General features: G+C 36.3%; 2 protein-coding genes and 2 long non-coding RNA genes across 9 annotated transcripts; 1 reads left to right on the top strand and 3 right to left on the bottom strand.

Moving 5' to 3' along the window:
* Positions 1 to 11,839: 11,839 nt before the first annotated feature.
* Positions 11,840 to 20,570, bottom strand: LOC110894980. Of its 3 annotated transcripts, none has more exons than XR_004874090.1 (4): positions 20,261 to 20,570; positions 18,858 to 18,942; positions 14,343 to 18,156; positions 11,840 to 13,024 (listed from the first exon to the last, which is right to left on the bottom strand). It is a non-coding gene; the product is annotated as an uncharacterized LOC110894980 (long non-coding RNA). The 3 variants fall into 3 exon arrangements; XR_002566815.2 differs by having other exon boundaries at positions 11,840 to 12,236; positions 12,940 to 13,024; positions 14,343 to 18,942; positions 20,261 to 20,565; XR_004874089.1 differs by having other exon boundaries at positions 14,343 to 18,942; positions 20,261 to 20,565.
* Positions 20,571 to 32,689: 12,119 nt separating this feature from the next.
* Positions 32,690 to 33,993, bottom strand: LOC110894982 (dirigent protein 24). Its single transcript, XM_022142244.2, has one exon. The coding sequence runs from the start codon at positions 33,950 to 33,952 to the stop codon at positions 32,837 to 32,839; it is 1,116 nt and encodes a 371-aa protein (XP_021997936.1). The 5' UTR covers positions 33,953 to 33,993; the 3' UTR covers positions 32,690 to 32,836.
* A 19,906-nt stretch (positions 33,994 to 53,899) lies between these two features.
* On the top strand, positions 53,900 to 55,343 carry LOC110894984. Its single transcript, XR_002566817.2, has 3 exons — positions 53,900 to 54,345; positions 54,587 to 54,684; positions 55,046 to 55,343. It is a non-coding gene; the product is annotated as an uncharacterized LOC110894984 (long non-coding RNA).
* On the bottom strand, positions 55,227 to 58,547 carry LOC110894983 (AP2-like ethylene-responsive transcription factor TOE3). Of its 4 annotated transcripts, none has more exons than XM_022142245.2 (10): positions 57,646 to 58,546; positions 57,383 to 57,408; positions 57,248 to 57,278; positions 57,072 to 57,159; positions 56,842 to 56,987; positions 56,679 to 56,723; positions 56,471 to 56,574; positions 56,275 to 56,405; positions 56,086 to 56,187; positions 55,227 to 55,605 (listed from the first exon to the last, which is right to left on the bottom strand). In XM_022142245.2, exons 1-10 carry the CDS (start codon positions 58,191 to 58,193, stop codon positions 55,393 to 55,395), a joined length of 1,434 nt encoding a protein of 477 aa, XP_021997937.1. In that variant the 5' UTR covers positions 58,194 to 58,546; the 3' UTR covers positions 55,227 to 55,392. The 4 variants fall into 4 exon arrangements, with proteins under 4 accessions (XP_021997937.1, XP_021997938.1, XP_021997939.1 ...); XM_022142246.2 differs by having other exon boundaries at positions 56,492 to 56,574; XM_022142247.2 differs by lacking the exon at positions 56,679 to 56,723 and having other exon boundaries at positions 57,646 to 58,547.
* Positions 58,548 to 72,089: the final 13,542 nt, after the last annotated feature.

Genomic DNA, 72,089 nt, shown 5'->3' with positions numbered 1-72,089 from the left:
GATCACTCTGTACATCCTGCACATCTAGCTGCGATCAGTTGATCATATCATCAACTCCCCCATCTAACCCGCTCCCCCTCTCCCCCGTCACCCTCACCATCGCCCTCACCTCCCTCGCCCACTGTCTCGCCTCTCTCTGCAGTGGCTGCCCTGGGTACCACTCGGTACGACCGTCGTCAAGCGACCAAATCACCTGAACCTTGTCTGGTGGCACCTCGTGAGCAATCCCCATCGAGACTGATGTAGCCCTACCTACCAAAACCTAACGTGTGACGGTCATATCCAGAGTGAATGTCATACATAATAAAGTGAACTAAGCCTTTGCCAGTTCACTTTATTCTATACTGGCCGTATAACCTTATACAGCCCGTATACACCATGTGAGAATAAGATTTTACCATGTGGGATTATTAGTTCCCATTATATTGTATCATAAGAATTATAGATGAGGGTGTTAATTTCTGACACAACCCGAAAATCCGACACGTACCTAACACAAAATTGGTGGGTTTGGGTTTAGTCTAAACGAGTTCGGGTCAGTTTCAGGTTGAACCCACGAACCCATTTAGCTAAACGAGTCGGGTTTGGGTCAGCCAGTCGGATTGGCGGGTTAACCCGTTTAACTCTTTTATAATTTATTATATTTTTTTACAATATGTTTTATGTAATAAATTAAATTTGGTGTGTATTTTATGCGATAATTTTAGCTTAAAAAGAGACATTGACATAATATTTTATAATTTAAACGTGATTGTATTTTATACATTTGTGGTTTTTATAGTAAATATTAATTTGAACGGGTCGTCTTCAGGTTTATATGTATGACACGATTTTCGGGTTCGGGTCTTGTTTGCTTTTGTCTAAAATTTTCAGGTTCATGTCGGGTTGAACCCGCGAACACGACCCGTTTAACACCCCGAGTTATAGATATTAATTACTTAATTTTTTTTCAGGATTTCTTGTAAAATACATTATAACACACTATAGATACACACATCAGATTATAAAACATTAATACAAGTGAATGATTCAACAATACACAAGATTTTAATGATGCAAGAATTCAAGCAAGATACATCGAACTTAATGTTGAAAACTTTAGTGTTATCAACATTAACGGTGATATTGGATTAGCTTATTGAGTAATTTAATCTCGTTAGTAATTGTTGAGTTTGGAGTTAGGAGATGCATGAGTGCGGGCTCGGTATTCATTATGTGCTTGTGTGGGTTATAGGGATTAGGCCGAATAATTGGCCTGTTACATAGTTTAATTAACTTGATATGTTTGGGTTATTGAATTAATTTATTAACTAGAAGATTGACCCGCGCGCGTTGCGCCGCGGCCAACGTAATTGATATGTTATTGATCAGATTCACATTTACAATATGTTAAAGATATTTTTGTCGGTTAAGTCTGTATTACTATCTTATACAAATAAGTAATTCACCAAATAATCTCGATACAATTAATGGTATCATAATTACTACGTTACATGACTTGTATCCATATAAATAAACTATCGTATTAAGCTCCCCGCGTTGCGGCGGGGGTGTAAAACCGTGACAAATAGCAACAATGTCATACTATAGCCAACGACCACCAACATTGAAGTTGCGGCGTCTTAACGTGGAAAAATTAGACCGACATATAAAAATAGAAAATAATAACTAACTCGATTTAGGACTCGCACGTTGTGACGGACTTATTAAACAGGAAAAAAATAGACGACGTAATCACACATGTACGTTCTCCATGTTAACTCGCAAAATTTAGAACGAAGCGTATAACAAAACGTAAAATCGTTGAACCACACACACATATTGTGCCGTGTTAAGTCTCAAAATTTATATCTAAACGTAAAACAATTTTTTTTGCAAAATATGAAAAACATAGGGGATCAAAGTTGAAAGTAAAAAGGTTGTGAGGTTAAATTGGAAAAACTAAAAACTGGTTAAAACTACAAAATCAAGTAGTTTTGGGTTTAAAGTGAAACATCAATTTTTTTTTGAAAAACCCCAAGTCATAGGGTACAATACCACTAAGCACCATATACAACACAACTATACACAAAACACTTATTAAGTATCATGTACAAACCATTATGCATAAACATCTTTCAATTTAATAGTATATAAATGGGTATTACCTTAACTAAAGAATTACATTGATTAAAGGACATGGGATAAGCATGTGGGCCAGCCAAGTATAGGTTGGATGTGGTTCGATTCAAGTAGTCTAATCCGGTTCTAATTGACTTCGAAAATCAAAAACTAATTTTGAGTGGAATAACTGCCAAGAAAGGGTTTTCCTATTTTAATGGGACATCTTTGGATTTAATTAAGATATTGAAAAGAGTAAACTGCAATTTTACCCTCTGAGGTTAGTGGTCATTGGCATGTCTACCCCCCCCCCAAAGGAAATAATTGCAATTTTAATCCCTACTGTTTGCTCTTGTGTCGCACTTTTACCCCCTGGCATCAAAATGGGTTAACAGTCAACATTATAACCTGATGGTCAAAGGGTATAATTGTCATTTTGCTCTTATGTCAAGCTTCTTTGATACAACACCCCTATAAGTAACAGACCACCGCATAATTACCCCCCCCCCCCAACCTTCCCACCATCGACCTTCAACCTTCTTCTCCGGCGACATAACACACCGGCGACGATCAGTATCTCTCCGGCGACATCTCCTCTTCCGATTATTCTTCTCCTCGTCTGATCATTCTTCTCCTCGTCGGATCACAAAAACCACAGCCGTTATCTTCAGATCAGTGGAAATGCCAGTCTTTTGTTGGATAATCCGCTATATCATCCGCCACACCAAAGGTATAATCGGCCAATGTTAGTTAATCAGGGTCAGATTTAGTCATTATCATGTTATAAAGAGGGTTTAGGGTCTGATTTGGTTCACTGTTGGTTTTTTTTACAGTTGACCTGACGATGAGCTTATCAAGCTCATCTTTGGTGGTCCACCTGGTGGTCTCTGTGTTTGGGAGGCCTGTCCTCAACTTCCATCTACCACCGGAGAGTTGAGCGGATGGATGTTTACTCTACTAGTTATTTAGCTTATGTGTAATATGTAGGTTAACTTAACTTAATCGAACCTTTTGTGTAATATGTAGGTTAACCTAACTTAACTTATTTAGCTTTTGTTGACATTATGTTTGATAAAAATTAGGAGCACACTCATGTGCATTTGCAGGTTGTAGGCATAAGTGTGCTTAATCAGTTTGGGCATAACACACACTGGTTGATCAGAGTTTGGGCATAACACACACTGGTTGATCACAGTTTGGGCATAATTGTGCTTAATCAGATGCATAGAATACTTGTTGTAGGTTGGTACTTGCTATGATACCTTGCTATGCTACTTCAGGTTGATCATGTGCATGTGCTTAATCAGTGTGCTTGATCATGTGCATGTGCTTAATCAGTGTGCATAGAACACACCCTGGTTGATCATGTCTACCACAGGTTGTAAATAACACATAGCAATAGACTGAAGTAAATAACACATAGCATAGCAGGCTGTAGGTTGGTACTTGCTATGATAACTTTCTATGATAACTTGCTATGCTACTTCAGGTTGATCATGTGCATGTGCTTAAATTCTAAAATGACACTGGAATGACACTGGTTGATCACAGTTGTTGTATGTGCATAAGTTCTAATCAGTTGCTGAATGTGTTACTGATTAAGCACATTTTTGGTGCAGCAGGTTGTTAGTGTAGCAGGTTGTCTAAATGAGTTACATTTATGGTTCATATCTGAACACCTTATAGAAATAACTGATATTTGATATAAATGTGAACTAAGTGTATCAATATATCTGCAGCAAGTATCGGAGTGTGATTTGTTCACATTGGACCTGCAGTTCTTATAACAGATGCATAGAACAGGTTCAGAATTAGTAATTTACCAGTTTTGGAGTCTTTGCTTGTTAGGTTTCACATTTTTGAACAGGTATGATTGTTAGGTTTCAGATTACGTGTTCAAAAATCAGAATTAGGTTTTAGATCAAAGAACAGGTTCAGATTTTGTATTATAGAATCATAGAACAGGTATTTGATTTTGGCGGGAAGGGTTTTGGAAGTTGCAGGGGGTAATGTTGTGTCTTAACACAAAGTACAGGGGGTAATAACAAAGGACAAATTAGTAATTTACCAGTGGGGGGTAATTGTGCGACTTAACAGGAATGTTGGGGGGTAAAATGTAAGGGTAATATAATCATTTCAACTTAGAGTTAACAGTTCTGTTACCCATTTTGACGCCGGGGGTAAAAGTGCGACATAAGAGCAAACAGTGGGTGTTAAAATTGCAATTATTTCCTTAGGGGGTAGACATGCCAATGACCCCTAACCTCAGGGGGTAAAATTGCAGTTTACTCTATAGAAAAACATACCAAACCGATTCCTTTTACCCTCTTTGGGTATTCAATCTCTCACACTCACAAAAACCAAAATCTGATTCTTGTACAAACTACCAAGTTTAATGCATTCATGATAATATCACCGATTAAATAGTTTATTCTGTGAGATTAAATATATTATTATTGTAATATTTAATCTTGTAGTCATTATAATCATTTATATTATATGGATCAAAATATATTAATAACCTATTAATAATTAGTTGGTAATTGTTGATGGACCATATTACCCTTATTAACTAATTAGGTTTCGTCTTGGGTGTATATATAAGGAGATTATTAGAGAGATAAAGGGTTAGACAATTACAAAACCTAATAATCATAACATCAATTCAGCTATCTCTCCCCTAATCGAAACCTCCCTAGTTTCGACTTCATCACCATCATAATCTTACACCCTAAGGAGGAACCAGATCATCCTGACAAGAATGTCAAACTCAATGGCTGCATCTCTGACTGGATTCTATGTTGGCCTGTCTGCTGTAACATGTATGTTATTCATGTTTTCCATTATGTTTATACAGAACTGATCAACATGTGGTATCAGAGCATATGTTGATAAATCGGTTATGTTTTCATATCCATTATTCTGGGATTGAAATCTGGAAAATAGAATTTTGAAAGTCTTATAAAAATCACGGCTGTTTTCGAGTCTATTTGTGCCGAATCACTGTTTTGGGAAAAAGAATTCTTAATAATTGACTCGAAATCATAATGGGTTAATTTTATGTTCGAAATCTGTTAACAGAAGTCTTAAAACTCGGATTTCAGATCCCAGAATTACGTTTTAATTTTTTAGGGTTCATCACATGTTCTTAGAAAATTTGAAAATTCCGTAAGTTTTGGAATATAATTTGGTTTAGTGGGTGTTTTTTTTTTACTGTTTTGATCTGAATTATATCTTTTAAAAACTTCAAAAACTGTTAAAAGATAATCAAGTTATAATTTTTGAAATCCTTTGATAAGTTTAGATCAACACTAAAACAGGAAACACTATCCCACAATCCCTAAAAGTTCGAGTTTTCAGTTGTATTTCACATTAATAGCTATTGACAGTAGGTTTCTTAACGAGTCGAAACCATGAGATTCCGACTCGAAACCATAATATTGCCACTCGAAATCATAAAATTTTCAGTATTCATGACTCGAGACCAAGATTTCAACTCAAAATCATAAAGATTTTAATCTTCATAACTCGAGACCAAGGTTTCGACTCAGATTCCGACTCGAAATCTCACTAAAATACGAGGACAGCTGAGATTGCGACTGAGATTTCGACTCGCAACCAGGTGTTTGCAACTCAAAACCTCATTATGGAGTCGAAATCTCATAAACATTCATTAATCGAAACCTGGAGATTTCGACTGAGGTTTCAACTGACATTAGTGACTCGTAACCAGGTGGTTGCGATTCGCAACCAGGTTACGACTCAAAACCTTAATGACTCGAAACCTCATGATGATTCATTATTGAATCGAAACCTCACTCGAGATCTCACTCGAAACCTCATTACTTTATTAAGTTGTTAATGTGAGCTAAAATTTGGCTCCGCCCCGAACCCCGTTCAAGGGCACGCTGTCCCCCTGCACCTCCCAGCGAACTCACCGCGGAGTTCGATCCGCGCTAACAGGTGGTTTGATATTAAATACTTGGTTTTGTAAACACTTAATTACTTAATCAGAATCAGATAATTTTTCATTAAACCAAAATAGCTTAACTTGAATGAGTTTCTGATGTATCATTTCTGGCCAAAGCTAATTTGATGCATCTATTTATTGTTCAAGTATTATAAAAGCTATGTTGAGTATGCATTACAAACGTGAAATGTCTTAATTTCTGGCCAAAGTAGATTTAATTCATTTATGTCTAGCATACTTAATGAGTGCATAACTAAAGTGATTGTCTGATTTCTAGCCAAAGCTGATTTGTCATGATTACTTTGCACACATACTCAAATGATTACACTTCTGGCCAAAGCTGATTTGTCTTCGTTTAAGTAGAATTTTAACTAAGTCTATTATTTTGATGTTAGTAATAGACAATATCACAGCTTCATCATTAAAATGGTCATTATTTATGCCTGCCTTAGTATAACATGCCTTTAGATCACATTAGCACTTCTTGATTAGTATCATAATTCGCTCAACTTATTTCCACTATCAGCACCCAATTGCGGGATTCCACAATTGACTGATGATAACTTTGCTGCATGGAAGGATGCCCTCATGCTTACACTTGGATTGCTGGACTTGGATTATGCTCTAAGAGAGAATAAGCCAGCGGACCTTACTACTCAAAGTACTGCTGCTGAGCAGATAGTTCATGAAAAATGGACTAGGTGTAACCGCATGTCTCGCATGTTCATGAAGCAATCCATACACAATGCAATTAGAGGAGTTATTCCTGATTCTAAAGATGCTAGAACCTACCTGACTTCTATGGAGGCACAATTCAAAGGGACATCTAAAGCACACGCTAGTACTCTTATTCTCAAGTTGGTGACAACTAAGTATGATGGGAGGAGCGGCATTCGCGAACACATCATGATGACGCATGACATGGCCAATAAGTTGAAGGGGCTAGAAATGGAAATCAGTGATGGTTTTATTGTTCACTTCATCATCACTTCGCTTCCTTCGTCCTATGAAGCATTCAAGATCAATTACAACACTCAGAAGGACAAATGGACGATGAGTGAGTCGGTCGCTATGTGCGTATAGGAGGAAGAACGTATGAAGATGGATCGCACTACTGATGTTGCAAACTTCACCACCTCCAACTCTAAGAAGAGGAAGAACAATTATCAAAGAAAGGATGCTTCCAAGGTCTAAAGGCCCAATCCTAATATAAGTGCACCTTCCAGCTCTAAGAACTCCTTAGGCAAACCCTACTGCAAGTTCTACAAGAAGACAGGACATAAGCAAAAGGAATGCCCTGACTTCAAGGAGTGGCTGGCTTGGAAAGGTAACGATTTTTTCATGATACTTGTGTCCTATAATTTAAATCTTCCTGCTAATTATTGGTGGTTTGATTTTGGTTCTATGGTTCATTTAACCAATTCTACTCAGTGATTCCTTTCAATCCGGAAGCTAGGAAGAAACCAAATAACACTTAAAGTTGGAGATGATCGAGAATTAGAAGTGAAGGCCATAGGAACATTACAATTATTTTTGAAAATTGGTTTATGTGTTAAACTTTATGATACCTTATATGTTCCTGAGGTAACTCGGAACCTTGTATCAGGACCAAAGTTAGACATGGACGGTTTTGTTGTTTCCCATGGTCATCGCAAACTCTCTATCCTCTATGATTCCGTTGTTTATGGTACCGGCATTCTGGATGGTGGTCTCTATAGACTAGAACTAGATGATGATTTTTCCAAATCTTCGTTGACATATAATATTAATGAATCACTCACAAAGATGAAACAAAATCGAGACTTAGAGACTTCATCCATGTTGTGGCATCAACGTTTAGGCCACATCTCAAGAGAACGATTAAATCGTCTCGTAAAGGATGAAGTCTTACCTCCTCTCGATTTCACTGATTTTGGAACATGTGTCAAATGTCTTAAAGGTAAAATGACATTAGCGAATAAGAAAGGTGCCACTAGGAGCTCTAATTTATTAGAACTCATTCATACTAACATTAGTGGTCCCTACCAAATCGCTGGCATAACAGGACATACTTTATTTATCACTTTCATTGATGATTATTCTCTTTACATGTACTTGTATCTCATTAAGGAAAATCTGAATCTCTTACAACTTTTAAAGATTATAAAGCTAAAGTTGAAAAATAACTAGATCATCAAATTAAAGTTGTGAGATCAGATAGAGGCGGTGAATATTATGGAAGACATACTGATGTGGGTCAAGCTCCTGGTCCATTTTATGAGTTTTGTAAGGGCTAGGGGATTCTAAACCAATACACCATGCCTGGTACACCTCAGCAGAACGGTGTCGTTGAACGAAGAAATCGTACCCTTATGAACATGGTACGCAGTATGTTAGCCAACACTAATTTACCATTATTCCTCAGGACTGAAGTGTTAAAAGCAGCTGTCTATATACTCAATAGAGTTCCTTCTAAGTCTGTCCCTAAAACTCCTTATGAACTTTGGACAGGAAGGAAACCGAGTCTTAAATATATGAAAGTATGGGGCTGCATTGCTAAAGCAAAACTTTACAATCCTTTCCTAAGGAAACTTGACCCTAAACAGTTACCTGCTTCTTTATTGGGTATCCTGATCACTCAAAGGGTTATCGTTTCTATTGTCCTTCCCATGTCACATGTATTGTTGAAACCAAGCGTGCTGCGTTCCTGGAGGATTTCAAGGTCAGTGGGAGCAGTACCAATCCTTACGAAGAATTGAATGAAGTACAAGACGCAGGGGGGGACTCGTCGCTTACCATTACTCCATTTACTTCTCTTGTACCCAATGCAACAACTGCACCTGAAGCTACTGCACCAATTCCATCTCCACAATCAGAACCCATTATACCTCATAATGAAGGCACATCAAACGCTCAAAACCAAGATAACGTTGAACCCGATAATCAACTCAGGCGGTCATCCAGGCAAAGAAGGCCTACTAATTGGGATGATTATGTTACCTACCTGACTGAAATGGATGCTGGAAAGCTCAATGATCCTATCTCTTATAATGAAGCCATTAGCAGTGATCAGTCTTCTGAATGGAATAAAGCAATGATTGATGAGCTTGAATCCATGAAGAAAAATGACGTTTGGTATTTGGTAGAAGTACCCAACGGTGTCAAACCCGTAGGATGTAAATGGGTATTCAAAACAAAACTAGATCTGAATGGGAACGTTGAACGCTTCAGAGCCAGATTGGTTGCAAAGGGCTACACTCAGAAAGAGGGAATTGACTATCAAGAGACGTTTTCACCTGTCTCTCATAAAGATTCATTAAGGATCGTTATGGCCCTAGTAGCTCATTTTGATTTAGAGCTGCATCAGATGGACGTTAAAACCGCTTTTCTTAACGGAGACTTAGATGAAGATGTTTACATGAAACAACCTGAAGGCTTTAAACCTGAAGGTCAGGAGCATCTAGTCTGTAAGTTGAAGAAATCCATTTACGGGTTAAAACAAGCATCACATCAATGGTATCTCAAGTTTGATGAAGTCATGAAGAGACAAGGTTTTATGAAGAATCAAGTGGATCAATGCACCTACCTTAAGATGAGTGGGAGTAACTTTACTATACTTGTCCTTTACGTAGATGATATTCTATTGGCAAGTAATAGTTTAGACATGTTGCATGAGTTGAAGCGGTTACTCTCGCGTAACTTCGACATGAAGGATCTCGGAGATGCTTCTTACGTTATTGGCATCGAAATTCATCTAGATAGACACAAAGGGATCTTAGGATTGTCTCAAAAGACCTACATAGATCGAGTCCTTACACGTTACAACATGCAACATTGCAAACCCTACGTCGCTCCAGTAGTTAAAGGAGATGTTTTCGGTTCATTCCAGTGTCCGACAACAGAGGTAGAAAATGAGCAAATGAGCCAGATACCTTACACGTCAGTAGTCGAGAGCCTGATGTATGCTCAAGTCTATACTCGCCCAGATATCGCTTATATTGCTAGAATGTTAGGCCGTTATCAGACTAATCCTGGCCTAGATCACTGGAAAGCAGCTAAGAAGGTCCTTAGATATCTAGAAGGGACGAAAGACTATAAACTGACTTATAGAAGAAGTGATCATTTAGAAGTGGTAGGTTATTCTGATTCTGACTTTGCTAAATGCAAAGATGACAAGAAATCCACTTCGGGCTATATCTTTATGTTAGTAGTCGAACCTATCTCATGGAAGAGTCATAAACAACAGTTAACCACAACTTCCACAATGATGGCAGAATACGTTGCTGTTTATAATGCAACCTGTCATGGAATGTTGCTTAGGAATCTGATCACTGGACTCAAAATCGTTAATTCCATTTCTAGACCATTGAAGCTTTACTGTGATAATTCAGCTGTCGTTAGTTTCTCGAACAGTAACAGTTCGACTAGAGCTGGTTTATATCTCAATACAAAATATTTGTTCGTACGTGAACGAGTTGAGGAAAATAATCGTTGTATTGAGCATATTTGGGCTAAAGATATGCTTGCGGATCCGATGACTAAAGGTCTCCCACCTAAAGTTTTCGAAGAACATGTATCGAATATGGGACTTACTAAAGACCTTATTTAATGGCATATTGTACAAGCTTATGTTTTAATTAATGAAATTTCCTCAGTTTGATTTTGTATGTCTTTAACATATGTTCTGCCGGTGTAATGACATATAGACAAATATAAATACAAATCAGACGCTAAAGGGCTTATGCGTATTTTGATCATAACTATTAGGTTTTAAATTGAGGCTATAGTATGACTACTGGGGGTCCTGAGTCGAATGATGATTCAATGGCTGTATTTCTCTGCTATAGTTCTTGGTTTAAGGCTAAAATGAGTGTTAACTCCTGGCCAGGCTCATCTAATACTCATGATAAATGATTACTCGGATAAGTGGGAGAATGTGAGATTAAATATATTACTATTATAATATTTAATCGTGTTGCCATTATAATCATTTATATTATATGGATCAAAATATATTAATAACCTATTAATAATTAGTTGGTAATTGTTGATGGACCATATTACCCTTATTAACTAATTAGGTTTCCTCTTGGGTGTATATATAAGGAGATTATTAGAGAGATAAAGGGTTAGACAATTACAAAACCTAATACTCATAACATCAATTCGGCTCTCTCTCCCCTAATCGAAACCTCCCTAGTTTCGACTTCATCACCATCATTATCTTACACCCTAAGGAGGAACCAGATCATCTTGACAAGAATGTCAAACTCAATGGCTACATCTTTGACTGGATTCCCTGCTGGTCTATCTGCAGTAACATGTATGTTATTCATGTTTTCCATTATGTTTATACAGAACAGATCAACATATTCTGATTGTGAATACACGACTCTTGGTAGAATCCGTGCAATTCTCAATTTTAATTCACAGTTCGTACTCGATTATAACAACGAAGAACAAACTATTTCATCATGGCTTATGTTAATTTTTTATGATACGTCAAGCAAGTTTGCAAAGTTGGAGAAGTCTAAAGTGCAAGATTTTAGGCATTGGTGGTAGAAGATGCACTTTCTATTAACAACTTTGAAAGTTGTTTATATTCTCTCAACCTGTCACACCCCAACCGATGGTGGAATCATCGGGTGTTACGCCCAAATTACACATTCCAAAATGTAATATTATCATACTATTATTTAACAAAATTCGGGCATGACCCGTTCGTAATAAGAACAATTCCCTGTAAGGCTAACGTGTAATAACTTAAAATACGACGCAGCGGAAAACGAGAGCCCAAAAATTTCGTTCTTTAATAGACATATCAAACACATGAAGGTTCAAATGCGAAATGCCATATATTCATTAAAACGGATTTATAACGTTTTATAACATTAATACTTCAAAACCTATATGAGTTACACTATGTGACCATTCTCCTCGTACAATCCTTGCTCTCAACTCGAACTAAGTCCGCATCACTTCAATAAATGTAGAGAAAACCCAAGCGATACCTGTGGACACCACGTACAACCAAACCATTAGTCATTAACATACCATACAACATTAAACTATATAATAGAATTTCGTAGAGCATTCTATAAAGTAGTCGTGGAATTGTCCAAGCGCTTTCTTAAATACTCTTATCCAAATCCAGCTCCATTTCTTCATGAAGCCAACGATCCCGTACCTACATTACATTCCAACTCAACGCACATCATTAGTAACCATAAATACTCGAACACTTCGATAACGTTCATGCATATGTCTTAAGCATTGAACATTCATTCACACATACATTCACACCTACATACTTATTATCATACATACATACATATATATATATACACTTATATATATACACGCGTACCTTCATACATGCCAATGTTCCTTCCTACGCACAATCAATTAATCACGAATATATACACAAGCTTCGTTTACATGTAGGTTTATGCCGGAATGACACGTTCACAACCTTACATAGTATAGACAATCTATGATTCAACCCACGTGCCTTTTTGGATTCCCATACACATATACTTATAAAATTTCCTACACTAACACGAAACAATCCGTTCATTCACCAACCGACAACCGAATCGTATAAAACTTGTTCCTAAAGGTCCGGGAAATGTTCCCCTTACATAAATGACTAAAAATTCTTACCCAAGGTCATAACCATAACGAATTTCATTACATTACGCAACATATGCACATAAAATTCGACCCGTTTAAACCCACCAATTTACTTTCGGCTTAAATACAACCTTCTTCAATAATGAGGCATTATTGGCTTTGTACTTCTGATTATTACATGTTCTTTCATGATGTTTCGTAAACATAAGTATTAAAATCTATTAAACTTACTAAAAAGTGAATCGAAATTCACTTACCTCGAGTACTCCAATAAGTGTATTTGTCACCTTGCCTTATCTTGACCCGTTATCCTCCTATGCTTGACCTCTCCTTGACACGTTCCTATTATCTCATTCCATTACATCCATTCAATAGTTAGTATACATAATCATACGCATCACTAATCACACTTCTATTCACCTGTCAATCGCTTAACGAGTTCAACATGTATCATAATACTACAATGCTAATCAATCTAACAATTTATCATTCCATCATCACAACAGTCATACATGAGCTTCTAGCATGCATAATTATGTATTTACATCATGTTCGTTATTCTTTCAAAATTCCATACTTATAGGCAACTTTCTTCATATGTTAAACATTTCATACCATTTCTTAACACCTTGGTTTTTTTACACATCCATTCTACTATTTTCTATCAACAACCCGTTTCGACCCGTTGGTGCAATTATATGCATAAACTAGTTGGTAAGTGTTTTAGACACTTAAAACAATCAAATAACTTACTAATAATTTATTAAAATCAGTAGTTCATGATTCATACAAGTGTGCATAACAATACAACTATTTTTACTGAATATTTATACTAAAATTTGTGCAGCAACTTTCTGCGCAGCAGCTGTTCACGACACATTTTAACCCATTTATCTTCTGATTCAGTTCTTCATGTTCAAATATGAAATGATCTACACTCAGAGATCTTTCTAAGCATATAAAGATCGTAACAATCGGACATTCCTATGATTTTATATGATTTTTACAAAATCAGCACAGAAGCTGAAATGCTTCCAAACAGCTTGCTGTCAAAACGAATTTACTAACTTTTCATGCTGTTTTGACCCACTAAATCTCATAACCAGCCTCTTATGACCAAATATAAAATGTAATATGCGAAACAACCTTTTCAACGATATAAGGCTCGTTGTCTAACTCCTAATAACGAATGAGATACGGCCTTTACAAGATGACTATCTAAGGCTGTCAAAAGTGACGAATTTACTAACTATTTTACACAAACTTTGTAGGCATTTTATCAAACACTTGGCGGGTTTCGCATTTAAAGCATAATGTACAAATATTCTCATATTCATCTTCCTAATTCACCCATTGATTCACATAAGCAATCCCAACTCCACAATTTGCCACCCTAGCCATATGCATATTGTTCTAAATCACCTATTAATCATAATATCATCAACATTTATCTAAATTGCAAGTAGAACTTCACAACTTTTTAACCATCTTTTAACATACAAGTGGGTTTTGCCTAATCCATGCTCATATTCAAAATTTAACATCTCTTGATGTTTTAGCAACCATAGCAACCATTATTCATACCAATTTTTGCATTACATACCCGAATTATACTAGACCCACAAAATCAAACATCACAAAATTGCAAATTTCGACTTACTTGATGTTGGGTATGCTTAGAGGATCATTATTCTTAGTTCATGCATTCAACTAGGCTTCAATTCCCCTTTCAATTTGAAGGTCTGCTCATGAATTAGGGTTTCACCCCTTTCTTTCTCCTCTCTGTTCGATCGTTCCACGCCCAGATATGGGTAGTTGGGTTTTTTTTTTATTTTTATTTTATATATAATCTTTCTATTTATTCAAAAACCACCCCTCATGTTTGTAACCTATTCATTATATAACTAGATTTCTTATCCTTATTTATTTTAACCAAACTTTTAACCAGGTTTAATAACCTAGTTATTCTGTTTCTTTTTTTTTTTAAACGTGCTAACATATTAACAACTAGATAATTTGAATTTTGGGGCGTTACAATTCTACCCCACTTAAAGAAGGTTTCGTCCCGAAACCTCTTTCTTTTCTTCTACAACCCGTCTAGTCTTATTCTTCGTTCGTCCACTCATTCAAGTTACATTGGACGACTTACATAAATATGTTATGAGGAATTGGCTAATCACACATCCCATAGTCCATAATTTAAAACTAGCATCCTGACATATTATTTATACTTATCAAGATTTTAAATTTCTTTGCGAAAGCCAATCCCTAATCATCATTAATTTATTCATTTCCGCATACAATCTCGTTCATTCGTACACATTAAACATATCATACCTATTCATATGGAGGTACTTTTTCAATGATAGTGTAAAATTTTTATAAACTTACCCGATCTTTCTTTACAAACATTCTAGATGTATTACTTATTTCATTTGTTCGCATACATAACTTCCCACACATTCATCATTAAAACACGATAGTTGTCTTGAATTTCCTAGATTCGTAATCAACCTGGGGTGTTCTTAGTGTTTAATGAATGCTAAAACTGAATTAAGGACCTTAGCCTAATAAACAAACAATTTCAGCATAAGCAGATAAGGGCCGTCGCCGACGGCACATGGTGCGTCGCCGACGGGCTCGGGAAGGTCCCGTCGCTGAACATTGCCCGTAGACAGACAGTTAGCGCGTCGGGTGGAGGGGTGCCGTCGCCGACGGCATAAAGGCCGTCGCCGACGGGCTCTCTGGTGTGCAGACGCTGTTTGACCAAAATTTTTTGTTCCCGGGTCCTTTTTCCAACCTGAAATGGTCTCGGGCAGTCCCGAAACCTTCCATAACATCCCATAACGTCCCAACCCAGGTTATAATAGTAATTTATCCATAACCCATTTCCGTTTTCATCTAAAAGCATAGCTCGAAATCCTTAAATCACTTACTTGCGTGGCGCTTAGAAACGAACACACTTACACGAGAGCGTAGGTTTGAGGGATTCGAGCATCGTACATTCATATATTAAATAATTTGCTAACCTTACTACCTTGGTGCGGTACTTGAACATGCAGCAACGAGTCGGTCCTCTTCGTCACCATCCATACCATGTTTCGTATTGACCACATTCATCCGTGTGACGAGCTTTCGCTTATGAACATTCTTCCACTGACCTTGATAGGTTTATCACACTATGATATCTGCCATACTCATTATAAGATTGGGGATTATCACATTTCATTCAAGTTCATTTAAACATGATGTTTATTACTTCTCCTTGTTTACATATTACTACTTCCAAGATTCTTTTTAAAGCACTAGTGTGTTAAACCTATTCATAACGGGTCAATACATGACCATTTCTTAATATATATATATCATTCTTATTGTTTGACCCGTTCTTGACGGGTAAACACATAATCATTATTTCGTAATTCTTTAACTCATTTGGTGTACTACCCTACACATTTCCTTTCTTCTCTAGCACTCCCTTGGTTTGAAACCAAATTATTTCTCAGCTTCTGCAGTTTGACTTTTCAAGGTCAACTGCCACTTATTTCTTATTATATACATGCGTATCGAAGTACATGTTTGTACTCTTTTTCAATTCAAACATGCTTACGACCTCATAGCTTCACTGTTCCAGTGTTTTCTTGCAAATACTTACCCTTCTCGTTTTAAAGGTTAGTCATAATACTTATTTCGCTTACAATACCAACATTTTAGTTCCATTCGCTTATATACTTTCATTTCTTTTACGCACTCGAGTATCTAATTAAATGGGTAATGGCATATATTCTCATAATGAGATTCAAGCATACCACTTACGCCTCGGTAAAATCGAGTTAATTGTGTTCAACATAAATATTTCGTTCTATCCGTATAACGGGTTGAGCTTCATACATTTATTATTGCATTCACGACCAACCGTTCTAAACGGATGGTACCCTATCCTTACTCGACTTGTTCAACTTGAACCGGTCGATTTGCATAGCTTATCATAACCTTCTTTAGCATAACCAAATCCGCAAGGGATTTGCATCATTCGTATCTTTCATTCTTTGAATCCGTTTCGCAGATTCAAGCATTGCATTCACATCTTTCATCCTTGAATCCATCTTGCGGATTCAAGCATTGCATTCACATCTTTCATCCTTGAATCCGTCTTGCGGACTCAAGCATTGCATTCATATATTTCATCCTTGAATCCGTCTTGCGGACTCAAGCATTGCATTCATATCTTTCATCCTTGAATCCGCCTCGCGGATTCAAACATTGCATTCATACATTGTCAATCCATACTTTCTTATGGACTCAATATTTCATTCTTATCACTTATACCTTTCACCCTTACATAGTACTCTCAACCTCCCGAGAGTCTTACTACCCATTTCACCCACACACCCAACCGCTACCAAATCCTATCGGACATACCTGTAACAATCATTACGGTCTCACGAACGTCTTATGTTTCTTGTGTACTGGCCAGGTACACAATCCACATACTAGTTTCGTGTCTTCGTGTAATCGTCACCTTATGTCCGAAGAATTAGGTTTCGGCACGTGTAACATTTTCATAACTTCGTTTCCATTATATTATTATATTTCATTAAAATTTTCCTTCACTCGATAACTTTTAGCATTACATGCACCCTTATGCAAAATTTACGTACCTGGGCAATGGTCTTATTACATGCCTTGGTGTCGGTCCGAGACCACAGTCGTGGATCATCCTCATCCAAACAACTATGCTTATCTTACACACAACATAATGTTAGTTTCTTCATAAACATACTTAAATTCAAAGTTACATTTGTTTCTACCTTTAGATCTTGATCGAGTCTTGGATTGTACAGGTTCCTCGTCACAAGAGCACACAGGTTTGCGTTCAAGTATTTGCCTCCTCGTACTTGATTTCCCTCAAACCAGGGCTCTGATAACAACTTGTTACGCCCAAATTACACATTCCAAAATGTAATATTATCATACTATTATTTAACAAAATTCGGGCATGACCCGTTCGTAATAAGAACAATTCCCTGTAAGGCTAACGTGTAATAACTTAAAATACGACGCAGCGGAAAACGAGAGCCCAAAAATTTCGTTCTTTAATAGACATATCAAACACATGAAGGTTCAAATGCGAAATGCCATATATTCATTAAAACGGATTTATAACGTTTTATAACATTAATACTTCAAAACCTATATGAGTTACACTATGTGACCATTCTCCCCGTACAATCCTTGCTCTCAACTCGAACTAAGTCCGCATCACTTCAATAAATGTAGAGAAAACCCAAGCGATACCTGTGGACACCACGTACAACCAAACCATTAGTCATTAACATACCATACAACATTAAACTATATAATAGAATTTCGTAGAGCATTCTATAAAGTAGTCGTGGAATTGTCCAAGCGCTTTCTTAAATACTCTTATCCAAATCCAGCTCCATTTCTTCATGAAGCCAACGATCCCGTACCTACATTACATTCCAACTCAACGCACATCATTAGTAACCATAAATACTCGAACACTTCGATAACGTTCATGCATATGTCTTAAGCATTGAACATTCATTCACACATACATTCACACCTACATACTTATTATCATACATACATACATATATATATACACTTATATATATACACGCGTACCTTCATACATGCCAATGTTCCTTCCTACGCACAATCAATTAATCACGAATATATACACAAGCTTCGTTTACATGTAGGTTTATGCCGGAATGACACGTTCACAACCTTACATAGTATATACAATCTATGATTCAACCCACGTGCCTTTTTGGATTCCCATACACATATACTTATAAAATTTCCTACACTAACACGAAACAATCCGTTCATTCACCAACCGACAACCGAATCGTATAAAACTTGTTCCTAAAGGTCCGGGAAATGTTCCCCTTACATAAATGACTAAAAATTCTTACCCAAGGTCATAACCATAACGAATTTCATTACATTACGCAACATATGCACATAAAATTCGACCCGTTTAAACCCACCAATTTACTTTCGGCTTAAATACAACCTTCTTCAATAATGAGGCATTATTGGCTTTGTACTTCTGATTATTACATGTTCTTTCATGATGTTTCGTAAACATAAGTATTAAAATCTATTAAACTTACTAAAAAGTGAATCGAAATTCACTTACCTCGAGTACTCCAATAAGTGTATTTGTCACCTTGCCTTATCTTGACCCGTTATCCTCCTATGCTTGACCTCTCCTTGACACGTTCCTATTATCTCATTCCATTACATCCATTCAATAGTTAGTATACATAATCATACGCATCACTAATCACACTTCTATTCACCTGTCAATCGCTTAACGAGTTCAACATGTATCATAATACTACAATGCTAATCAATCTAACAATTTATCATTCCATCATCACAACAGTCATACATGAGCTTCTAGCATGCATAATTATGTATTTACATCATGTTCGTTATTCTTTCAAAATTCCATACTTATAGGCAACTTTCTTCATATGTTAAACATTTCATACCATTTCTTAACACCTTGGTTTTTTTACACATCCATTCTACTATTTTCTATCAACAACCCGTTTCGACCCGTTGGTGCAATTATATGCATAAACTAGTTGGTAAGTGTTTTAGACACTTAAAACAATCAAATAACTTACTAATAATTTATTAAAATCAGTAGTTCATGATTCATACAAGTGTGCATAACAATACAACTATTTTTACTGAATATTTATACTAAAATTTGTGCAGCAACTTTCTGCGCAGCAGCTGTTCACGACACATTTTAACCCATTTATCTTCTGATTCAGTTCTTCATGTTCAAATATGAAATGATCTACACTCAGAGATCTTTCTAAGCATATAAAGATCGTAACAATCGGACATTCCTATGATTTTATATGATTTTTACAAAATCAGCACAGAAGCTGAAATGCTTCCAAACAGCTTGCTGTCAAAACGAATTTACTAACTTTTCATGCTGTTTTGACCCACTAAATCTCATAACCAGCCTCTTATGACCAAATATAAAATGTAATATGCGAAACAACCTTTTCAACGATATAAGGCTCGTTGTCTAACTCCTAATAACGAATGAGATACGGCCTTTACAAGATGACTATCTAAGGCTGTCAAAAGTGACGAATTTACTAACTATTTTACACAAACTTTGTAGGCATTTTATCAAACACTTGGCGGGTTTCGCATTTAAAGCATAATGTACAAATATTCTCATATTCATCTTCCTAATTCACCCATTGATTCACATAAGCAATCCCAACTCCACAATTTGCCACCCTAGCCATATGCATATTGTTCTAAATCACCTATTAATCATAATATCATCAACATTTATCTAAATTGCAAGTAGAACTTCACAACTTTTTAACCATCTTTTAACATACAAGTGGGTTTTGCCTAATCCATGCTCATATTCAAAATTTAACATCTCTTGATGTTTTAGCAACCATAGCAACCATTATTCATACCAATTTTTGCATTACATACCCGAATTATACTAGACCCACAAAATCAAACATCACAAAATTGCAAATTTCGACTTACTTGATGTTGGGTATGCTTAGAGGATCATCATTCTTAGTTCATGCATTCAACTAGGCTTCAATTCCCCTTTCAATTTGAAGGTCTGCTCATGAATTAGGGTTTCACCCCTTTCTTTCTCCTCTCTGTTCGATCGTTCCACGCCCAGATATGGGTAGTTGGGGTTTTTTTTTTATTTTTATTTTATATATAATCTTTCTATTTATTCAAAAACCACCCCTCATGTTTGTAACCTATTCATTATATAACTAGATTTCTTATCCTTATTTATTTTAACCAAACTTTTAACTAGGTTTAATAACCTAGTTATTCTGTTTCTTTTTTTTTTAAACGTGCTAACATATTAACAACTAGATAATTTGAATTTTGGGGCGTTACATCGGGGCGCGGCACTAGGCGAATCAGATTGCTCAAGAGAATCCATAACAACTATATTGCGACAGTATTTAATGCGTTCATTATCCCATACTAATAAACCATACAATCACATAAGGTATCACAGATTTCTTGTCCTCTTGAACAATACAAATCCGACAACGTAGATTTTTAGGTGAGTTTCTAGACTTCCTAGCTTGATTTGATGTAGACTACGACTAAACCTGTAACATACGTTAAAACAACGTCAATACAAAAGTATTGGCGAGTATACAAGTTTTGATAGAGTAGCGTAAAATAGTTAAAAGTGCTGCGAATTACCAAATACATAAACGAGATACCTCAACATACATGCATACAAGACTGAAACTACCAGCTAAGTCACTCGAGCTGCGATTGCGATTGCTATTCATCCTAACTAGACCGCGCCGGGTGCTATAGTACTATACTAGTTAAGGCAGGACCTCGCGAGTATAAGTCCTAACACATATGTAACTAGCATCACGTGTAAATATGCAAAACAGTTATTTGCAAGTGATAAACAGTTTGATTGAATAATTCGCTTTGATAAGTTCGATTTAAGAAGAACGTATGTTACACCCAAAATGCGATAGAAAGGGTTCGAGTATACTCACAGTCGGTGCTCAGCAAGCAAACACAACTTGGTTGGATTGAAGGGAGCGCGTCTGTGGTTTGCCTGATCACAGATTGATAGCGTAAGCGATGAACGATGCAAAGTGCAAGTGGGTCGGTCGGCGGTTCGATCGGATGGTAGTCCGATCGGACAGCTGGTCGTACGAGTGACAGTCCGTTCAGACGGTCGTACGAGTGACAGTCCGTTCGGACGGTTGTACGAGTGACAGTCCGTTCGGACGGTCGTTCTGTCGGATGACCATTCGAGTGGATTGTTACTTCCCTTGGGAAGGATGTGTTTGTGTATGATGGCTTGACTTTTGAAGTTTTCGTTGTAGTATTTTGAAAACGGTTCGATCGGATGGTAGTCCGATCGGACAACATCTCGTTCAACATTCAAACTTCAAATGCTGGCAAAAATGGCTAAGTGTGGGACCCAAGGTGCAAGTCGTTCGGATGGGCCAGTCGTTCGGATTGGCTGTCCGGTCGGACAGTAGTCCGATCGGACGGCATCCCGTCCTGGTCGTCCTGTTTGTTTTACACTTGGTTGTCTTGATCGTTTGTCGTTTTATTGAGATGTTTTGATAACGTATTAAGCAACAGAAACTTTGTCAATACTTGGTACCCCTGATCGGACAGGAATAACCCAAATTCGGTCAGTTAATGGTTCGAGACGGTGTTCCATGTTTAACCTGAAATCGGTAGTCTCGTTGATAGAATACAGATCTTGAACCAACACATCCATAAGAAGGAGTAGAAGATCAGAACAAGCTCCGATTCTATCGGTTTGAGTGCATTGAGTGTAAAAGAGTTGAAAGAACGTTAGAAAACCATCTTTCAATCCTTTTAACCATGAGATTGTGTAGATCTATGCGAAAACATTGTTGAATCTTGTTGAAATCCTTGAGATCTGAGTGGTTCTTGGTGGAATGAGGCCAACACTTGAAGTTCATAAGAACTCCATGATGACATCACCCTAGAACACCTCAAATCCATTGATTTCACGGTTAAAGGTTTAAGATTTAGAAGAGAAAATGATGAAGAAGTGCGTGTAGATCATAGAAGTACAAGATTTGAGGTAGAAACTTACTAGAATCGTGAGAAATCGAGGGAAAATATCCCTGAAGCGTGCTGGTCGAGTAGGAGATGTCACATCACTGTTTAAGTGATGTGACATGTGTTATTTATAGGTGAAGAGGTGCAAGGTGAGGGAGTGCCATGGATCGGATGGCTGTCTGATCGGGTGGCTGTCTGATCGGGTGGCAATCCGATCGGGTGGCCATCCGATCGACCAGTCATGCGATCGGTGGTCTCCGATGAATTGCGTTTCGATGTTTCGTTTCGATTGTTAAGCGTTACGATAGTTTGGTTACACATTCTCATTCACATTGTCATATATTTATTATAATTAGCCACGTTGGGTCGTATATACATATCCATATTTCAAAGTTGCGATACAATAATCGGGTTTCGTTTCGAATATGCGTTACTTTGCGACGCTTCACGGCTATCTTCGTGGTTGTCACTCGACATCTTCGTGGTTGTCAGCAAGTACAATGTGATGTGATAGCGATAAAATATGCGATAATATGCGAAAATATTACGATATAGCGGTGTATGCGACATAGTTACATTATGATCCGAATCTCTGGTGCTAGGCGTAACGAGTATAGCGAGTGGTAACAATGCACGAACGTGCGGGTTGTTACAGTCTCCCCTACTTTAGGAAATTTCATCCCGAAATTAATCCACTAGAAGGGTTGTGAGGATCGATGCGAGTGGGAGTAACGATTAGGAGCGTCAAAATAAGCGAGCGATCGATTGAAATTCGACGAGCAAGGATGTTGCAATGACCGGTGATAGTAGCGAGTAGGGTGAATTGTATCACAAAAGACGGTAATACACACACAAAAGCGATTACAAAGCCTTTTAGTTTTTGAAAAGTTGATTAATTCGAAAAGGGTTGAAGAAACTTGTTTATGGAAATCTTCCCACGGTGTGGTGTTGATCTGTTTCAATGTTCACACCAACGTTATGAGTGGGATTTTATCTGGTTACTAAAAGATTTTTTTGGGTGTTTAAAACTCGTCTTACGAAATTTCCTCGTCACGCGGCAGTAACTTAAGTCGATTGTCACACCATCGTTACAAGAAATTCTCATTTTGTATAAAGGTTATCACATTTTTAAAAGTTTTGTAAGAAAATATCAGTTTACAATTTGTGTAAACAAAGCCTTTTTTAGTAGTACCAAAAATTTAAATTTAAGGTCGGCCCCGCATGGCACTTTTTTCACGAAAGTTCGACAATATGGTTAAAACACTTATATATAGGAAGTACCAGCGGCGTATCCACCATGCTTTAACCATATGGTTTCCGTCTCGTGAGGCAGTGTCATACGTGTCGACATAGTACAAACAGATTTGCGATGACTCGGTCCAAACGAGAAAAGGGTTGGATCAAGTCTTGAAAGGCGAACTGAGTGATGAAGTCATTTTCGAACTCAGTTTGGCGATACAAGCGAGTGCGATAAGCGATGAGCGGTATGCGATGATCGATAACACAAACACAACATAGACATAGTAAGAGAAGACGGCGGCGATGAGCGAAAAGCGATAAGCGATAAGCGACGAGCGATAGGCGATGGTCGATGCATTGCAAGTGATGGAAATATGCGATTAATGTGATTCGATTGGATTGATCAACACCACAAAACTTAACTAGCATTAGACCCCACATGGCCTTTTTCCATGAAAGTCTGCTGATATGGCTAAAACACTTATATATAGGAAGTACCAGCGGTGTATCCACCATGCTTTAACCATATGAGTTTCGTTCCGTGAAGCGAGGTCATGTGTGCTAACACAACATAGATAATGGTCAGCGATAGCGATGACGATAAGCGTTAAGCGATACTCGATGAGCGATTGAGCAATGCCCAAGCGATAAAGCGATACTCACGATAAGCGATAATGCGATCAACAAGCGATAAAGCGATACACACGATAGGCGATAACGCGATACACATAATAAGCGATTGACTTTGCGAGATAGATTCCAGCGATAATGCGTTTACGAGCGTGTTGACTTACGAAAAGTCTTGCGATTACACGCTTTGAGTTGCAATTGAGATTGTTACGCCTTGCGATGTAGTATAGTGTGTCGAAAATAACCAGAATAGCATAATAGGTCTACGTTCCAACTCCACATGGCACTTTCTTCACAAAACTTCGGTTGGCAAAGCAAAACACCGTCATGTTTCAACCATGCGCCTCTGTTCCGTGAATAGGTGTCACACTTCATCAGACATGGTCAAGACGCTTATATATAGGAAGTACCAGCGGCGTATCCACCACGCTTAACCATGCCCTAAACGTTGAGGCATCATTGAAACTCGCTACGATCTTCGTGCACTAACCAGAATAATCCCGTGTGCACCCGTGATTAATCTGATTCTTGCACGTTTATCGTACCTTATCTCAAGAACGCATAGTAGGGGTAAAATACATTATATAGTACATAGTGCCAGTATATAGATTGTGCGCGAGTAAGGAGAGAAATAGAATCCACATGCGTCGAGAGATAGAATAAGTCCACACATAAAAGAAATTGACGGTGAAAAGTCGTATTATTACAACAACATTAGAAGCAAAATAACGTTGCTGTGGAGTACTCTTGCGGAGACTGCGGTTGTTGCTGAAATTCCTCAAGGTTGCGGTCCCATGCGACAGTGCTGCGTAAAATGACCATACCAGTTGCAATTTGCGCAATAGCGACAGTTAGCTTCTGGCGGGTGATGATACGTACACGTGAAACACAGGGGATGAGTTCCATTGTAGGCATGTTTCAAGTGAACTGGAGCTACTCGGAGAGGTTCTGGTTGCGATAGTCCAGTTATTAAAGAGTCTGGGCTCATGGTCTTTCGTTTACGGCTCGGCTGAGCTTCCTGAGATGATGCAGTGTCGTCGGCGGATTCGTCTGATGATTCGCTGGAGATATCATCGAAGTAATCTTCAGAAGAATCGTCGGTAGAATTGTTGGAAGAATCGTCGGATGAATCGATGACGATTGCTTGATGCGCTTGTTTGATATGATTCTTGGAGAAGAATCCGTCCAAGACTCGTTTGTCGTTGATCTCAGCGGCCAAGCGGTAGGTTTCGTCGATAGTAGCAGGTCTTGCAGTTCGACAAAATCGCCCACACATTTAGGCAAGCCGCGAATGTACTTCGTTATGGCTTTTTCTGAAGTGTTGACTTGACTTGGGCAGATTAAGCTAAGCTGTTTGAACCTTGTGGTGTAGCCAGCATTGTTACCTTCGACTTGCTTGATTTTCCAAAATTCGTCTTCTAGCTTCTGGACTTCGTGGGGAGGGCAGTACTCTTTCTTCATGAGCTCTTTCAACTCATCCCAAGAGAGAGCGTAAGCTGCGGAGATCCCACGTTTGTTTACGTTCGGCTGTCCACCAGTCGAGTGCTTGCGATTGGAATACTCCGGTAGCGCAAGTGGTACGAAAACCATCGAGACACCCACTCTGACGAAGGGTAACGTCGATAGAATCGAACCACTGGAGTAGTTGGGATACATCTCCATCACCCGTGAACTCCATCGGGTCACAGGCTTTGAAGTGTTTGTAGAGGAAAGCAGATTGCAGCGTTTCCATCTTAGAGTCTTCCGAGGCTCGAGAGTTGCTGAGAGAGTGCACTTGAGCGACAATTTGAGGAATGACCTTGGCCACTTTTCTGGCCACAAGCGAGGCAATCCTCTTTTCGGCGCTTCGTTTGGCTCTTCTCCTGGCAGTTCGTCTCGAGGTAGAGTCGTTGGAAGGCATCTAGACAGAGAGATTTGGAGTGAGATTCGATCATAATGATTTTGAGTTTGCGATGCGATTGAGCGCGATTAAAACTTGTAGCGAGTATTATATATTAGATTCCACATAGGAGCCACATAGGAGGCACATAGGAGACACGAGATTCCTAAGTCTTCCACGTAATTGATTTGCTTATATATAATTAGTTGTAGCTTATTCTTGTGCACATACATGTCGGTATAGAATGCGCGAGGACACGTTGAAGATGGAGAGAGAGCGAAAGCGAGAGCGAATAATTAAGCATTAGTTTTGTTGCGATTATTCGGTTTTCGTTTTAGATTGCGATGGCTGTGCGAGTTGTGCGTTTTGTAAAACAAGGAGCGAAAATTGATAAATCGAGAAATCGATAAGGCGTAAAAGAAACACATAAAGCGTAATTAAGTTTGTTAAAGCGTAAAACCGGCGAGTCATAGGCTTAGTAAAATAATCGGAGTGCCTCGGGTGTTTAGGCGTCGACTACCCAAGGTAACTCAACTATACCCGACAAATTCGTGCACGCGCGCTGCCCTAGAAGACTATGCTTCCACTGGGATGCAGCTCATGGCATTCGTCTTCCTAGTCATCGCGTGGCTCGAGCTATCGTTATAGTCGAGTCCTTGGTGAGAGCTTTTGAAAACCATTTTATAGAGAGTGGAACGGTTTATTAAGATACGGGGTTCACCCCTGACTTAATAACTTCGCTCCTAACTGTGGTTATGCTCTTCGAATAAATTCGAGAGTTCCACTGGATTTTGAAATGGAGACTTTCGTTGAGATATGGATGTCACTCCTAGCTCAACGAAAAGTTCTCGTGCTAGAAGAATGCGCTGGGTGAGCGATCTCATCGAGAGTTTTTGGTTTTCACACCTGGTCTCGACTGGATCACTCGGTTTCGTTATGCGAGTAGTTTTGAAAACGTGTGCATTGTGTCAGCCTTAGGCAAGGCTAAGTAGTATTTCAGCCTTAGGAAAGGCTTCTTCGTGTGAAGCTGTAATACGCGGTGTTCACACAAAGTTGTAGTTTTTAGCAATGTCGATCGAGAGTATCAAGTAGGCCCGTGCAATTCCTACTAAGTTCGCACGAGTCGGCCCGTTGGTACTTAGACTATAGACTAGGTCGTTTCTAAGACATCGACCCGGACTAGGTCGAGTCTGGCCTAATTCCCTATAGTTATGGCTCTGATACCAATCTGTCACACCCCAACCGATGGCAGAATCATCGGGGCGCGACACTAGGCGAATCAGATTGCTCAAGAGAATCTATAACAACTATATTACGACAGTATTTAATGCGTTCATTATCCCATACTAATAAACCATACAATCACATAAGGTATCACAGATTTCTTGTCCTCTCGAACAATACAAATCCGACAACGTAGATTTTCAGGTGAGTTTCTAGACTTCCTAGCTTGATTTGATGTAGACTACGACTAAACCTGCAACATACGTTAAAACAACGCCAATAAAAAAGTATTGGCGAGTATACAAGTTTTGATAGAGTAGCGTAAAATAGTTAAAAGTGCTGCGAATTACCAAATACATAAACGAGATACCTCAACATACATGCATACAAGACTGATACTACCAGCTAAGTCACTCGAGCTGCGATTGCGATTGCTATTCATCCTAACTAGACCCCGTCAGGTGCTATAGTACTATACTATTTAAGGCGGGACCTCGCGCGTATAAGTCCTAACACATATGTAACTAGCATCACGTGTAAATATGCATAACAGTTATTCGCAAGTGATAAACAGCTTGATTGAATAATTCGTTTTGATAAGTTCGATTTAAGAAGAACATATGTTACACCCAAAATGCGATAAAAGGGGTTCGAGTATACTCACAGTCGGTGCTCAGCAAGCAAACACAACTTGGTTGGATTGAAGGGAGCGCGTCTATGGTTTGCCTGATTACAGATTGATAGCGTAAGCGATGAATGATGCAAAGTGCAAGTGTGTCGGTCGACGGTTAGATCAGATGGTAGTCCGATCGGACAGCTGGTCGTACGAGTGACAGTCCATTCGGAAGGTCGTACGAGTGACAGTCCATTCGGACGGTCGTCCGGTCGGATGACCGTTCGAGTGGATTGTTACTTCCCTTGGGAAGGATATGTTTGTGTATGATGGCTTGACTTTTGAAGTTTTCGTTGTAGTATTTTGAAAACATTGAAGTATCCCTACCTTTCAGGTCGGTCGATCGAACTGTCGTTCGATCGGACAGCAACCCGATAGGTTGGGCACTTCAGTGAGAACAAGTTCGCAGTAGGTTGTCACACGATCGGACGGTTGTTCGATCGGGTGGTATCCTTTGTGCATTGAACATGTTGAGAATTTGTTTAAGTGTGGAAGTTTAAATGTCTCATGATTCGAATGGCAATCCGATCGGATGGTAGTCCGATCGGACAACAACTCGTTCAACATTCAAACTTCAAATGCTGGCAAAAATGGCTAAGTGTGGGACCCAAGGTGCAAGTCGTTCGGATGGGCCAGTTAATCGGATTGGCTGTCCGGTTGGACAGCAGTCCGATCGGACGGCACCCCGTCCTGGTCGTCCTGTTCGTCTTACACTTGGTTGTTTTGATCGTTTGTTGTTTATCGAGATGTTTTGATAACGTATTAAGCAACTGAAACTTTGTCAATACTTTGTACCCCTGATCGGACAAGAATCACCCAAATCCGGTCAGTTAACGGTTCGAGACGGTGTTCCATGTTTAACCCGAAATCAGTAGTCTCGTTGATAGAATACAGATCTTGAACCAACACATCCATAAGAAGGAGTAGAAGATCAGAACAAGCTCCGATTCTATCGGTTTGAGTGCATTGAGTGTAAAAGAGTTGAAAGAAAGTTAGAAAACCATCTTTCAATCCTTTTAACCATGAGATTGTGTAGATCTATGCGAAAACATTGTTGAATCTTGTGGAAATCCTTCAGATCTGAGTGGTTCTTGGTGGAATGAGGCCAACACTTGAAGTTCATAAGAACTCCACGATGACATCACCTTAGAACACCTCAAATCCATTGATTTCATGGTTAAAGGTTAAGATTTAGAAGAGAAAATGATGAAGAAGTGCGTATAGATCATAGAAGTACAAGATTTGAGGTAGAAATTTACAAGAATCGCGAGAAATCGAGGGAAAATAGCCCAGAAGCGTGCTGGTCAAGTGGGAGCTGTCACATCACTGTGAAAGGTGAGGGGGTGCCATGGATCGGATGGCTGTCCGATCGGGTGGCTGTCCGATCGGGTGGCAATCCGATCGGGTGGCCATCCAATCGACCAGTCATGCGATCGGTGGTCTCCGGTGAATTGTGTTTCGATGTTTCGTTTCGATTGTTAAGCGTTACGATAGTTTGGTTACACATTCTCATTCACATTTTCATATATTTATTATAATTAGCCACGTTGGGTCGTATATACATATCCATATTTCAAAGTTGCGATACAATAACCGGGTTTCGTTTCGAATATGCGTTACTTTGCGACGCTTCACGGTCATCGAGGAGGGTAGAATAGGTCCTCTCTCAATGTCATCGTGAACGTTAATGTGTGTGATGCGATGTGCGTGTTGAGTAATGAGTTGCACTGCGACACATCACGGCTATCAAGGAGGGTAGAATTGGTCCTCACTCGACATCTTCGTGGTTGTCAGCAAGTACAATGTGATGTGATAGCGATAATATGCGAAAATATTGCGATATAGCGGTGTATGCGACATAGTTACATTATGATCCGAATCTCTGGTGCTAGGCGTAACGAGTATAGCGAGTGGTAACAACGCACGAACGTGAGGGTTGTTACACAACCCCATTTTCAGAAGAAGTGGAAAACAAGACTATTGATCAAAAAGGAGGAAACTCAAGTGGGATAACGATGATTACGTTTGAAACGGTCACATACTGAATGGAATATCGCACTCTATGATGTATACCAAAACGTTGAATCCGCAAAGCAACTTTGGGACTCACCTGAATCAACATATATGGCGGAGGACAAATCAAGTAAGAAAATTGGAACACCCCAACCGATGACGAAAACGTCGAGGCATCAGGCAAATAGATTTTTCATAGCATATGGTCACTAGTTAAAAGTTGAACTGTATATTAATCTCAATTTAAGTATCCAACCAACAACCTGTTCACAAATACAAATAGAAAATATTTCGTATTAAATTAAAACTAGGTCCAAGAGCATCCTAAGCGTGGCAAATCTTGAAAATATAACTTCAAATTTTATAACCAGAAACATGTGTAAAATCAAGTGGCAAAAACGAATAGTTAGTGAGCAACATAGGTGTAATATAGATACTAGTTAACATAGTTTAACAATATCAAAAGCTAACTTGTGAAAACAAGCATGGAAAACACATGGGGCATCCGTGTCATCTAATAGGGTGCACCTCGCACAACAAACATGGAAAAACAAAGTGCACCAACCACTCAACAAATAATAGTTCGTCATCACTAGTTCAATATGGGGATTGGTAGTATGATGTTTCAATCATTAGTGTCATCTAATAGGGTGGGTTCATCAACCTGTAACGCTATAATCTACTATAGTTTGAAACATTGAAAATTGGCAAACAAACATGTCTAAGACAAATAGCATAATGAATAACACACAAGACATAGTTGTGAATTGTAATAATTCAAAAGTAGTAGATCTAACTAATTGAAAGTGTATATGGACACATGATTCACCCCAAAAGCTAAAAATAGAAAAAAGACTATGTAAACTCACCTTAGGCAGCAAAGCGATCCTACGGAATCGTTGTTGTTGATGTTGGGAGAATTCCAAGTAATTATCCTATATAGTTTCAAAATAATGCTAGTTTATTGGATGAGACTTAAACTAAAGACTAGTGTATTCTAAGATAATTGGTAACTAGGGATTCTAGACTTAATTTGAGAATACTAGGGTTCCGATTTTAAAGGATTGGTACTTAATTTTATTTTGGAGTCCCGAGCCCCCCATAAGAAACGTCTTCTAATACCTTCAAGGGTGTTCAACACAGAAACTGGAGCCATAAAAATCTTAAAGAAATACGTAGGAAGGCTTCCCAAAACAAATTTTAAAAGGGTGAGTCTTCCGGCAAAGGATAATGTCTTCACTTTCCAACTCGAAAGTCTGGATTGAAACTTGTCAATAATAAGATTCCAAGTGACAACTCAGCTCATCTTAGCCCCAACTGGAAGACCTAGATAGATAAATGGGAAGACCCCCAGCTTACATTTTTTGGATGATCCTGACAAGAGAAATAGGGTGGAAGTCCCTTCATTCCTAAGGATCCGTCTTCTTTGGAATAAGAGCCAAAAATGAGGAACCCCCCCCCCCCCACACACGGGCGGGGGGGGGGGGGATTTCAAGAGAGACCCATGACTAAAGAAATGACCAAAAAATCCAGAAAGTTGTTTACCAAGAGGTGCTAGAAAAGTATAACGAACTCAACAGTAAATCCATCGGGACCAGTCGGTTTGTCTAGACCATAATCCCAGACAGTCGTTTTGATTTCTTTAGCTTGAAACTCGGCTACAAGCGAAGGGATAAAGTCATGAGCTTTGTTAGTCATTTGTCCTTTTAGGCGTTATGCATAAGGCATGTTGTAAATTGATAAGATATAAATGTGTTGTAAATGGGCTATGATGTGTATAATTTGGGTTTATTTAACTAAGAAGACTTATAAAAGCAACAGGTTAAACCACAATTCCCGAGCCAATACTAAATAAGTGATCTTTTATGGTTTTTAAGTTTTTATATTTCACATTGTTTACAACTCGTATTTAAGTTGGCGATGACAAATTGATTATTAAGATACTTAACGACTAAATATGCATCATAAAAGCGTACAGACGCAGTGAAGTACACGAACCTTTATGCATTGCCGAAGCTTCTTGGTGGCCGGGGATGCCCTGACCCCACCTGATTTTTCGCTCGTAGTGTTAACTTTACCATAAATTTCCGAAAAAAGATTTGTAGTGTAACATATTAGATTTTTAAGAGTTCGGCCAAGTGATTCGGATTTTAAGAGTCCGACCTCCTCTCATTTTTCTTTCGAGCTCCGCCACTACCTTTACGTCTTAAAAACACATACTTTTTAACATTCTTATCTACATTAGTTGGTTATTAATAAAATCTAATTTCTATTTGAATATATAGGTTTAAAATGTCTACTTCCAACGACTATATAAGTGTGTTTGAACAGCCCAAACGTCACTTAGAGGATGTGGTAGAATGAGATAACTGAATGCATTAGAAAATCCATGAGAAACAAGCGGAATTGTGAGTCGCAATAGACGCGCTTTATGCACGTTACGGTTTCCCTAATAGTGGTGATAATAATTAGTAAGTTAACCTATGTAACTATGTTAAAACATTGATCATCAATTGTGTATAATATAAATTAATATTCAATGTTAGTATGTATTTCGTTTGGTTCATCATTATGTTGCTGGTTTTAAAATTAATAGTTTATGTATTTCGTAGGTTAAATAGCTCTCCGATCATTCAGAAAGCGTACGCGATTCTTTTAGTGAAACAATATCATATATCACAAAAAATCTAATTGAGTGAATGTTGAAAACTTGTGCATAAATAACTCATGTTATATTTGTAAATCGAAAAATAACACAATATGATTACAGACCACTCCAAGGTACAACAAATAAAGCAGAAAGTACTACAAGCACAAGCTAAATCACATCACACAAACTTATAGAGAATGTAACGGTCTATGGTGTCGTAAGATACACATTAACATGGACAATGGTTTCAACACCATCAGTTGTGTGTTCATCCACCTGAGGAAGACTCTCAATGGTCGCATACCCTTTGGCCTCCTCGTACTTCCCCGTCCCACCGATAACCGCAATGTGTGATATCTCCGAAGCGGTCCGATGGACCCCGAAAAAGCTTATTGTATCATCCACCTCATGGTCACTACCATGAAATAGAGTTGTTAGTGCAAATGTGTGGCTGCTCCCATCCAATGAGCTTGCAAGGTAGAAACCTTGGCCTCGGCCTAGGACACCCGTACCAAGCTCGTGTCCTTCGGTTATTTCATTGTCGATAACGGTGATTGACCCGAACATGAGTTGTTGGAGTGTTATGCCAGCGGGAAGCTGACCGGCTGCGACGAATGGCAGGTTGTTTCCACCGTTTTGAACGTTGTTGTTCCCCGTGTTTTGGAGGACCGTGTTGGAGTTGGGATTATTTGGGCTGTTACCGTTGAAACCGGCTAAAAATGGAACATTGTTGTTATTCACTATGCCGTTAATGTTGTTTAACGGCACGCCACCAGTGATCGGAAAGACTTGGCTGTTTGGCGTGGAGAAAGGAACTGCGTTAGCGCTTGAAGTCGCTACAATTCCGGTAACCACCCTACTTGTAGCATGAGACCCTCCTAGAACATCATGCATAAAGAAACTCAAAGTCGGGTGTTCCCCACCAATACCAACACCACCGCTCCCTGTTGCACCTGACCCTCCGATCGGTGTAGCACCTGACCCTCCTTTAGGTGTTACACCAACCGGGGTGGCCACTGGGGCAACAGCAACAGGAACAGGTGCTACTTTAGTAGGTAATGTAGTGGTGGGACCTACTACTGGTGCAGGTGCAACAGTGGCAGGAATTTGACCACTTGGTAATGTAGGTGTTGGATCTTCCACCGGGGTGTCATCCTCGTCTATCGGACCACTTGTATCAGGCTCATTGGTTGACAACGGGGCCACAGGCGTTACGTCGCTTGTCGTGTCTAGTAGGACGCGTGTCCCGTTAGAACATTCTAGAGAAATGGCTAGCAAAAAGATGCAGATTGTGGCTTTGAAAAGTGTAGAGGTGGATATCATATTGTCAATTGAGGTGTTATTTTTGGTTGGTGGGAAATGTTGCTGATGATGAATGTAGGGTGCACTTATGAACATATATAGTGATGATTCATCTAATATGGAGTTGATGAGATTGATGGAGTTGTTTGGGTGCGGGGTTGTTTGGCTAAACAACCACCTTAAAGTTAGAATATTTGGTGTATTTGAACATATATAAATTGCGTATTATTTTATTTTTATATATTTTCAGTCTGAATATAAAACGGAATTTATGTTTTAATACAAGTTAAAAATGTGAAATTGAGATCATATTTAAGATTGTCACGTCGATAGATGGTACGTGGTTGAGTAACTGCATTAAATAACACAATTTCTCTTCTTTTTCACTGAATAAATATAAACTTTGTATGTGAGATAGTGGATGATAATTGGTTTAGGATGAGTTTTCGGTATTTCTGGTAGTATATTCGATTGTTAGATTGTATCAAATACTCGTTTTCATATTTGTTGGATAGTTGATATACATACTCACTATTCTGGTTCATTGTTTTTCAGTAAAACCAATCATGGTTTATGATCTTAGGTAGTTAAAAAATACCGTTTTTGAATTTTTATCATCTAAAATACCTTCTTAAAAGAGTAAATTTCATTTTTGTCCTTTATGTATTATCTGAATTTTGAAACGTGCCCGTTAAAATTTTTAATTTCATTTTATGTTAAAAAAAAACACATGTTTTATATCACTTTAAGTCCTTTACACCAAACTGAGTTAAATTACTCAATTAGGTTTATTTAAGGCAAGGATATTATTGGTATTTAAAGTTAGTTATTTTGTTTCTACATTTTCTCCCATAAATAACGAAGATCAAAAAAAACACTCTCTCTCCATCAATCATCACATCTCTCCCCTGTTTCTCTCTCTTAAAAAACCCCGGATCTAAAATAAAAAACCTCTCTCTTCAAAAAAACCAGATCTAAAATAAAAAAACCACCTGCAAAACGAAATGAAGGATGCAGACGATGGAGGTGGTCGATTTACGGATGAAGATGATTACCAGAGACACGAGAAGTGTATCCATGGATGATGATGACTGAAAGAATTGAAATGGTGAAGATGGATGTTTCGAAACGGAAGATGGAGGTGAATAGAGATGATGGTAAGATGACGGAGACGTGAAGTTGCAGGTTCCAGTGACCGGTTTCGAATCTGCCTGAATTCCAATGAACGATGATGTTGCAGGTTGTGGAGATACAATGATGATGTAGATGATAGGCGGTGGTAGTCGGAGAAGATGATGATGATATGTTTCGGAAAAGATTCGAGAACAGAGATGATGTTACGGACAAGGAGCGGTGTTTCCGATATGGAAGTAGCTGATGACGATGATGAAGATATGGAAACATCAAACATTGAATTGTAATTTCATAATTCATTTTGCTCCCTATGGTTGGTTGTTTTAACTGTTTTGCCTCAATCATTTAAAATTTGTCGTTTTCCTCCAATAGTTTACTATGTTTTTCCCAATAAGCTCCCTCCGTAACACTAACTCCATCTAAAATTTTTGTAACTAAAAGGATATTTTGATAACTTTAAGTATAAAACTAAAGGTACTTTAGTAAAATTACAAATAAAGATTATATTATATATATATATATATATATGTATATATAACAAAACCCATAAATCTGCACTATTTCTTCTCTCTTTGTGCCCTCTTTCTTCTCTCTTTACATACTCTCTTTACACTCTCCCTCTTCTCCAGCACCACCAACCGTCACCACCGTCCACGGCCCCCACCCGACCACCACCTTGTACCAGATCCATCAGACCAACACCACCCGACCACAACCCCTACCCGACCACCACTACCTTGCCACCACCTCAGCACCACCACCAAACAACCAACCACCACCACCTCACCACCAAACAACCAACCACCACCACCTCACCACCAAAAAACCACACTAGATCGATGGTTGGCTTCCTCTACAACCCACAATCTGAAAATCAGAAGCGCTAATTGTGTCGTTGTCCTTTATAGCTCTAGGTCGGCGCCGCAATCGAAGCGCTACGGTGGTCGTGGTTTACCGGAACTAGGGTTCCGTCTAGGTGTGCAGCGATGGTGCATTCAAGCTCAGGGTTTTCTTAGATCCAAATCCGTCTAGGTGTGCAGCAATGGAGCATTCAAGCTCAGGGTTTTCTTAGATCTAAAACTTGCGAACTGAAGGAAAAGACAAAAAAACGCGGTGGCATTTTCGTAATTATCAGTTACTATCAAAATTAATCTACAAATGATCCTGTAGAGTAATTTTGTAAAATGTTCATGTAGAGTAATTTTGTTCTTGTAGGGTAATTATCAAAATTACTCTATAAGTGTATCAAAATTACTCTGCATCAAAATTACTTTACAAATGAATCAAAATTACCCTGCAAGTTTATCAAACAACATACAATTCAGAATTACTCTAAAAATGATCCTATAGAGTAATTTTGATCTTGTAGAGTAACTTTGTAAAATGATCCTGTAGAGTAATTTTGATCTTGTAGAGTAATTTTGCTGCATTTAGTTATGGGGTTTAACTTTATGGTTTAGTTTTTAGCTTTTAGTTGGGGGAGGGGGTTAGGTTTTTTTATTGGGAGGGGGAGTTAGGTTTTTGGGGGCTGGGGGGTTAGTGTAATTTTGATAATTACCCTACAAGATCAAAATTACTCCACAAGAACATTTTACAAAATTACTCTACAAGATCAAAATTAGTCTACAGTATCATTTGTAGAATAATTTTGATAATTACCCTACAAGCAGATAATTACAAAAATGCCACCGTGTGGTTTTTGCTTTTTCATGCTATTCGTGCATTTAGTACGTTAACTTTATTTGTACAGTAACTTTCCCCAACAAAAGTAATAGAGTAAACTGCCATTTTGGTCCCTGTGGTTTGAGGACTTTTGCCATTTTAGTCCAAATCTCAAACTTTTTAAATTTGGGTCCCTGTGGTTTCACTTTCATTGTCATTTTAGTCCAAAATCCAAAAACCCCCTATTTTGACCTTTTGTTCAGGGGCATTTTGGTCATTTTAATTTTATTATAACATATACAAAATCCCAAACACCCCTAAATCTCTGCACTTGCTCTCTCTCTAAACACCCCTTTTCGCTCTCTTCTCTCTCTCTAGTTCATCATTTCTTTTCTTCAATTTGTTGATCTCAGCCGTATGTGAAACATCAGCAGCTTTTAACTTCTCAATCTCAGCAGCTTGAGCAGTTGTAGTATCCTTTAACATCTTGATCTCTGCATCTTGCTCATTAATTCTCTTCCGGATTTCGTTTATGAATATTATCTGTTTAAGAGTTTGACCCCAGAATTCACTCATTTGCTCTCGAATCATCACAATTCCTTCATTGTCGGTTGCATCTTCAAACTTTCTTGCAGCCGATGATTCTTCACCCATGAATTATGGTTGTTGAACTGGTGCAGATTGAGATTGGGAAGTTGATTGTGAGGTTGTTCTTGATCGGAGTGTCGCTCTCCGGTCAAAGATAATATTTTTAAGCCCAAATTACCCTTAACAAATAGTTAGTGGTGGCAAGGGGTCAAACCACGAAGAGTATGTGGTTTGTGAATGGATTCGATTGAATTATCAAAAGTGTCACAATTTATGAAGCTTACTAGAATGTTTTTGTATTTTTGTTTAACTGAGAGATGTGAATTTAATCTAAAGAAATTGGTGTAATTGATTGACAATTAAAAATTAACGATTGCACAAAAAATTGATTAATAAACAATAATGAGAAAAAGGGTTCACACCCGGTTCCGGTAATTGTCAACCTAGGGTTTCTACAAGTTTTTAGATCCAACTCAATTGTGTATGATTAGCGGATTTAGTGCACCGTGACTTAGGTGCTAATAACTATCAACGTTTCGAAAAACGGACAAGAATACACTTTATGATCAACACAAGTAAAACCTAACCAAGACAATGCATACTACACATAACCATTTCGTAAAGTCATAGTTTTTAACATCGTTCGACAATCTACGAATATGAAACAAATGCAAACTATTGTCAAAGGTTTCAAAAATCAAACACAAATTGTCACTAAGTTGAAACAAGAACAATTCGAAACCCTAAAGTTAACACTACCTACACCGGGGTGAAACCGAGATGATTAGCCGCTCATGGTTGAAGAAGCTTGATCACCGGATGTTTGGAACTTGATGAAGATCATCTTGAAGCTTGAAGGATGGAGGAATGGTGAATGATGAATGTTTAGTGATGGATGATGATGAATGGATGAATAGATTGATGGCTAGGGTTTAGAATCAAGATTGAGATGATGAAAATCCTCTTGATTCGGGTTGTAGAGATGATGTGTAATGAAATGGTGAATAGAATAGAGATGAATTGGATGATGTATTAGGCTCCAAGAACTTGATTTCAAACTCCCAAGATGTGTAACCCCCGTCTTCAATGTCACACCCCAACCGATGGCGGAAACATCGAGATGAGACGTACAAACTGTTCAAAGACATCATAACACTAGTTGTGACAATAATTAGAGTTTATTTCATTGATATTCATAAGTTTCATACAATACATGGAAATGAAAAAGTACATAACATAGATTGTAAATTTAAATAGTTGATGGGTTTCTAAGCCATCCTAGCCTTTTCTTGTTTTCTTGAATCCTCAGCCTGCAGTATGCATTTAAAATACAATCAACAAATAATTGCTGGCGAGTATACAGGTTTGAATATAGCATAATAGAGTTAAATAGTTTATCAAATCTATTCCATGTGAACAACTGATATTAATTAACTGTTATACTCGTAACGATGAAATCCACATGTCCAAACCATAGTTTAACGCAATTAACATAGCCTAACCCTCGAAAGGGTGGTGATAGAGTTAAAAGAACCTAGCAATACCCGTATATACGGGAGGGGCGTTACAACCTACAGCGCTGCCATTGATAGGGGAGGCTTGCAAAGTTAATGAACATATAGCCATAGATGTTAACATCAGCACAACATAGATAATCAATGATCAAGTAGTTTCACAATAGTATGGATAGATTGTGCAATGAAAGTGTTTATCATTGTGTTTTTGATAAGGAAATGCATACTACACCCAAACGTGTAAAAAGAAAATGGGTCAAGTATACTCACCTTAGGTTGCGTTGCGTATATTGGAAAAAGATAATAGAATCAGGGATTTTCCAAGAAGATCGTGCACAAGAGAATTACCCTATTAATTTGAGGATTTGATTAATTATTTGGGAATTTATAGAATAATTTAGAAAATAAGACATAAATAATACAAAATTCCTAAAGTGTTGGAACAATAAAATAAATAGGAATTTAAATAGATAAATAATTATTTTAACAATCTAAAATAATTACCACAACATTAGTTAATAATCTTATAAACAAATAACTTATTTATAAAGTTTCTAGTTTATAAAACAAATAAATAAATCTGAAAATAAAATAAATAAAATTTCTAGATTTTTATTAAATAAACAATAATTCTGATTTAAAGAATATAAATCCTGAAATTAATAAATATGATCAAATAATAATTAAATAGTAATTCAGAATTAATTTATAATTTAAACAACATTTAAAATAAATATTCTGAATTAATAAAAACAATATATCTGATTTTTATGATAATAATTCTGAAATACATAAATAATTCTGATTTGTAAATTCTGAAATAAATAAATAGATAAAATCTGATTTTATTAAATTTCAGAAATAAATTCCGAAATAAATAAATAAATAAAGTCTGATTTTATTAAATTTCAAAAATAAATCCTGAAATAAATAAATGAATAAAATCTTATTTTATTAAATTTCAGAAATAAATTCTGAAATAAATAAATAAATAAAATCTGATTTTATTAAATTTCAGAAATAAATTCTGAAATAAATAAATAAATAAACAAAAACTGATTTTTAATAAATCTGATTTTATAAAACTGAAATATTTAAATAAAATTCCGAAATAATAAATATGTTTTAATAAATAGATAATAATTATAAATCTGGTTATTTTAATAAATAAATCTGTTTTATTAAATTTCTGATTTTAAATAGATATTTCAGATTTAAAATAATTAAATATGTTTAGTAATAATTATATTAGTATATTTGTCTTCTAAATAGATATATTTGATTTTTTATAAAAATTTTCAGTATTATATATTAATATTTATAATATATAAACCTGATTTTATGTATTTATATCTTATAATACTGAATTATATAATAATAATAATAATAATAATAATAATAATAATAATAACCGAAACCGAAATTAAACGAAATCGAAAGAAGTTTACCGGTTCGGAACGACGACGACGAACGGTCGGACGCGACGAAGGCGGTTCCCGGCGACGGCAATGGCGGTGCGGGGTCGACGGCGTAGAAGTAGGATTCCGGCGAAGAAACGTAGTCGAACGATCGGGTTTGTTTCGTTTTGTTTCGGGTTGATTCGATGTGAAAGAAACAAATGACGAAGGGTGTACGTTTAGACGATCTTATATAGGTGTGATTGTTGTCGGTTTCAGGAAACAAAAGGTCTCAACTGTTCCGGTAACTGATCAAGTCGACGAAGAAGATATACAGTCCTTGGCGGTTTCATTAGATTTAAATTCGCGCATTTATTACATATCAAATATAATACGGGTCAATATCCATCACATGTGGACATGCAGCCCAGTTGGTAAGTTAGTTGTTTCTTAAACAAGAGGTCACAGGTTCGACTCCCGTTCCACGCGCATAAAACCCATTTTTTCTTTTTAGTTAACAGTTAACTGAACTAACTGGGGTTTCTAACCCAGTTAGTGATTCTTTAATACAAACTAACCTAGTTAACCATGACTAGGTTATCTACCATGTTTCAAAGGATGTGCTAACCTAATTAGTTAACATTAACTAGAATTCAATAAAAATAAAAATTCAGAAAAATATTTATTTAATTTAATTTGTTATTTTATTTATCTAAAATATTAATAAAATAATATAAAAATCATTTTAACCCAAATTTTGATATTTTTACCGAATTAACGTATACATTCCCAATTTTTGTACGGTTTAGGGTAATCTCTTGGCAACGATGAATTAAAGAGTCGAAATTAAGATGGAATTCCTCTGTTTTTACGTGTTTAACATAGTTTCAACGTGTTTAACATAGTTTCAACGTGTTTAACATAGTTTCAACGTGTTTAACATAGTTTCAACGTGTTTAACATAGTTTCATAGTTTCAATGATTCATAGTATTCAAACACAAAATATGGATAAAATCATGCAATTTCATTATGATTTCAAGTCTCGAGTACAACTTTGGAATTTGAATCAAGTACAACAAAGGTACAACTTACAAAAGTAGAAAGTACAAGTAGACTTTCCAAAAATGGAAAGTTTGAAAATACGAAATGTTACAGTCTCCCCTACTTTAGGAGATTTCGTCCTCGAAATCTAAGAGGAAGACTGTTGAAAAGATGGTATCCAAGGATTCCACAGAGAGAATAGATGAAACTTGATTGTGAATGGGAGTCATATCAAAGACGTGGAATAATAGAGAATAGTGGGAGTATGGAAGTGAACGATTGACTCTAAGTGGATGCAAGTATAAGAATGGAGTTTCGTCTTGGATAATCGGACATAATGCGTTTGTAAGTTGTTTAAAGTTTGCATTAGGTCCAAAAAGATGTGCAAAACACTGAATTTCTCATGGCACGTTTCACGAAAGTTTGGTAACGTGGTGAAAACACTTATATATAGGATGTACCAGCGGTGTATCCACCATGTTTTGACCATGTTACGTCCGTTTCGTTATTCGTGTCATGTTACGTTCCATGTCTTACCATACACAGTAGTACACTCTATGGTTCTCATGCGCTTATTACTATAATCCCGTGTGCACCCGCGATTATACCAATCGTCGCATGATCCGCATAGCTTGTACTAATTTGCGTATGAATCAAGGTATACATAAATTTTGAAAATAAGATTGTGTGCGTATAAAAATGTAACATGTAAGCATGTTCGCGTTCCCAATAGTATAAGACTAACGTAAACGAATCCTTCGGGTTTCGCCCGTGTACATGTGCGAATGTATAAATTTTGAGTAAAAAGCATGAGCATAGTATAAGTTTAAATTTGAACACGCACGTGAGCATAAACATAAAACGCATGCCAGGAGTGTGAGCAAAAGTATAAGCATAACGTGTATTAAAATGAGCATAAATGTGAGCACAATTTGAGCACAAACGAATGACGTGAGTATGGACAAAATTCGTATAAATGAGAGTACAACAAAAGTACGAGTATAACATAAATCGTATAAATAAGAGTATGAACACAAGTACGAGTGTGAATACGAGTATAAATATGAGTATAAACATAAGATGCATGAGTATGGTTGTAAATGTGAAAATTAAGTGTAAAACATGAATGTTTAAGTACGAATGGAATGTATGAGTATATATATATATATATATATATATATATGAGTGTAAACGTGATCGTATAAGTACAAGTATGTTGTTGCGACTATGAGTATAAATATGAGTACAAGTGTAAGCATACGAACGTATTGTGGGGAGTACGTGTGTAAATATGAGTCAAAGTATAGACACGAAACGTGTCGTGGTAGTTATGAGTATATAAATACGAGGATCATAACAGACGTGAGAATGTGTCTGAATATAAATACAAGTATAAACATAGCGGTATAAGCGTATACGCAAATTGCATACGTATGAATGTGTATATGATTATAAGTAAAACGAAGGTGTATGAATATGAATTTAAGTATCACCTAAATGTATAATTGTGAGTGTGTGTATAAACGTAAAACGTATGAGTTTTGAATCGTGAGTATAACATAAATGCGTAAGTGTGAACATAAGTGAAAGCATAAAATGTATAAGTATGGACGTAGGGATTAATGATTTTGTTTATAATATAAAATTAAAATACATGAGTTTATGCGCATAAAAGGTTTAAAGTTTTGAATATGAAAGGAAAGAGAGAACGAGTGACACGCGTGAGATTGTTGTGAGATATTGACTAAAACGTGTAAAATGATATACATATATAGTTGTCTGTGCAAAACGTGAAGTTAAATTAGATTGAGTTGTCAGGAATGTAGAATCTAGTTTGTGAATTGTAAAGAGAATATAAAGGAAAACATCTTTTGATTATGCGAAAGGATACTTTGTAAAAGAATGGAAGTGCTATTATGGTTTTAAAAAAAAATTTTCATAGCTGAAAATTTGTCGTCCTTATAAAGTTTCCTTGCCCACGTGTTTTGAATTTAATTAACGTATCAAGCGAGGTTTTGAAAAGTTCTTCGAATTAAAAAGTTTGCATCGTTTTAAGAAGTTTTTTTTTTTTTTTTTTTTTTGTATTACTAACTTCGAAGTTTACAGATTCTAGTGAAAAGGTTTAACCTTAGGAAAAGGAATTTTGGTATATGAACCTGGTGATCGTGAAAGGTGTCCTTAATAAAATGTTTTTGTTGATCTTGAAAAGAGTTTTGATAACTGATCGGATAATATTTGTAATATTCTGTATGAAAAGTTGGTTTGATTCTCAATTGGAAATTTAGAATTCTTTAGTATAGTGATGCGAGATGAGTGCGTTTTAGTAATTACGTGGAATACGAAATTTTGTGGGCAATAGATTTATTAAACTGATTAGGGTGACAGTAGTATTTTGTGAAATTTTTGAAATCGAGGAATACGCGTTTTTGGTAACATTGAAAATTTTTGTGTATGCGAGCGATGTGAAAATAGATTATAGAATAGGAGATACGTCTAAATAAATGAAGCATTTTGAAATACATGATAAATGATTTAGGTATAAACATGATCGTGTTTACGCAATATAATCTATTAAAGAAAGTATTGGTAACGATCACCTAGGTAAGGGAATCACCCCAAATCCGTTGGTGAGGTCGTTGTAAGATGAGAAAAGAAGCGAAGTTAATCGTCAAGGTAAGGAAATCACTCCTATCTCGATGATATGTCTTCACTCGTTGTTACGAAAGTGTAATTAAAATTAAGTGAAATTATGCATGCTAATGATGTATAATCGTATGATGTATGCGCAAAAGTGAAATCCTAAAAATGGTTCAAAATTGACAAGGAAGAGTTTCATCATAAAAGATCGAAGATAATAAAGTGTACATCTGATAAAAAGGAACTTGGATTTTCTGGGAGAGTGAGAGTACTGACGAGATGATGACATCTAGAAATTCAAAACAAGAAATGGATGAGACTTTTAATCATAATGTTTTTGTTTAGGAAAATTGACTTCATGTATGCATCACATAGCACATAGTTTCTCACATGGATCACCAAATAGTTTCACATAGTTTAACATAGTATTACACATAGAATGATGTTTCACATAGAATAATGAAAGCAATATAAATTTAGTTTGTTCACGAAAGAGAGTAGTTATTAATTGTTTTGGATTGCGATAATAACGTGCTTCGTGTTCCCAAATTTGAATTGAAGATAACGCTCAAATATAAATCACATGATAATTGAGATAGCATAAAAAGAGATTTTATCAATAAATATGGAGTGTCACGGAACGTAACATAGACTATTCCAAAGTGAATCGAAGTCCTTTTCGAATTAAGGAAACGTGCTTTGGCCTAATAGACAAACATTCTCATCGAGGAGCGACTAACGATGTTTGTCCTTCCAGTTACTACACGTCCTTAATCGATTGGGTAAATCGAAACTTTGGCGAGATCGAAAATCAAGGAATGGGACTAGTTAACAAGATGCGAGTTTCACCCCTAACTTGATAACATCGTACCCTAACGTGGTTAGTACCCATCCAAAGATGAGGGTCCACTAGATTAGGAAATGGAAAACTCCCATCAAGATTTGGATATCACTCCTAACTTGAGGGTAGATTTCGTGCAAAATCAAAGTATAGCTGAGTGAAAATCATCACCAAGTGTGGGAATCACCCCTATCTTGATGAATCATTTCGATTGTGTTATAAGAGTGTCTTCAAAGCTTCCAAGTGTGTATTGTGTTAGCCTTAGGAAAGGCTTGTATATTAGAAGTCCAAAAGAATAGAGAGAAGCAAAGAAGAAAGCAAAGGATAATGTCCTTAACAGCAAGTAAATGAGAAAGCTCTTAAACTATAGACTAGGTAAAGCAAGGCAATCCTAATTCCCTATAGTTATGGCTCTGATACCAATCTGTCACACCCCAACCGATGGCGGAAACATCGAGATGAGACGTACAAACTGTTCAAAGACATCATAACACTAGTTGTGACAATAATTAGAGTTTATTTCATTGATATTCATAAGTTTCATACAATACATGGAAATGAAAAAGTACATAACATAGATTGTAAATTTAAATAGTTGATGGGTTTCTAAGCCATCCTAGCCTTTTCTTGTTTTCTTGAATCCTCAGCCTGCGGTATGCATTTAAAATACAATCAACAAATAATTGCTGGCGAGTATACAGGTTTGAATATAGCATAATAGAGTTAAATAGTTTATCAAATCTATTCCATGTGAACAACTGATATTAATTAACTGTTATACTCGTAACGATGAAATCCACATGTCCAAACCATAGTTTAACGCAATTAACATAGCCTAACCCTCGAAAGGGTGGTGATAGAGTTAAAAGAACCTAGCAATACCCGTATATACGGGAGGGGCGTTACAACCTACAGCGCTGCCATTGATAGGGGAGGCTTGCAAAGTTAATGAACATATAGCCATAGATGTTAACATCAGCACAACATAGATAATCAATGATCAAGTAGTTTCACAATAGTATGGATAGATTGTGCAATGAAAGTGTTTATCATTGTGTTTTTGATAAGGAAATGCATACTACACCCAAACGTGTAAAAAGAAAATGGGTCAAGTATACTCACCTTAGGTTGCGTTGCGTATATTGGAAAAAGATAATAGAATCAGGGATTTTCCAAGAAGATCGTGCACAAGAGAATTACCCTATTAATTTGAGGATTTGATTAATTATTTGGGAATTTATAGAATAATTTAGAAAATAAGACATAAATAATACAAAATTCCTAAAGTGTTGGAACAATAAAATAAATAGGAATTTAAATAGATAAATAATTATTTTAACAATCTAAAATAATTACCACAACATTAGTTAATAATCTTATAAACAAATAACTTATTTATAAAGTTTCTAGTTTATAAAACAAATAAATAAATCTGAAAATAAAATAAATAAAATTTCTAGATTTTTATTAAATAAACAATAATTCTGATTTAAAGAATATAAATCCTGAAATTAATAAATATGATCAAATAATAATTAAATAGTAATTCAGAATTAATTTATAATTTAAACAACATTTAAAATAAATATTCTGAATTAATAAAAACAATATATCTAATTTTTATGATAATAATTCTGAAATACATAAATAATTCTGATTTGTAAATTCTGAAATAAATAAATAGATAAAATCTGATTTTATTAAATTTCAGAAATAAATTCCGAAATAAATAAATAAATAAAGTCTGATTTTATTAAATTTCAAAAATAAATCCTGAAATAAATAAATGAATAAAATCTTATTTTATTAAATTTCAGAAATAAATTCTGAAATAAATAAATAAATAAAATCTGATTTTATTAAATTTCAGAAATAAATTCTGAAATAAATAAATAAATAAACAAAAACTGATTTTTAATAAATCTGATTTTATAAAACTGAAATATTTAAATAAAATTCCGAAATAATAAATATGTTTTAATAAATAGATAATAATTATAAATCTGGTTATTTTAATAAATAAATCTGTTTTATTAAATTTCTGATTTTAAATAGATATTTCAGATTTAAAATAATTAAATATGTTTAGTAATAATTATATTAGTATATTTGTCTTCTAAATAGATATATTTGATTTTTTATAAAAATTTTCAGTATTATATATTAATATTTATAATATATAAACCTGATTTTATGTATTTATATCTTATAATACTGAATTATATAATAATAATAATAATAATAATAATAATAATAATAATAATAATAATAACCGAAACCGAAATTAAACGAAATCGAAAGAAGTTTACCGGTTCGGAACGACGACGACGAACGGTCGGACGCGACGAAGGCGGTTCCCGGCGACGGCAATGGCGGTGCGGGGTCGACGGCGTAGAAGTAGGATTCCGGCGAAGAAACGTAGTCGAACGATCGGGTTTGTTTCGTTTTGTTTCGGGTTGATTCGATGTGAAAGAAACAAATGACGAAGGGTGTACGTTTAGACGATCTTATATAGGTGTGATTGTTGTCGGTTTCAGGAAACAAAAGGTCTCAACTGTTCCGGTAACTGATCAAGTCGACGAAGAAGATATACAGTCCTTGGCGGTTTCATTAGATTTAAATTCGCGCATTTATTACATATCAAATATAATACGGGTCAATATCCATCACATGTGGACATGCAGCCCAGTTGGTAAGTTAGTTGTTTCTTAAACAAGAGGTCACAGGTTCGACTCCCGTTCCACGCGCATAAAACCCATTTTTTCTTTTTAGTTAACAGTTAACTGAACTAACTGGGGTTTCTAACCCAGTTAGTGATTCTTTAATACAAACTAACCTAGTTAACCATGACTAGGTTATCTACCATGTTTCAAAGGATGTGCTAACCTAATTAGTTAACATTAACTAGAATTCAATAAAAATAAAAATTCAGAAAAATATTTATTTAATTTAATTTGTTATTTTATTTATCTAAAATATTAATAAAATAATATAAAAATCATTTTAACCCAAATTTTGATATTTTTACCGAATTAACGTATACATTCCCAATTTTTGTACGGTTTAGGGTAATCTCTTGGCAACGATGAATTAAAGAGTCGAAATTAAGATGGAATTCCTCTGTTTTTACGTGTTTAACATAGTTTCAACGTGTTTAACATAGTTTCAACGTGTTTAACATAGTTTCAACGTGTTTAACATAGTTTCAACGTGTTTAACATAGTTTCATAGTTTCAATGATTCATAGTATTCAAACACAAAATATGGATAAAATCATGCAATTTCATTATGATTTCAAGTCTCGAGTACAACTTTGGAATTTGAATCAAGTACAACAAAGGTACAACTTACAAAAGTAGAAAGTACAAGTAGACTTTCCAAAAATGGAAAGTTTGAAAATACGAAATGTTACATTCAATGCCCCACAACCAATAGAAATCGTTCACATGACCTAACAACCAACAATTCACGTTCCGGCATTCTGTTGCCCGTCGCCGACGGGCATGACCCCGTCGCCAACGGGTTCGTCTGGTGAAGTTTCCGTCTGACACCCTAATTGATTGGTTACGGAAATCCTTGGCCGACGGGTTTGTCTGGAGCCCGTCCGGGACGGGCTATACCCCGTCGCCGACGGCCTCTTGAACACCAATTTTCCATTTTTTACTTCTCGCACTCCGATTGATCCGTAATGCGTCCCGGTGCTCCGGTTTTCGACCCGGTGACTCGTAAAGCTCCCGAAAAGCTCCTTAAACTTCGTTAAACCTGCATAAACACAAATCTAATTAAAAGCAGGCCATTCAAGATTAAAACTCATATAAAAACATAAAGTTGCACGTTTACGAGCACCGGTTTTCAACCACGTATCAGTTCTTCAATTGGTTCGAATGCTGGCTGTTGAGTTGGAGTTTCAAATTCTGTCGTAACAGGGTCAGTGCGTATGATGTTTTCAACTTCAGCCTCAATGAACATATGTTGTTCTTCAGTAGGGGTTTCAGTTGTGGGTTCGGTTGATGGTTCGCTTATAGTTGTTCAACAATCTTTACTTGTTTTCTTGCCTTCGTACCGCCCCCAGGTCCTTTCACAGGACGTTTCCCCTTTCTCTTTTCTTGCGTCTCCTTCGTTGGCGGCACATAATCTGCATCTGCTTCTTTCTCAGTTGATATTAGAATTGGTCGATATCTCGTGGCACCTTTATCATCTACATACTTCTCTAAACTATCCTTTCTGAGCTTCTCAGCCTTAGAATCATCATCGTCATCTTTCTCATCATCACCATCATCGCCTTTATCACCTTCCTCAATTACTTTATCATCACCACCTTCATGGGCGGTGGTGTTCGAGAGAGAGGTCAGAGAGAGAGAAAGTGGGTGTGTAGAGAGAGAGGAAGTGCAGAGATTTAGGGGTGTTTGGGATTTTGTATATGTTATAATAAAATTAAAATGACCAAAATGCCCCTGAACAAAAGGACAAAACAATCAACTTTCAACAGTCAAAATAGGGGGTTTTTGGATTTTTGACTAAAATGGCAATAAAAGTGAAACCACAGGGACCCAGATTTAAAAAATTTGAAATTTGGACTAAAATGGCAAAAATACCCAAACCACAGGGACTAAAATGGCAGTTTACTCAAAGTAATATAAAAGTTTTTTTCCTTCGCTAAGAAACAAAAGCAACAATTTGACGGGTTTATATAAATTACATATAATAGTAATAACAAAAACCAATAAAAATAATCATTACTTTTGTTTCAGTTTAGTGTCTTCTTTTTTTTTTTTTTTTTCTGATAGTTCGACAAAAAAAAAAACACATTTATATAATATAATTACATTAAATTCATAAAATCTTATTTCAATTTCTCTTTTTAAGTTATAATTATAGCATAAAATACACACCCAATCTTCTATACTATATAATAAAAGAAACCATTTTTGGGACACTTGTCATCATATTAGGTCATGTCTTATGGATAATTATTATTTTAGTTTAATTTCTTCTAATTAATTATAGATAATCCTCCTACTAAATATTATTTAGTTTAATTATTAATTTTATATTTATCTATTTACATCAAATTCAAACTTAGTTATCTAATTTGATATTAGAGTAAATTACGATTTTAGCCCCTATGGTTATATCACTTTTACCCTTTTAGCTCAAAAAGGAAATTTTTAACATCTAAGCCCTCAATAGCTTTTTTCTAACCCTTTTGAATCCCAACGTCATTTTTTCTAACCCTTTTGGCCCCTAAAAGTAAATGGATGGGGTTAGTGTTTGGGGCCAAAAGGATTAGAAAAAAAGACGTTGGAGGCTCAAATGTTAAAAGATTCATTTTTTGGTTAAAAGAGTAAAAGTGATATAACCACAGAGACCAAAATCGCAATTTACTCTTGATATTAACTATATATTTGAACGTTTTGTTTAGTTTGGTATCAAATAGATTTTACGAAACATAAAATAAAATTAACTAATATTATTTTTCATTTCTAAATTTACAAGTTTTAAATAAATGATTAAATTTATTGAAACTTCGTTACATTTAGAAATTTTAAATAAAGGGTTAAATTTATTGAGACTTTGTTAACAAATTTTTACTACAATATAATAATCTATTTATATCAATCTATATACATCTATACTATACTATATAATATAAAACATTAATGTGTGACACCTATCATTCATTGTAAGCATTTATTTTAAGATTTTCTCGGTTCACTTCCAAACTTATCTTATATTAATTAAATAAATAAATGAATAATGAGCTAATATTAAATTTCATCCTACTTTAAATTTTGAATACCAATCTTCTATTTTTCTAATAAAATATTATTCTAAAATTTAAATTATTAAATTAAGATATTTTTAAATAAAACAAACCATTTATCACGAAAACCAAACTTTGTATTAATATATCAAATATTTTTATATTCATTACTAAAAAAATTATTATATCAATTTTATTACATAATTTATAAATCAATTTGTTGGAATTGGTACCAACATTTTATTACTCAAATAGTTGCTGATTTGCTTCTTGAATAACATATTTTTTTTTTCAAGAATCATCTTCACAATCACCATATCCATCGTGTATAAAGTATTATCCATTAGTATATTGAAATATATGACTTTTATTATTGGTATATAAAATTAGATTTATTAAACCCGTGTAATACACGTAGTTTTTTAAAGATATACCTCTTTTATTATTTACTATACAAAATTACATTTATTCGATCCGTGTAATATATGAGGTTTTTTAAGATATAACTTTTTATTATTTGATGTATAAAATTAGATTTATTCGATTCGTACAATACACGAGGTTTTTTAAAGATATATATTTTTTATTATTTAGTATAGAAAATTACATTTATTCAACCCGTGTAATACATATATTTTAAGGATGTAACTTTTTTTATTATTTGGTATATAAAATTACATTTATTCAACCCGTGTAATACACATGGTTTTAAAGATATAACTTTTTTATTTGGTATATAAAATTATATTTATTCAACCCGTATAATATGGTTCTTATATATATAACTTTTTATTATTTAATATATAAAATTATATTTATTCAACCCGTGCAACAAATGAGATTTTTAAAGATATATTATTTTATTATTTAGTATATAAAATTTATTTATTCGACCCGTGTAATAGACGGGGTTATAACCTAGTGTAATTTATAACATAAATCATATTGTAAAAAAATATAATATAATAGAAATGTGTTAAATGGGTCGACCCACCAACACGACCGGGTTGACCCCGGAAGGCTGCATTAATCGAGGATACACGACAAAAGGAATTGTTCTATTTCCAACTTTACCTTCAACACAAGCGTAGATATTTTCTTTTGTCCCCATCACGAATCAAGTGTGTTTCTCTTAAAACTGAGAGTAATCAAAAAAATCAAATCGCATCATCTCTCTAATAGGCAAATACCTCTTTTTCTCCTGATTCTTTTATTTTCCTTTTTCCCCATCACAAATCATGTGTATTTCTCGTAAGACTAGACTGAGAGTAATAAAAAAAAATCAAATCGCACCATCTCTGTAATAGGTAAATGCCTCTTTTTCTCCTGAAGTTGTCGGAATTATTCGTAATAAGATATTGGCTACAATTGAAAAGGTTTTATCAATAAAATTTCCATTTATCCGCGACCTAGACATAGGTAGCAATCCATTCTATCATTGTTCTCATCCATTTAGCTAATTGGGTTCGCAGGTTCAACCTAAAACTGACTCGAACCCGTTTATTCTAAACCCAAATCCACGAATCTCGTGTTAGGTTCGTATCGTGTTTGCGCGTCGTGTCAGAAATTCACACCCTAGATGGGCTAGTTTAGAATTTTGACGGTTTTGACTAAAAAACTATAAAACCCTGGGCTATGTATTTTCTACTTTCTAGTCTAGACTTGGGCCTTCAGTTCAAACTAGGCTTTCATTTGTTGCTCAAGTCCTTAATGGCTATTGGATAAGACTTAAGCCATGATGTTAATCTATTATCGTGTTTCATTGTTCGTTACTGTTGCTGGATTATAATATAAAAATCAAAAATGTCCCAAGTTCATTCTCTTGAGTCACCTCTTTTGTTTTTTTAAACACCATTTTGCATCTTATAATATAAAATTCAAAAATGTCCCAAGTTCATTCTCTTGAGTCACCTCTTTTGTTTTTTATAAACACCATTTTGCATCTTATGTTAAATCTTATATTAATAAACCACACTAACCAATCTTGTACCTGGTGGTATCATGGTGTGATGGAAAAGTGTCTCTCCACGAAAGGTTGACGGTTCGAGTCTCATAATGAATAAAAAGTGATTCAAATGTAGGATTAATGAGGGTGTTACTTAGTCGTTCTAAAAATTAAATATAAAAAAAATAAAAATAAAAACCACTCTAAGTAAGGTTGTATTCGGCCAAAAGTCTCATCCCTAGCCTGTTTAGACTAGTTTTTGGCCGGTTCAGGTTAGTTTTTGCTCCTCGGTGGACTAAGGCGCTCGCCTGCGCCTGATCACATATCTCACCTTACATGCGTTTGAGGCGCCTAGCTAGGTGTTAACCCTGTGTGCTTTAGACTACATAGCAAACAATACACAGTAAAAATTGAAATAATGTTATCATGTCCAGGGGCGGACCTAATGTAGGTTGGGGCGTAGCACGGGCTACGGCTCAACTTTTTTTCGGTAGTGTAAAATTTTATTTTTTTTTTCGATTTTTATAATAAGGACACCCCTCAACAAGTACTAGGACACCCCTGAAAAAAAAATTTACAAACTAAAATCAAGCCCAAATAATACTGATTATATTAGCCCAAAAAAACAAATGATAGCCCAATAGTAATTAGCCTAAATAACCAAATAATAACCCAATAGTGTATTAGATTGTTGTGCTAATTGTGATTGTGAGTTGTGAGTATTCTTTATTTCTTTTCTTTTTGAGTTCTTGAATTGTTTAATTTCGATCTAAAAATTAAAAATAAACCTAGCCCAATCTAATATCTAAAAACGTATTGCCAATATTAATCCATAAAGCCCATGGCTTTATAGCCTAGTGGCATCTTGGTGGTGGGATAAGACTTTGGGACCAATAGGTCCTGAGTTCGATTCCCACAAGGGGGTTTTTCCCATATTTATTGGGTTTCCTTCTGAATTGGTGTATAGGCATTATGCCTAGTGGAGATGGATATGATCGGGTGGTTCCGCTGGTGGCACGATGATACTCCAGTGGTCCGTCAGTGATCCAAATTTGCCATTCAAAAAAAAAATATTAATTCATAAAGCCTAGCCCAAATGTGATATGCTCAATATTGATTCGTTAACCTAAATACTAATAACTTAAAAAAAAAAAAACTAGTTTATAAAATTTAATTCGGTAAGGCCTAAGGGCCTTTTTTTGGCTCACCCAGGGCACTTGAATTTTCAGGATCGGCCCCGCCCCGTAATGCAGGTAAAAAAAATTATGTTCTATAAATGTATCGTAAAAAAATTTGAGATACCCCTGAATATTTCTTCTAGTTCCGCCACTGATCATGTCCAAATTAAAGTGTTTTGTTTGATAGGGCATTTGTCACCACGAGATTTTGGCTAGCATTGTAATGTGGGCTCTAACAAATGCTTTTTCAGTTTTACATTTGAATTATGCAAAAATACAATCGATTTCATCATATCATCTTAGTTTAGGCTGATTATATAACATCTGCTTTTCAATCTGTTGCTATTGGTAGACAAGACGAAAATAATTCGTCGAGTACGATGGCATTATCGCTTCAGGTGTGTGTTTGGTGTTGGCATCACATAATGAACATATATGGCGAGAAGGATGGAACCGAAGGGTGATGCCCTGCATGTCGGGCACCTTATGATAAGGTTACAATACATTCCGAAATCTGTATTCTTTTACTGCTACTCCCTATAGAAAATACTCTTTCTAATGCTAGAATCTTAGCAATAGTTCAAGTCAAGAACAAAAGGTATCAAAGCGGAAGCCCAAATGAAGGAACAAAGAACCTTAGTAGTGTTTGAGTAATTCAGTGAAAAATGGTGTATATCATTGGACTCTGCCTCTTGATCTTGCTGATGAAGATGTATGCACCTTTTAAACTTTTCTATTTTTAGTTATGTAAGTTTAATTTTTTTTTTCTAGATTAGCCCTTATGGTTCGAACCTGAGCCAAGGCAGATTTATCCAGACCCATTGCAATTGACGGTCTAATTTGTTCAAATAGCGGGCATCATGTGAAGTGCACATATTAAAACCAAGGTTAAGATTTGGTTTTGTGGGCATTGTTTAATAAATCTCTATTATTTTGTTTTTTGTTTCAAACAGTATCATCTAAGGCACAGAACTTGACACCAACAGGATTTTCCATGACCATTAATCCCCCAACTGCATGAGACCTGAACAGGCTGTTGCTGACAGCTTTGGTAAGCAATCTCTTTGCACTTAAATATGTTATTCAATGCTCTGTATGACCACAAATTGTACTTCATTGATTCACTTCGTTTTGTCAATTTCCCATTCAACATCCCGTATTTTAACTAAAGTTACATATACGTCTGATATCATCAGAATGAATTAATATATGATGTGTATTTTATGCCTGATAAATAGTCAAACGCTTGTTCTAGATTAGGTGCCGAGTTGGATAAAAAGTTGTAATTTGGAAATTATATATGGATATAGTTGTATATAGACATGACCACATCCACAACTAAAGTCAGATACAGTGTTCAAACGCATTTCGATATCTCCATTTACCACCCTAACTGACAGTGCTTTGTTCAGGATATCAGGATTGGATCAAACACTCGTTATCGTTCACCATTGTTAGGGAATCCAAGCACCGCTGGTATCAATCATGCTACAATAGGTGGTGAAGGCAGATCATCAACAAACGGGTTGACCAAACTAACCAGAGCTACGTTATTTATTTAACAGACAATGTTTGGAGGAGATGAGTATCAAGTATCAAAAACAGTGTATTGTTACATGAAAATTACTAAATGGTATACTTTTTCTTTTTCATACAACTTTGAAAGCAAGTTCCAAAGAACAATATCCAGTTTATATTGTATTGTAGTTTATACACACAAAACAAAAGTAGAAATGACAGATGGCAGTGAGTTTTGGTTTTAACCAATGTGATTATTAGTGTAGAATCCTGATGATGCTGCTGCTGCTGCTGCGGCTGTATTGTAAGAAACTGGAATTGGGAGAGTCACACCCTGGCTTCTCCTCATTTGTGTTTGCATTTGCATTTGCATTTGCGTTTGCCATGTTGGGTTTGAGACTCCTGATGCTGGTGCAGAAAGAATACTTGTAGATCCATTTGCTTTCGCTACTTCCTGATACAAGAAACATATACTTGAAAAATCACTTCAAAATATTGAAACCGTCCAAACCAAAGCAAATCGGCTAGTTCATGGTTTATAGTTTGAAAAACCAGGTTTGGTTCAGAGTGTGGAACTTGGAACACGTGTAAACAAAATTTGTTATTTATATCTATTATTTTTTTTAGAAAATGTATCTGCACAATATCATGAACTATCTTTATCGAAACGTCAAAACAAACCGCTTTTGCCAATCCAGTTGACCCGGCCAATCTAGTCAATTGTATTGCTGTTTTTTTGAAACTGCAGGTAGGTTTTTTTGACTGGATTTTATTTTGTCAAAATCAGTCACATTCAACTATGAACACCGCTTATCGGTCTAATTTGGTTGGTTGTTGGTTCGGGCCCAAATCAAAAACGTTTTTTTACAAATCTCTTGAGGCGCAGCCTGTACTGGTCTCATGTGGATAGATCTTATAAGCATAGAATAATTACCTCAAAATTTGGTGTAAAACCAGAATACATGTTAGGCCATAGCGGATAGTGATTGGATACAGCTGTTTGTCGACCAATAATAGCTTGAGGATGCGCCTGAACCTTCAATTCACAAACAAGGGGATGAATTGTCTTTCTATTCATGTGTGATTCCAAAAGATTTCCAAAAAATGTAATGTCATCAAATACCTTAAGTCTTTTCTCTGAAGGTAAGTCACAAGATTTAAAGCAGATATCCACCTTCTGAACATCATTTTTCTCCTTTTGACTGTCATTCGCGGTTGACACACAGAGGTTTAGATCGAGATTATCACCAATCCCTGAAAACAATTAACCGGAATCAGAGATCAACGCAAAAGAAAGACGAAACAACTTATACGTATACCTTGATTCATGGCTTCCATACCTATATCCGCCCCGTAGATGCTCGGCTCAAAGTTGGTCACAGCTTCCCTGCCATTACATTTAATGGCAGCTTTGTCATAGGCCCTGAATTCAAGAAAACACAAATTGCAGATATTGTTGGTTGATGATCTGAATGTCTTTAAACACATTAAGTTTCAAGGATTATGTGATTGTAGAATTACAAAAACCTTGCAGCTTCCACTTCATTGTCGAATAATCCAAGGTATACATACCTGCAAACCAAGCTTGTAGATAAAAAACTGTCCTAACCACAATTACTATAAGTAAACTACTGCTACATCAAGTATGTATCTCATCTATCAAGCATCAAGATCGTGAATGATTCCTTACTTTTTCCCTAGAAGCTGACCCATACGCGCCTCCCATCTGCCACATTTATGAAGAGTCACTCCTCGATATTTCGAGCTGCCTCTAGAGAATCCGGTGCTCTGCCTACGCAGTATATGAATGAATTCTTCTTTTGAAAGATTCTTCGCCTGTTGCATAACAAAAACCGTACATCAATCAAGAAAGTTATCAGCCAATCAGACACAAAGTATATAATCAAATTCTCATCCCACCTGTGTCATATCTTCCTCATATTCTTTTACATGAAAATTGATATCCGCATCGATTCCCCGGAATTTGATAGCAGCTCGGTCATAAGCTCTGAATCACAACCACTCAATAAGTCAAAACCAAATTTAACAAACAAGAAATATATTGAGGTACAATTTTTTTCAAACAAAACTCTAACCTAGCTGCAGCAAGGGCAGTATCAAATCCACCTGTAGTCAGTATTCAGTGAATTAATGCTGTTAATGAACTATACAATATACATAAAACTGCATGTTTGAACAATAATACAAAAAAGATCATGAATATTACTTACCTAAATACACTTGTTTCCCACAATCCCTACACAGTCACAACACAAAAACAATTCAATCAGTTTTAATCAAACACTACAACAACAGACACTCAAGACACTGCAAAATCTAATAACAAACACAGATATATGATGCATATGTGACGCTCTGATTGTACATATTTCCAATTTATTAATTTTTAACTACAAACTAACATAGTCCTAAACACTCTTATACTACTCATAAGTACACAATTATTAGAAATTAGAAAGCAAGTGCATAATACCAGATATGTGATTCCCAACGACCAGTCCGCCGGTAAAACGTCACACCGCGATACTGTGAGCTTCGAGACCTCGGTCCACGTCGACTTTTCTTCGCCTGCCGCAGCGGCGGCACCGGCAGATTCTGCAACGCCTGAGCAGGCTCCGGAACCTTCAGATTCAACCAGTGCGATCCTAACAACGACTTTCCAACCGTCGCCGAAGATACTGATCGAGAACCTAACTCCTCCTCATCAATCTCAACCGGAAAAAACTGCCTCGTAATCAAACCACACTCCGATCCATCCGAAACTCCTTCCACTACTTTTCCTAACCGATCAATAACACTAAACCGATACGAACATCTCTCAACATTATACAACATCTCGTCATCATCACCACCAGCAGCATTGACCACAGGAGGATCATCTTCAGCGTTTAATACGTCTGATGAAACCGAATCCGATTGACGATCTTCCAGAACATTCTTCTCAGTTTCAAAGTCAATCGTATTACGAGTTTCACCAAATTCATCAACCGATACTACTAAATCAACATTGAGATCCAGCATCTTCAATACAATCAATACACAAACAGATTTCAAATCCGAGCTGTATCTATAGCTCGATTACAACATCGAATCTGTCACTTTTGAGCATTTCGGATTCGTGAGAGCTAGTTTTCGATCGAATAAGAATAAAACACATAGTAGAAGGTGTATAACTGTGTGTGATATAGAGATATAGAGAGAGAGTTTTAGAGAGAGAGAAACAGTTGAGATCTAATATACAGAAGCAGATATTTTTGAGAGTACCAGAAATGTAACAAACTTTTTAACATACACACAGAGAGAAACACGGTTAAGTGTGTGTAAACTGTAACGATAACAATGGGGAAAAATGGAAGTCAAATAGAGATTGTTGGTTTTCGAATGAATGAGAGAATAATGATGGTGATAGCGTCAGAGATATGTATATATAGAAAACGACAGCGTTTTAGTGTTTGTTATTAAGAAAAGCTTAATTTGGATTTTTCTGACTTTTATTTAGTTTTCTAGTTGTGTCAACTTGCAAGTTGTTGATATGTTATTTATGGAAAGTAAATGTAACGATTTATTTTGAGTTTAATTGTTTGTCTTGGGATAATGCATTTTATGTGGTGTTGAAATAAATTAAGATTTCACACATGGAATTTGGAATTTGTATGAGACTAAGGGTGTAGGGAGTGGACGTGGTAAACTCACTTGGCACCGAATCTCAATCATCGCCAACCATTTTGCCGCTTGAATGTTTATCGAAATGGGGTCATGTCATTAAGCATTATTCCATCACTCACAACATTTTTTAGTGGAAATGGTCATCACTTGTGATGAAATTCCATCAGTCACAACCTTTTTTTTTACTTTTTATTTTTTTTTTTAAATTATAAATTAACAATAAAACACTAAAATTATAAATTTCATTTAAATTAAAACATACTAATTCAATATTTTAGACTACAATTAAAAAAAACATACATAAAGAAACTATACTCCTCGTCCAAATTAGGAAATTCCAAAACTAAAGAACCTACTAGTTCGATTAAATCGTATCTCAACCGAAAGTGAGTTTCTTCATCACGCAACTGTTGTTGGATATTTTGGGGAACGTGAATTTGTGTAGGAGGATCTGGCACCCAATCTGGAGATATTGCACGTCCATCTTGTTTGATTAACATATTGTGCAATATGATACATGCATATACTATGCTATGTATTGATTTCTTATTCATCACATGAACCGGTCGGCTTAGAATGCCCCATCTACCCTTTAAAACACCAAACACCCTCTCAACATCTTTTCTTGCCGCTTCATGCAACTTTTTAAACGCCTTTTCTTTAGCCTCGAGAGGAAACAAAGGAGCTTTCACAAAAACAGACCATGATGGGTAGATACCATCCACAAGAAGAAAACCTCGTCTGTAATGTCGTCCATTAACATAGAATGGGCAGAAGGGTGCGGTACCATCCGTTACGGTTTGGAACAACGGCGACGTGTGCAAAACATTGATGTCGTTGTTTGAACCTGGAACACCAAAATATGAATGCCAAAATCATAAATCATTCAACGCCACCGCTTCAAGTATGATGGTTGGTCTTTTGACGTCACCCCTAACATACGCCCCTCGCAACTCTCTTGGACAATTTCTCCACTCGATATGTGTACAATCGATGCTACCGAGCATCCCAAGAAAATGCCATCTAGCCTCATGTGCAGCGTAAATACGTGAGATGTCATGTCTCGTCGGTTTACGTAAAAACTCTTTACCATACAATTTAATGACCGCGCTACAAAAAAAATTGCAGACATTCACGTGAAGTTCTGTCCGACATAGTTAGGTATTCATCAAATTGATCGGGAGGGTTACCTGTCGCTAGTTGGCGAATGGCGGACGTGCATTTTTGTATCGGCGTGAAACTTGGTTTGCCCCTCACGTCGTAACCTTCTTGAAACCATTCTTCAGTTGCTTCGATGTCTCCAACAATTTTTAAATTCTTTTGGTAAACGAAACTCATCTCTAAACGTTTCGACATTGTAGACCGGATTCTCCACAAAATAATTGTTCATTAACACTTCGTTGGCATGTAACCGATCACAATCCACCATTTTCTTCTTTGGGTGGTTCGAACTTCCTTCAAGATCGTGATACACCGACACGAAAAAATTAAGCGTCTCATTGTCGGAAGACGATTGGCTATTGCTGTCGTTGTCTATCGGAAACGTCGAATCCGTAGGAAAATCCATTTGTGAAATGGTATAAAAATTGTAGAATGTGTGATATGTGTTTGTGTCCTGGTGTGGGTGAAATGGTAAAAATTTGTAAGGTATATATAGATTGTTTATAGGTTTTTTTTATTAAACTAACGTTCAAAAAAACGGTCAACACACATGTGCCAACAGTCGGATTTTAAAAGTTCAACGCGTCAAAAGTTTAACGCGATTTAACTTCCACGCTTGATGGATATGGGGTGGCGGTGGTGTTTTGCTATTGTTCACGCGTGAACAATTTCCATCATGCACAAAATTGTATCCACCCCGGGTGGCCTTAGTGATAATTTACTAAAAGAAACCCTTTGGAAAAAATTTCTGAATCCACCACTGATTGAGAGCTAGCACTATATTATAGCTCATAATCTTTGTTCAGGTGTGGACTTACTATCAATGCCATCCATACACCAAGTGAGTTTGCATCTTACAACAACTAGATTGCTTTAATAGGTTAAATTGTGACCCCATATGATGTTCCATAGTTTCCTTAAAAACATGAAACATATATGCTTGTTGTGGAAGTATTAAAATTTTTGTAAAGTAAGTTTATGCTTATGTTGCTTTCATGAATCCTTTTAACAAACCCTAGCAACATTGATGTTGCTAACCAAGAAGATGACATTCTCAATTAGCATCGTGAAAAGACATGGTTTTTAATTGCTTTAATAGGTTAAATTGTGACCCCATATGATGTTCCATAGTTTCCTTAAAAACATGAAACATATATGCTTGTTGTGGAAGTATTAAAATTTTTGTAAAGTAAGTTTATGCTTATGTTGCTTTCATGAATCCTTTTAACAAACCCTAGCAACATTGATGTTGCTAACCAAGAAGATGACATTCTCAATTAGCATCGTGAAAAGACATGGTTTTTAAGTTAATTAAAGCAAAATAAACAAGCTTTATAACACTAAACCTAGTGTTCGTCGGATAATCCTTTTATATGTCTGCTTCTGATTCTTTACCTTTGTTATTCATTGTTCCTAGTGATACTAGGAACAACGTAGTGATAATTGGTTTTGTCCTTTTTAAGGGTGCGTAAAAAACTTGTTTCATAAAAGCTTGATTTTCATATACAAAGTTACAATTTCTAATGCATGCAACAAACAATAACCTTAAGTTTATAACTTTGTTAGTCATTATCACTATTGAAAGGTCGACTATGATTATGGAAGGGGAAAAACATAAGTTTGAATTTAGTTTGGTTTATTGTTTTTAAGCTCATAAAATTATTTATAATATAAATGGTTATTGGATTTTAATAATCCAAAGTTTTACCAGTTGGCCGATAATAATCTTAACTTCAAAAATTCTCTACGACAATCCCAACTTGTAAGATTTTGGCCCTTATCGATCCTTTTCTAACTGGGTTATAACCCAGTTAGTTTTTTGATGACGTAGCAGCTTACGTGGCACAAACTTAGTTATTAGATGATGTGTATGCTTATGTGGCACCATCACCACCTCCATCTCCATTACTACCATCAGCCGCCACCACCACCATCAGCTGCCACCACCACTGCCATCTCCACCAACACCACCGCCGTCTACACCCATCACCACTGCCATCTCCATCAACATCACCAACCACCATCACCGTCATCTAGTGACTCATTGCTGAACAAATTCCAAATTTTTTAGGGATATCACTAGAGAATAAATTGGGTCTAAGCTCAAGTGTCCAGAGCAGAGTAAGCTCCCCATTTTCTGTTGGAATCTCGTCGGAAAACTAGTTTTGTCCCAAATTAAGTTGTTCTAACCACCGAAGATGTGAAATGTTACCGGGTAGTTCACTGGAGAGGTGATTGGAAGCATTGGCGTAGCTTAGTAGAGGCGGGAGGGGGCGGCCGATCCCCCGAACTTTTCACTCAGTAGTGGAGAGTATGTAGTTTTTGTATAGACATTTTTGGATATATACATTTTTTACCCCCCAGTTTTATAGATATTTTTGGGTATATACGTTTTCGACCCCCCATTCGAAAATCTCAAGTTTTGCCACTGTTTGGAAGAGAGGTCAACAACAATTAGTTCAGAAAATGAAAACAGGGTATCTGAAAACTGAAACAGAACCTGTGAGTGAGAAATGTCGGAGAATAAGAAGATGATTATGAAGAGCCTGTGGTGCTCTGTTTACTTTGTTCTACAATAGTGGATTTACTAGTGAAAAAGAAGATGATTGTTAAGATTAATATTATTGTATCCATTGGGGTTTTGAAGAATTTGTTTATTCGAATGGGTTAAAGGGTTGTTATGTGAGTAGGGGGATATAGTGGGGTGAATTGAAAGGTGAGGGTTTGTTTTGAAAGACTGTAGAGTTCATTAGTGTGAGGAGGTACAGGACACGGATTCGGTTTGAATGCTTTTTTTATGAGTGGAACGACGTCGTTTTGTGGTGTTGATTGACGGTGGTTGGTGTGTGCCAAGGTTGTTGATGGTGGTGGTTGATGGTGACAGTGGTGGCGGTTGATAGTGACGATGGTGGCTGTTGATGGTGGTGGTGGTGGCGGCGGCTGATTGTGGTGATGGAGGTGGATGTAGTGATGGTGCCACATAAGCATCCACATCATCTAATAACTAAGTTTGTGCCACGTAAGCAAAAAACTAACTGGGTTATAACCTAGTTAGAAAAAGATCGATGGGGCCAAAATCTTATAAGTTGGGATTGTCGTAGGGGATTTTTAAACTTGAGATTATTATCGACCAACTGGTAAAACTTTAGATTATTAAAATCCAATAATCCTAATATAAAAGAGAAATGTGGAATGTAATATTTATTTTTATTTATTTCATAAATACATATATGTATTCTATGAATGTGGGGCTGACTCACTTGGTATAGATATATACCTCTTAGACTATGGGGTATGGGGCGGGGGTTGGGGCGTGGGTTGGGTAGAAACGCCCAAGTCACCACCCCGGGTGGGCTTGGGTTTCGGCGTGGCCCCATTGGCGGGGGTTTCAGCCCGGGCGTGGGGCGGGGCTACGAACCTGACATGGCGGGATCTCATTGGCCAACAAAACTAGCCGTTGGGCATTAATTTTATAAAAAAAAAAACTTTTTTCCTATATAAATACCTTACCATATTTAACATTTTTCTCACACAATATCAAACACATAAAACACAATCTTGCCATCAGTTCTTCAAGTTCAAGTGAATCGTCATCATCATCTGACGATGGTGCGGAAATATTTCTACAAAAGATCGCGATGGTGGTGAAAGCTAACGTGGAAGACGATGAGGAAGAGACTTCGAAACCTAAACAGAGAAGGTACATCGCTCGTGAACGGCACACCGCTAACAATTTGTTGGTAAGCGATTATTTCTCAGCCGAACCTAAGTATGATGAAAAAATGTTTAGGCGTCATTTTCGTATGAGTATAAATTTATTTTTAAGGATATCTAGGGATCTTGAGGAGAAGTATGTTTATTTCCAACAAAAACCGGATGTAAGCGGGCAATTAGGATTTAGTACGTGGCAAAAGGTCACGACCGCACTTAGACAGTTAGCATACGGCAATAGTTCGGACATTATGGATGACTATTTAAAAATGTCTGCACGTGTAGCTAGAGAAAGTCTTCACAACTTTTGTTTGTGAATTTTAGAACTTTATAAGAAAAGATATTTGAGAAAGCCCCCGTTCAGTGACATGCAACAAATATTGGAATATCACGCCGATTATCATGAGCTACCCGGGATGCTAGGTAGTTTAGATTGTAGGAAATGGCCTTGGGAACTTTGTCCAACCGCATGGCAAGGCGCTCACACGAGTAGATTTCACGGGATGCCAACCATCATGCTTGAAGGGGTTGCGTCCCAAGATCTTTGGATATGGCATGCGTTCTTCGGTATGCCAGGTTCACATAACGATATTACCAACATAAACCACTCGCCCCTTTTCAATGATCGGGTAAATGGTATAGGACTCAAAGGAAGTTTCTTTGTAAATGGGGTTGAGTACGTGTATGGGTACTACCTAGTTGATGGGATTTACCCGGAGTGGGGGGTTTTCGTAAAATCGTTCACAAGACACGGTACCATATATCCAAAGAGATTAAAGTTTAACAGGGTCCAAATGGCTGCACGTAAAGACGTCGAGCGAACGTTCGGTGTTTTGAAGAAAAGGTGGCGAATATTGGCAATGCTTTGTCGACTATGGGACAAGGATCAGATTGGAAACGTGATGTACGCATGTATCATTCTTCACAACATGATTCTGGAGGATGAAGGTATAGCGGTCGTTACCTACTATGATGACGATGACCCCCCCCCCCCCAACCAGATAACGTAACAGTTACAGACGAAAATAAATCAACAAATGAATTTTTGATCAAGTCAAGGGATATACATCACAACCTTCGACCTGATTTGGTGTATCATGTTTCAACGATTCCTGGGTTCGAAACTGACGAAGACGACGAAGAATGATTGTTTTTATTTTGATACTATGTTTTTTGTAATTATTATGTATGTTTATGTAGTTTTTAATGGTTTATATATATATATATATATATATATATATATATATATAGGGTAAGGTTCATGCGAGAACCACCTTTATTGTGAGAACCGCGAGAACCAATGTGAACACAACCTAAAATAGCTAAAAAAACCTAACCCCCCCCCCCACCAAAACCTAACCCCCCCCCCCAAACTAAATGCTAAAAACTAAACCCCTAAAAAACCTAAAAAAACCTACCCCCCCCCCCACCCAAAAAAAAAAACCTAAACCCCTCCCCCCCCTCCCCAAGCTAAAATGCTAAAAACTAAACCCCCAAAAAACCTAAAAAAATCTAAAAAAAATCTAAAAAAATCTATTTTTTTTACTATTTTTATGTTAAAATCGCTATTTTTAGTAGCAAAAAAAAAAAATTTAATTTTTTTTTTGCTACTAAAAGTAGCGATTTTTTTATAAAAATTATTAAAAAAAATTTCTTGTGTGTTTTTTAGCTATTTTTATGCATTTTTTGTTGTGTTAACATTGGTTCTCGCAATAAAGGGTGGTTCCTAACGGATCTTTGTCCTATATATATATATATATATATATATATATATATATATATATATAGGGGACCGCTAAAATGAAAACCACCTCTAGTTGTAAGAACCATGAGAACTTCACCGTACGGGGCGAGTTGGACCAAAAATTTTTTCATAAATGTAGATGCGTGTATTATAAACACATTTGTAAAAAAAATTCAAAAAAAATGTCGTGTGTGTAGGTTTGAGCACCACAAGTTTGTGTTTACGGGTACCGTAAAATTTAAATATAATTTAATATATATATATATGTGTGTGTGTGTGTGTGTGTGTGTGGGAAGGTTCATTTGAGAAGAAAATTTAATTGAGAAGAAAAAGAACAAAGGGTAATTTTGTAAAACATTAAATAGTTTTTTCACTTATCTCATTTATTATCCTTTTTGACTAATTAATTAGTCATAAAGACTATTATCCTCCACCATAACTTTTTTTGCCTACACACATCAAAAGTTATCCTACATATTTCGAAATTCATCCTACACGTTGAAATTCATCCTACACAACTCGTAGTTTGTCCTACACAACTCGTAATTTATCCTACACTTTAAATTATTTTATTTTATTTTTTTGAAAAAAATATATACTTTAAAGATAAGTTACAAAAAATTTAATGTATTAACTATTAAAGAGGAAGACTACAAATTAATTACCTATGTAGATTTACCAATGTACCCTTGTAGTAACATTAAATAGTTATATTAAATCAAGTAAAATAAAACATTCTTATTGGTTGAAATTTGTTCTTTTTTATTCTTACAAAAAATTTCTTCTCATTTGAACTCTCCATTATATATATATATATATATATATATATATATATTAAAAAAAATTGATGTGGCTTGGCCACGCAACTCCAGCCACGCCCACCATACCCCTATGAACTTTGGTTTGTGTATTGAGTGCCCCATAATCAACGTGTCAACCCATGCCCCAAACCCCCGCCCCACCATACCCCACGGTCTTAAAATGGAGGTCCGAGGCTCAAACCTAGAAAAAAAGTTATTTATCTAATTGTTGTGTAGGAGCAAGTTTTACCGTTAAAAAAAGTGTTAACTACCATTTTCTTCCCTGTGGTTTGTTCACTTTTATCATTTCAAGCCAATTTTTAAAATTACACCATTTTCCTCCCTGACATACTGGAAACATGTCATTTCAGTTCAAAAAAACTAACCACAGTTAGAATAACTTAGTTAGCTCAGAGGTAAAATGGTCATTTTACATAGTTTTTTATTTTCATTTTACTTATGAAGTTTATTTAAAGACCTGACGTCTATAAAAATGACAATAAAAACTATGTAAAATGACCATTTTACCCCTGAACTAACTGAATTATTCTAATTGGGATTAGTTTTTTAGAGTGAAATAACATGTTTCTAGTACATCAAAAAGAAAATTGTACAATTTTAAAAGTTGGTCTGAAATAGCAAAAGTAAACACTTAAAAAAACGATATATGCATTCAAGGTCGAGTTTCGTGGTTGTAGGTATGGAGAACTAATAATATTGTAGGGCTTCAAGATTGGATGGCATGTGATATCATTGGATACTAGACTTATAGAACCACTGGCTAGATGCTACTTGTCAAATGAAAAAAAAAATGGACCACGGATCCACTATTTAGCTTTTGAGTCAGAATTAGACACGTGGCTGCCATTAGAGTATTGGACGTTAACATATATGGTTGGAAAATTGGACATGTGGTTCGATTGTGTGGTAATAGCATTATTAGGGTGGTCCGAGTGATATCAGGGACTCCATCGTGAGTTGTTTTCACCGCTCGGTGAATTGGCAACGGCCAAAAAGGTGTTCGGTGATTGCCTTTTTCAGTGAGTATTCACTGATTCGGTGAAGAAGAGGAAAGGTGGGAGAGAGAAGGTAAATGGTGGGTCTTAAATCTTTTCAACCAATCATAATTTTTTTTTAAAATTTTTTACCACTCTCTAGGTAAAGGTGTTCGGAGATTGCCTTTTTCAGTGAGTATTCACCGATTCGGCGAATAAGAGGAAAGGTGGGAGAGAGAAGGTGAATGGTGGGTCCTAACTCTTTTCAACCAATCATAATTTTTTTTTTTTTTTAATTTTTTACCACTCTCTAGGTGTTTGAATCACTGCTAGTGATTGAGTGCAAAATGAGGAGTGAAATGGGGACTTGACATGGCATGATATTATTGGGTAGACAGTAACTCAAACACCCTAAAGTGATTGAATAATACCCTCCACCCTTAACTTGACTTGGCACTTGTTTCGCATATGATTATGTGTTTCAAATCTCTGGTATTATTAGTGAGATGTGACACTTCATGTAATTAGAATTTATATGAGATTAATAAAAATTTAGATCAAGTTATGGCATGTGTAAGTTTGGTCAAACGGTCTGGTTGAGTTGGGTCATCTAGCTGGTTAAATCGGGTTTGAGTCAAAATAAATTGTTTTAGAAGTGTATTATTTTGATTCGGGCCAAATTAAATTTCGAGTAAAATGGGATCATTTTATGTATAAATAGTATACAATACTATATTTGTTTTTATGACAACTAGTGAAGATCGCAAGCAAAGGCACTGGTGTGGCGGTAGCATGTCGCTGTGGAAGTTGCGATTGTAGTGGTTAGGGGTGTGCATGGGTCGGTTTTCAGTCAAAACCATAACCATAACCGAGATGTCGTTTATTGAAAGTCATAACCATAACCAGTCGGTTATGGCGGTTTCGATTAATCGGTTTTGATGGTTATGGTGGTCGGTTAACGATGAACTTGGGCCTAGTTAAATTTAGCTCAAAACAATATTATTTATAAATATTAATACCTTTAATCACCGAATATTCAAATAAAATAAAACGATATATAATAATGCATAAATTCAAATAAATGTTCAACCAAAATGATATCCATAAATTCAAACGAATGTTCAAACAAAATGACATAATCCATAAACTCAAACAAAGTTTTAACCAAAAACACCAAATACTTAAAAAATGGTGAAAAGTCTAAAATTCGACATGGTGGAAGTTTAATCCCAATCTTCATCTCCAATGAAGGAGTCTTCAATTGTTCTCTTTTTTTGGTGACAAATCTAAAAAAACTAATTACTTTTTATTTTGTTGTGTATTAAAATTAAAAATACTACTTTTGGACAAACAAAATGGGCATAATATACTATACCAGTTATTCATTTATATAGGAAAATAAAAGCATTTTCCCCATCTAAAAAAAGAAACACGTTTTTAGGTCAAGAGTGTAAATTTGACTTTTATCTAGAAGATTAAACACATTTTTCTTTGACATTATATAAAACTCTAATTTACAACATAGTTAGGCTATATGTGGTTGTACTCTAAGCTTAAAGTGTTTTTTCTGCACTTTTGTGTCGTATCATATGTTAGTTTGGTTGTAACCCTTATCCATTTACATACCCATTTATTCATAGCCAAACACACCCATGTAGAGAGAGAAAATGGGATAAATGAGAAGCAGCGTCGCCATCCCACCTTCTGCGGTGGCGGAGCCACGGCGGAGCGGTAGTGGAGTCACGGCGTAGATGTGGTGGAGCCATGGCGAAGCTGTTGCGGTGCCCCCTCATTCGATTACAGTCGATTAGTGGTGAAGCTCAGGAAACTTCTCCAGTCACCGATCTGGGTCTGTATGTAAATACATCTTACAGTCGATTACTATGTGATTGTTAGTGCCTGACTTCTCTCTTTTTTTTTTCTATGGCAACCCTTTTGCTCGATTAGGGTTCACGAAAGGGCTGTGATGAGTTTGAGGGTCTGAGAAAAGGTTACTGAAGATCCCACCTTGGCTTGGCAGGGTTGCAGGATGGTAGGTGAACACCTGCAACCTCCCCTGCAACCATGGTGGTTTCCCTATTTCGCAAACTCTGAGCCTAACTGTACGATTAGGGATGAATCAAAATTGTTATTTCTTATGCAAACTCTGTTCTCGATGATTACGCCGTTGTTGTTTTTAACCCTAATTTTAGGGGTTGCGAGAACCGATTGTTGCTAGAGACCGTTTTGCAGCGTTTTTTAGTTGATTTGAGGCCTGGGAATTGTGCCAATGAATGCCATGAGGTATCCGAGATTCAAAGGCTATGATGAGAAATCTGAGCCACCTTATTGTGAAAATTTAAGACATGGCACATACTGTGTTAATTTCGAAATTGTTTGGTGCTGACATATTTCTATGAGGTAGCCGTTGCCGGAGATTTAGGGGCTGTGATTTCAGTTAGGGGTAAACCAAATTCGACAATAAACACCTGCGACTGTTAACTCAATGTAATAATTGCAGTAAATTTCAGATTTAATACATTGAATTGATCAGAATCCAAATTGATTCAGGCATTTAATGGTTAGGCTTTGTTTTTGTTATGTGCTTTAGTGATTACAAAGTAGAGATGATCATGATGGTATGCAAAAGTATTATCTTCATTTTCATGGACCTGCTGAAAGTAAGTCCGCTAGAGTTATCTTGATTATTTTGTTCTTTAATTTAACATGTACTTGATAAAACACTTTTTTATTTTTAGGTTTCGTGGGTATTCTTGATTTTCGGTAGATACAACTGATATGAACTGTATTACACCAGATTTTGAGTTTATTTTCAAAGTTTTTTAATAGGGTCCTTTATTTGATGTTAGGGTTTGTGGGGATTCTTGATTTTGGACAGTTTTAATTGAAATGAACTTTGAGAGTTCATTGGATGGCATCTCATAGTTTGAGGGATGCCTGAATGTAAAGTTGAGCTAAAACTAATTATCAAAATGCTCGAACGTTTTACCCGAATATTTTATTTTATTGCGTGTTTTTACATATCATCAAAACTCTTATTTACTTGATTCAATAAAATGTAAATGCATTTTTTAATTCATTGTCATTGGGGGTGCAAACGAGCCGAGCCGAGCTCTAGCGGCTCGAGCTCGATTAACTTATGAGAGTTGCGGCGGGGAGCTAAAAATATTTTTAGTTCAGGTTGAAACCAGTTTAAAAAAAAAATATGTGTTAATAAGGCTTACTTATTTTCATGGTGTATAGTTTAAATAACTTACTTGTAAAAAGCTTGCCCGACCGGTTAATCGTTTCTCCTAAACATAAAACTAGATGTAAATTTCCCCGCGTTGCGGCGAGAGGCTAAAAGCGTGCGAAGACTAATATACAAACCGCCGGTTCAGTTTTTTTAAAAAACCGGTGTTAATGGGGTCATTGCATCATATGAAAACACGTTGGTTATTAATTTTGCATTTATTTTGTGTAGATATGTTTGCGGACCCGAACTGGTATTAATTGATTCGGTTTGGTTAAAAACTGATTTGGGCAAAAAAAAACGTTTTTTTCCTGTTTAAACTGGTTTTAAAACCAATTTCAAAGATCGAGAATGTTGACCGGTGTACAAAACGTCGGTTCTGTTCGGGTTGAAACCGGTTTTAAAAAAACCTGGTGTTAATAAAACTTAGTTATTTTCATGTTGTATAGTTTAAATAATTTGCTTGTAAATGCTTGCCCGACTGGTTAATCTTTTCTCTTTATATAAAACTAGATGTAGGCTCCCTCGCATTGCGGCGGGGGGCTTGGTTAAAAAGTGATTTGAGCCAAAAAAATGTTTTTTACCGGTTTAAACTGGTTTAAAACCAGTTTCAGAGATCGAGAATGTTGATCGGTATACAAAACGTCGGTGCTGTTCGGGTGAAACCAGTTTAAAAAAAACGGGTGCTAATAAAACTTAGTTATTTTCAAGGTAAATATTGTATTGATTCAATCGTTTTTTATTCGGAGCAACAATATACAGTTTTACTCTTGAGTGCAAACTGTAATTGTGAGACATCTACAGAATAATAATTTGATTTTTTTTTAAATTAATTATGCTTCATATTGATAGAGATGGTGGAATCAATGAAGAAGGTTGCAAAGATAGGTGAGGATTTGACTATGGAAGAGAGGAATTTGTTGTCTGCTGGTAAAAAAATGTGATCTGTGCTCCGAGAGATTTATGGAGGATTTTGTCATCGATAGAGCAGAAAGAAGAGTCCAGAGAGAATGATCAGAAAGAAGCGACCTTTTAGTTACAACAGAGGTAGGTGTTGCTTTTTCAGGTTACTCAAACAACTACATCATGTTATGATATGATGAACTTGATATATTATAACAGTTTTTTCATAGTTTGACTCTTTAAAATATCACATGTAAGTTCCTGAAATGAGTATGAAAAAAAGTTATTGCAGTATACAATGATGCAAAGCATGGTGGCTCAGTGAGGTTTTGTGGTATCATCCCTCTTCCTCGCTCACAGCACCAAATCACATCACCGCTCCCACCTAATCTTCTTTGCATTCTCCATCTGCAAAAAGCAGAATCAGAATCGGATCTAAGGTTTCCGACCGTTACGCCGTTCTAAGGCGGCGCCGACACCATCCATGGTATTTTACGCGCTCATGTTACTAATTGGCCTTGTGCACAAGGAACCTTACACACCCAGCTTTGCTTATAGCCAGGTACATGTTGGGTTCGTAGGCTTTTGGGTAGCCGGCCCTAATTAGGGTTAGCCTGCCCTAGTTAGGGTTAGGCGGCCCTAGTTATTAGGCCCACTTAGTTCAAGTAGGAAACCCTAATCTTGTTCTATAAATACCTATGATGT

This window comes from Helianthus annuus, chromosome 12 (genome assembly GCF_002127325.2).
Source record: "Helianthus annuus cultivar XRQ/B chromosome 12, HanXRQr2.0-SUNRISE, whole genome shotgun sequence".
In the NCBI taxonomy this organism is placed as follows: Eukaryota; Viridiplantae; Streptophyta; class Magnoliopsida; order Asterales; family Asteraceae; genus Helianthus; species Helianthus annuus.
The sequence above is the reverse complement of the archived record's forward strand: the minus strand, read 5'-3'. Positions and strand labels throughout refer to the sequence as shown.

What these genes read in the sequence shown, in the direction of transcription:
- LOC110894982 (XM_022142244.2), bottom strand. Translation starts at nt 33,952, where the DNA reads ATGATATCCACCTCTACACTTTTCAAAGCCACAATCTGCATCTTTTTG.
- LOC110894983 (XM_022142245.2), bottom strand. Translation starts at nt 58,193, where the DNA reads ATGCTGGATCTCAATGTTGATTTAGTAGTATCGGTTGATGAATTTGGT. An exon ending in TGGGAAACAAGTGTATTTAG is followed by an intron (nt 57,279 to 57,382) that starts GTAAGTAATATT and finishes TACTGACTACAG; the next exon opens with GTGGATTTGATACTGCCCTT. An exon ending in AATGAAGTGGAAGCTGCAAG is followed by an intron (nt 56,575 to 56,678) that starts GTTTTTGTAATT and finishes TCTTGAATTCAG; the next exon opens with GGCCTATGACAAAGCTGCCA.